At 45.2% G+C, this 72089-nt stretch overlaps 1 protein-coding gene across 4 annotated transcripts; it reads right to left on the reverse strand.

Annotated features, from left to right (window-relative positions):
* Window positions 1-27518: 27518 nt before the first annotated feature.
* Window positions 27519-37657, reverse strand: LOC127310294 (ATPase family AAA domain-containing protein FIGL1). 4 transcript variants are annotated; one of them, XM_051340989.1, is made up of 14 exons: window positions 37273-37657; window positions 34778-34916; window positions 34031-34456; window positions 32889-33124; window positions 31814-31941; window positions 31618-31736; window positions 31446-31538; window positions 30436-30537; window positions 30253-30355; window positions 29817-29900; window positions 29658-29753; window positions 29419-29546; window positions 28628-28750; window positions 27519-27944 (listed from the first exon to the last, which is right to left on the reverse strand). In XM_051340989.1, the coding sequence occupies exons 1-13, from the start codon at window positions 37569-37571 to the stop codon at window positions 28649-28651; spliced, it is 2055 nt and encodes a 684-aa protein (XP_051196949.1). In that variant the 5' UTR covers window positions 37572-37657; the 3' UTR covers window positions 27519-27944; window positions 28628-28648. The 4 variants fall into 4 exon arrangements, with proteins under 4 accessions (XP_051196949.1, XP_051196943.1, XP_051196937.1 ...); XM_051340983.1 differs by having other exon boundaries at window positions 27519-27951; XM_051340977.1 differs by having other exon boundaries at window positions 27519-28277.
* Window positions 37658-72089: the final 34432 nt, after the last annotated feature.

The raw sequence follows: 72089 nt of genomic DNA on the forward strand, positions 1-72089 counted from the left end.
ACACCGTCCAGCTGCTCGAGCATGTATGCATTGCCCTTCAATACTTGATCGACTTTGTACGGACCGTGCCAATTAGGAGACCATTTGCCATATGCTTTATCCTTGGTTCCTAATGGCAACACGGCTTCCCATACTAGATCACCAACTTGAAACTCCTTTGGTCTCACCTTCTTATTGTATGCGCGAGCCACCCTGGCTTTGTTCTCTTTAATCTTCTCCAAGGACCCAAGTCTAAGTTCCGTTGCATCCTCAATAGTATCACTCATCAGGGCTGCATATTCTTCAGCTGTTAGATCATTCTGAAACGTGACACGTCTCGATCCAGCCGTAATTTCCCAAGGCAATACGGCTTCCTGCCCATAGACGAGCTGGTATGGCGAAGTTTTTATAGCTCCATGGCATGACATGCGATAGGCCCACAAAGCTTCTGACAATGTTTCATGCCAAACCCTAGGGTTCTCGTCAATCTTCCTCTTAATCAGCTTGATCAGGCTCTGATTGGACGCTTCAGCTTGCCCGTTGGCTTGAGCATAGTACGAAGATGATCGGATCAGCTTAATTCCCATGTCATCGCAGAATTTTCTGAATTCTTTAGAGATGGAGACCGAACCTCCATCGGTCGTGATGGTTTGGGGAATCCCGAACCTATGAATGACATGTTCTTTCACAAATTTGATAACATCTTCTGATTTTACCTTCTTCATAGGGATGGCCTCCACCCATTTAGTGAAGTAATCCGTAATGGCCAGAATCCACTCGTGGCCTTTGCTCGACGCAGGATGGATTTTGCCGATCATATCCATGCCCCAACCTCGAAATGGCCAAGGTTTAATGATGGGATTCATTGCTGATGCGGGTACCATCTGAATCTTCCCGAACATCTGACACACTTGACACCCTTTGTAGTAGTTGAAGCAGTCCTCAAGCATGGTGGGCCAATAAAACCCTGATCGCCTGATCAGCCACTTCATCTTATGAGCCGATTGGTGAGTTCCACAGGCGCCTTCATGCACCTCGTGTAAGAGCCGATTAGACTCAGTTGGTCCCGTGCACTTGAGCAAGAACCCTTCCAACGTCCTGTAGAACATGTCATCTCCTATAAGGACATATTTCATGGCCTTGTACCTTATCCGTTTAGGTGCCCCCGAGCCGAATCCTTCAAGTAATTGAAGATATCGGCTCTCCGATCTTCTGTTCCAGAACCGCACTCGAACTTCTGACCCGTCTGGTATGTCCTTGTAGCCTGACGCCATCTGTGCGAGATCGTTGGCCTCGGTATTTTGAGATCTTGGGACCCAATTGAAGTTGATGTACCGAAATTTTGCCATCAGCTCGCGGCATTCCATCCAATAAGGGAAGAGTGACTCACTCTCGCACTTGTACTCATCCGTGAGCTGGGAGATCACCAACTTCGAGTCTCCAAAAAGTTCCACCGCTTCTGCCCCGGCTTCCAAAAGCAACTCCATTCCCTTGCGTATCGCCTCATACTCAGGGACATTGTTGGTGCAAGGTGTAGATAACCTGATGGAGAAGGAATATGTTGCCCCCCGAGGCGACACGAGCAGAATGCCGATGCCACAACCATCATCACAAGCCGATCCGTCGAAGAACATAGCCCATGCACGTATAGATAGTACTGCTATATTAGTATTGATCCGTTCAGCTATCAGATCGGCCAAGGCTTGTCCCTTGACTGCTTTCGCAGGCTGATACCGGAGGTCGAATTCCGATAACGCAAACATCCACTTACCAAGTCGGCCTTTCAAAACAGGAGCCGACGGCATGTGCTTGACAACGTCTAACTTGCATATGACGATGATTTCTGCCGTCAAAAGGATGTGATGAAGCTTGGTGTAGGTGAAGAATAGGCAAAGGCATAGCTTCTCGACCTCAGGATACCTTGTCTCTGCATCCAACATCCTTCTGCTGAGGTAGAAAACGACCTTTTCAACACCCTCATAGAGTTGCACCACCACTGAAGCGATGGACGTGTCAGCTACTGATAAGTAGATATAGAACGGTCTGTCTTGCTGAGGTGGAACTAGCACAGGTGGCGTTGTCAGATACCGCTTGATCTCGTCAAACGCTCGCTGCTGTTCTGCCCCCCAGTGAAACTCGTCATCAGATTTGATCTTTACCAACGCCATGAACGGCTCGATTCGTCCTGACAGATTAGAGATGAACCATCGGATGAAGTTGATCTTGCCGATAAGACGTTGGAGTTCCTTCTTCGTGGTAGGCGGCTGCATGGTACGTACTGCCTCCTGACTTTTCAGGCCGATCTCAATTCCTCGTTCATGAACCAAAAAACCTAGGAACTGACCGGCCGTCACACCAAAGGCACACTTCTTTGGATTCATTCTCAGCCCGAATTTTCGAGTTCGGTCTAGGATGCGTCGCAAATCATCCAAGTGTCCTTCCATGGAGACAGACTTGACCACCACGTCGTCGATGTAAATTTCCACCAAGTTGCCGATCAGATCATGAAAAATGTAATTCATGGCTCGTTGGTATGTTGCACCGGCATTCTTCAGCCCAAAAGTCATGACCACATATTCAAATAAGCCCACCGATCCTGGTACTCTGAATGCAGTCTTGTGTATATCTTCTGGAGCCATGAAGATTTGGTTGTAGCCGGCATTGCCATCCATGAAGCTTAACACCTTGTGGCCAGCAGCTGCATTGATCAATGTTTCTGCCATAGGCATTGGATATTCATCCTTTGGAGTGGCTCTGTTGAGATCTCGGAAATCTATGGCCACACGCCATCGGCCGTCCTTTTTCTCTACAGGTACGATACTGGAGATCCATTCAGCGTACCTGCATGGCCTGATGAACCCGGCGGCTAACATTTTCTCAATCTCCTTCTTGACTTCTTCGAGAATTTCGGCCTTCATCTGACGTGCTCGTTGTTGGAACGGCCGAAATCCTTTCTTGAGAGGGAGCCGATGCTCAATGATGCTCCTGTCTAACCCAGGAATCTCTGTGTAATCCCACGTAAAGCAATCTGGGTATTCTTTTAACAGAGCTATCATCTGGCTCCTGAGGTGTGGATCTAAGTTTTTGCTGATAAAAGTTGGTCGTGGCTTATCCCCAGGACCAATGTCGACTTCTTCTAGCTCATCAGCCGATGTAAACCCATACCCTAGCTTTCCGTCACATGTTAGATCGACGCTGAACACAGGCAAAACGTATGGCGAGGATAATAATATGGGCCGATTGCTGGAATCGGCCCCCATTTTAACTGCATTGCTCAATGAAGGTTTACATCTTGTTCGTGCGTCACTACGACTCCGTGGCATGCTTGAGACAAGATCATCACTTTTTATTTTTTGGGGCCGATCGCTGGGATCGGCCTTGCCACGTACGTCCATAGCCTTTTCTCTTGTTACACGGTCAGGCCGGTGGATAAGACCAGCCTCACCCCGTTTTTTGTCACGTCGATGCGCTCGCAGTCGTCCAAAGTGATGCCGGAGAGTGGCTCTTGGCCTGCCGTCTCCCAAATGTTCATGCCAGCCGTTGAGATCTCGGCTGAGTCATCTGCGTGGACGATTTCTACTTCATCTCCATCCCACTGTATTAAGCATTGATGCATCGTGGATGGAATGCAACAGTTGGCGTGGATCCAATCTCTCCCTAGCAGGACCGCGTAGGTGCTCTTGCTATCGACAATGAAGAATGTCGTAGGGATGGTTTTCCTTCCTACGGTCAGATCCACGTTCAGAACACCTTGTGCTTCTGATGCTTGGCCGTTGAAATCGCTCAATGTGACGTTGGTCTTGATCAGATCCGAGCTAGAGCGTCCCAAACGACGTAGCATGGAGTATGGCATGATGTTGACTGCCGCTCCGGTGTCAACCAGCATCTTGTTGACAGGCTGCCCATTGATATAACCTCGTAAGTACAGGGCCTTCAGGTGTCTGTAACTTCTTTCTCGTGGCTTCTTGATACGTCTCCAACGTATCCATAATTTCTGATGTTCCATGCTTGTTTTATGACAATACTTACATGTTTTGCTTGCACTTTATGATGATTTCATGCATTTTCCGGAACTAACCTATTAATAAGATGCCACAGTGTCAGTTCCTGTTTTCTGCTGTTTTTGGTTCCAGAAAGGCTGTTCGGGCAATATTCTCGGAATTGGACGAAATCAACGCCAAACCTCCTATTTTTCCCGGAAGCATCCAGAACACCGAAGAAGAGTCGGAGAGGGGCCAGAGGGCCACCACACCCTAAGACGGCGCGGCCAAGCCTGGGCCCGCGCCAGCCTAGGGTGAGGCGCCCCCAGGTGCCCCCTGCGCCGCCTCTTCGCCTATAAAACCCCTTTCGACCTAAAAACACCGGACCAATTGACGAAACTCCAGAAAGACTCCAGGGGCGCCGCCGCCATCGCGAAACTCCAATTCGGGGGACAGAAGTCTCTGTTCCGGCACCCTGCCGGGACGGGGAAGTGCCCCCGGAAGCCATCTCCATCAACGCCACCGCCTCCATCATGCTCTGTGAGTAGTTCCCCTATGGACTACGGGTTCTAGCAGTAGCTAGTTGGTATTCTCTCCTCCATGTACTTCAATACAATGATCTCATGAGCTGCCTTACATGATTGAGATTCATCTGATGTAATCGGTGTTGTGTTTGTTGGGATCCGATGGATGATACATTATGATTAGTCTATCTATAAAGTTTGTGAAGTTATTGTTGCTGTAATCTTGTTATGCTTAATGTTTGTCACTAGGGCCCGAGTGGCATGATCTTAGAATTGAGCTCTATACTTATTGTTTAGATTGTATCTACAAGTTGTATGCACATGTCACTGTCCGGAACCAAAGGCCCCGAAGTGACAGAAATCGGGACAACCGGAGGGGATGGCGGTGATGTGAGGGACACATGTTTTCACGGAGTGTTAATGCTTTGCTCCGGTACTCTATTAAAAGGAGTACCTTAATATCCAGTAGTTTCCCTTGAGGCCCGGCTGCCACCGGCTGGTAGGACAAAAGATGTTGTGCAAGTTTCTCATTGCGAGCACGTACGACTATAATTGGAAAACATGCCTACATGATTAATAATCTTGATATTCTGTCTTAATGCTTTGATTCCTATCAATTGCCCAACTGTAATTTGTTCACCCAACACTTGTCACTTATTGGAGAGTTACCACTAGTGTAGATCGCTGGGAACCCCGGTCCATCTCTCATCATTATATACTCGTTCTATATGTCATTGGAAGTAGTATCAACTATTTTCTGGTGCCATTGCTCTCATATTGCTATTACTGCTGCTGTGTTACTGTTACTACTGCTCTCATATTACTGCTACTTTCACATCACCCCTGTTACTAGTGCTTTTCCAGTGCCTGAATTGACAACTCAGTTGTTAAGGCTTATAAGTATTCTTTACCTCCCCTTGTGTCGAATCAATAAATTTGGGTTATACTACCCTCGAAGACTGCCGCGATCCCCTATACTTGTGGGTTATCAAGACTGTTTTCTGGCGCCGTTGCCGGGGAGGCATAGCTCTACTCATAAGTTCACCTGGGGAGTACACTCTACCTCTCTCTGTTTTATTTTATTTTATTTTGCTTAGTTTAATTTTGTCTAGTTTATTTGTGCCTAGTTTATTTCTGTCTAGTATTATTTTCCTTAGTTTACTTTTGCTTAGTTTATTTTTGTCTTGTTTTATTTGTCTCATATACCCAAAAATCCATAAAAATTTGAAAAACCTAAAAATTAAAAACTGCTGTTATGGGAGAACCAACAACCTATTTGGAGCTTATAGAATGTTATAATAGCTATAGAGAATCAAGAACTGGTAAAATAATTAGTGCTATGATAGAAAAATTGAATACAATGGCTAGAATCTTGCTTAGACGCCATGATATAAACTGTTGCTCTAAAGAGGACACTAAACATCTTAAATTTCAATGTGGCTTTAGTGAGGAATTTTTAATTAAGAACTATAATCGGAATTGCTATATTCATTATGGGTTTGAAGAGGTAGAACAATTTGTCTTATTTATGGGAGCCTCTGAGATAGAATCCTTCATGGTTGAGAATTATGAAACTTGTGCTGTTTGTAAGGACCTTAAAGATTATGTCTCTTCTATCCTTAATTGTTGCATAGAATGCTACAGTGATAATCCTTATATCATTGATTATAAAGAGAGACTCATTAATGCACAAGAATGCACTCACAATTTGCATGAACCTGTGGAAGAAGAAATTGATGAACCTGAAAGCGCATTGGATGAAAAAGAGGAGGAAATTGATGAACCTGAAAGCTCATTGGATGAAAAAGAAGAGGAGAGCGGTGAACAAAAGGAGGAAGAATGGATTAGCTACCCATGCTAACCTTCTAATGAGAGTAACTCTTTATCTCTTACACTGTTTGATTGTCCTCCATGCTTACCGAAAGAGGTTGAATGTTATGTTCCTGTGGATTCTCTTGAAATATTTCCTATAAGTAAAACTTGTGAGAATAATTATGCTACTGTTATATATGATAATCCATGCTACTTTGATAAATCTTATGATAATGCTTTGTTTGTGCCTGATGTCGAAATGCATGGTACTAAAGAGTTTTGTTTAGCAAATGTTTATGATAAAGCTCTATATGATGGTCCTATGTTACTTGATAATATTAATTGTACTACTAATGAAAATGGGATTGGAGAGTTCTTGACTTATTCTATGAGTCCCATATCTCTTGAGATTGATCAACTACCTTGTTATATTATTAATAAAAGTAAGTTTGAAAGTTTTAATTCCACTATTCTTGAACTTGATAAAAATTATGTGTTTGGAAATCATGAAAAGTATGCTGCATGTGATAGTTATATTGTTGAGTTTATTCATGAAGCTACTGAAAATTATTATGAGAGAAGAAAATATGGTTGTAGAAATTTGCATGGTACTAAAACACCTCTCTATATGCTTAAAAATTTGAAGTTACTCTTGTTTTATCTTCTTATGCTTGCTACTTCGTTCTTCATGAATTTATTTGTGTACAAGATTCCTATGCATAGGAAGCATGTTAGGCTTAAATGTGTTTTGAATTTGCCTCTTGATGCTCTCTTTTGCTTCAAATACTATTTCTTGCGAGTGCATCATTAAAACTGCTGAGCCCATCTTAATGGCTAAAAAGAAAGAACTTCTTGGGAGATAACTCATGTGTTATTTTGCTACAGTACTTTGTTTTATATTTGTGTCTTGGAAGTTGTTTACTACTGTAGCAACCTCTCCTTATCTTAGTTTTGTGTTTTGTTGTGCCAAGTGAAGCCTCTAATCGAAGGTTGATACTAGATTTGGATTTCTGCGCAGAAACAGATTTCTATCTGTCATGAATCTGGGCTGTTTTCTCTGTAGGTAACTCAGAAAAATATGCCAATTTACGTGCGTGTTCCTCAGATATGTACGCAACTTTCATTAGTTTTGAGTTTTCTGATTTGAGCAACGGAAGTATTTATTTAAAATTCGTCTTTACTGGCTGTTCTGTTTTGGCAGATTCTGTCTCTGTTTTTTGCATTGTCTCTTGTGGACTTTAAGCAAGGCTTTCTAGACGTAGAGGGCTGTAGCTAATGTTTTATTGAGTTCTTGCAATGTGTCACTACAGGACCAAGGTGGATTCAAATTTTTTGAGTACTAACCCCTCTAATGAAGTTTATGAGAAGTTTGGTGTGAAGGAAGTTTTCAAGGGTCAAGAGAGGAGGATGATATATGATCAAGAAGAGTGAAAAGTCTAAGCTTGGGGATGCCCCCGGTGGTTCATCCCTGCATATTTCAAGAAGACTCAAGCGTCTAAGCTTGGGGATGCCCAAGTCATCCCCCTTCTTCATCAACAAATTATCAGGTTCCTTTTCTTGAAACTATATTTTTATTCGGTCACATCTTATGTACTTTACTTGGAGCGTCTGTTTGTATGTTTCTTGTTTTTGTTTTTGTTTGAATAAATGATTGTTTGGGAGAGAGACACGCTCCGCTTTTTCATATGAGCACTTGTTCTTCGTTTTACTTTTAATGTTCAATGATAAAAGTTGGAAGCTACAATACTTATTGGTTATTTGGTTGGGAAAAGAAAATGCCTCATATGTCTTGGATAATTTGACACTTGGCAATTGTTTTGAGATCTCAAGAAGATTAAGTTTTTTCATGTAGTTTAAACCTATTAGTGGAGAACTACCGTAAAGCTTGTTAAAATCGGTTTGCATAATTGATCTCTCTTAAGGTCTAGATATTTTCTGGTAAAAGTGTTTGAGCAACAAGGAAGACAGTGTAGAGTATTATAATGCTTGCAATATGTTTTTATGTAAGTTTTGTTGTACCGGTTCATACTTGTGTTTGCTTCAAACAACCTTGCTAGCCTAAGCCTTGTATCGAGAGAGAATACTTCTCATGCATCCAAAATCCTTGAGCCAACCACTATGCCATTTGTGTCCACCATACCTACCTACTATGTGGTATTTCCTGCCATTCCAAAGTAAATTGCTTGAGTGCTACCTTTAAACAATTCAAAATTTATTACCTCTGATTTGTGTCAATGTTTTATAGCTCATGAGGAAGTATGTGGTGTTTATCTTTCAATCTTGTTGGGCAACTTTCACCAATGGACTAGTGGCTTCATCCGCTTATCCAATAATTTTGCAAAAAGAGCTGGCAATGGGATTCCCAGTCCCAAATTAATCAAACTAAATAGACACTCCTCCATGGTATGTGATTGTTGGACGGCACCCGAAGGATTCGGTTAGCCATGGCTTGTGTAAGCAAAGGTTGGGAGGAGTGTCATCGTAATAAAACTTAAATAAAAAGGCACTCCTTCATGGTATGAGATTGTTGGCAGGCACCCGAGGATTCGGTTAGCCATGGTTTGTGAAAGAAAGGTTGGAAGGAGTGCCACCCAAAAATAAAAATAATTCATGGGAGCCGCTCTTTGAAGGTTTGTCTGGCAAGGGGGTTAGAGTGCCCACTACCATTCGTTGACAACAACAAACACCTCTCAAAACTTTACTTTTATGCTCTCTTTATGTTTTCAAAACCAAAGCTCTAGCACAAATATAGCAATCAATGCTTCCCTCTGCGAAGGGCCATTCTTTTACTTTTATGTTGAGTCAGTTTACCTACTTCCTTCCATCTTAGAAGCAAACACTTGTGTCAACTGTGCATTGATTCTTACATACTTGCATATTTGCATTCATCATATTACTTTATGTTGACAATTATCCATGAGATATACATGTTGAAAGTTGAAAGCAACCGCTGAAACTTATATCTTCCTTTGTGTTGCTTCGATGCTTTTACTTTGAATTTATTGCTTTATGAGTTAACTCTTGTGCAAGACTTTTGATACTTGTCTTGAAAGTACTCTTCATGAAAAGTTTTGCTATATGTTATCTATTTGTTAGCAACTATAGATCATTGCCTTGAGTCACTTCATTCATTTCATATGCTTTGTAATAGTATGATCAAGGTTATGTAAGTAGCATGTCACTACAGAAATTATTCTTTTTATCGTTTACCTGCTCGGAACGAGCAGGAACTAAGCTTGGGGATGCTGATACGTCTCCAACGTATCCATAATTTCTGATGTTCCATGCTTGTTTTATGACAATACTTACATGTTTTGCTTGCACTTTATGATGATTTCATGCATTTTCCGGAACTAACCTATTAATAAGATGCCACAGTGCCAGTTCCTGTTTTCTGCTGTTTTTGGTTCCAGAAAGGCTGTTCGGGCAATATTCTCGGAATTGGACGAAATCAACGCCAAACCTCCTATTTTTCCCGGAAGCATCCAGAACACCGAAGAAGAGTCGGAGAGGGGCCAGAGGGCCACCACACCCTAAGGCGGCGCGGCCAAGCCTGGGCCCGCGCCAGCCTAGGGTGAGGCGCCCCAGTGCCCCCTCGCGCCGCCTCTTCGCCTATAAAACCCCTTTCGACCTAAAAACACCGGACCAATTGACGAAACTCCAGAAAGACTCCAGGGGCGCCGCCGCCATCGCGAAACTCCAATTCGGGGGACAGAAGTCTCTGTTCCGGCACCCTGCCGGGACGGGGAAGTGCCCCCGGAAGCCATCTCCATCGACGCCACCGTCTCCATCATGCTCCGTGAGTAGTTACCCTATGGACTACGGGTTCTAGCAGTAGCTAGTTGGTATTCTCTCCTCCATGTACTTCAATACAATGATCTCATGAGCTGCCTTACATGATTGAGATTCATCTGATGTAATCGGTGTTGTGTTTGTTGGGATCCGATGGATGATACATTATGATTAGTCTATCTATAAAGTTTGTGAAGTTATTGTTGCTGCAATCTTGTTATGCTTAATGCTTGTCCCTAGGGCCCGAGTGGCATGATCTTAGATTTGAGCTCTATACTTATTGTTTAGATTGTATCTACAAGTTGTATGCACATGTCACTGTCCGGAACCAAAGGCCCCGAAGTGACAGAAATCGGGACAACCGGAGGGGATGGCGGTGATGTGAGGGACACATGTTTTCACGGAGTGTTAATGCTTTGCTCCGGTACTCTATTAAAAGGAGTACCTTAATATCCAGTAGTTTCCCTTGAGGCCCGGCTGCCACCGGCTGGTAGGACAAAAGATGTTGTGCAAGTTTCTCATTGCGAGCACGTACGACTATAATTGGAAAACATGCCTACATGATTAATAATCTTGATATTCTGTCTTAATGCTTTGATTCCTATCAATTGCCCAACTGTAATTTGTTCACCCAACACTTGTCACTTATTGGAGAGTTACCATTAGTGTAGATCGCTGGGAACCCCGGTCCATCTCTCATCATTATATACTCGTTCTATATGTCATTGGAAGTAGTATCAACTATTTTCTGGTGCCATTGCTCTCATATTGCTATTACTGCTGTTGTGTTACTGTTACTACTGCTCTCATATTACTGCTACTTTCACATCACCCCTGTTACTAGTGCTTTTCCAGGTGCAGCTGATTTGACAACTCAGTTGTTAAGGCTTATAAGTATTCTTTACCTCCCCTTGTGTCGAATCAATAAATTTGGGTTATACTACCCTCGAAGACTGCCGCGATCCCCTATACTTGTGGGTTATCACTTCTCAAAGATAACTGGCCGTGGGCCGCAGTCAAGTTGTGCCACAGGTGCTTCCTCTGTTCCAGGAGCACAAAACTCCGCCGGAAGGATGAACACCATGTTTGTGCCAGCCGATGTCTCATCATCGGCTTTCTTCTGTTTGGGGCGCCACTCTTTCTTCTGTGGTCGACCCTCTTCGTCCATCGTTCGCTGAATTTTCGCGGCCAGATCAGGCCGCGCTTTCCTCAACGTATGCAGGTATAACCTTTCGGCTTCCTCCAAGCAGCGTAGTCGCCGAACCCTACGTTTTTGGGAGTGGCTGAGTCCATCAGGGCACCACCTTGGACGGTGGTATTTATCTTCTTCTTCTTCTTCGTCTTCTAATTCCTCGAGATCTTCCACCCAAGAGGACTCAGCTTGCATGTTCCGAGATGGGAGAGGTCCTAGACGCTTGAACACTGACACGTCTCATGTGCTCTTCTTCTTCTGTCTACATTCTGGGCAGTTGCCGATTGTGGGCAATCAGCTCATTCCTGAATCCCAGCAGTGTTTGAAGAAGGGACAGTCCCAGTGCCTGTCCACGTCATCTTGCTCTCTTGGCTTTTCCTTGGCATGGCGCTCATATCCTTCATCGTCCCGATCATGCCGACGATATTTCCTGTTGTCACCACTAGACCGACAATTTCTTTCGTCGTCGTCGTTGTATCGCCGGCGTTGGTCGTACTGGCGCTCATACTTGTTGAGGAGATGATCAGAGAGAGGTCGCTGATATCGCACATTCTTCACTTCTCCCTCTGTGATGTAGCGCTTGCCATCGTTTCGGAGCCGATCGCGTGGAACGGCTTCCTCCTTGTCCTTGCCACGAGAGCGGCTGCCCTCGTCTCTGTCCTTACCAGGGTGGTGCACAGGCCCGACCATGTTGATGCTGAACGAGAAACCTGGCTGGCACCTTCTGGGGTAAGTGTACTCCACCATGTTAACGGCGGGGAAGGGGTGCGTGTCAACTTTCATGGCGTATTGGCTGAAAATTAGACGCCCTTGTTCTATCGCCATTTGGATCTGCTGACGCCACACCCTGCAGTCGTTGGTGGTATGGGTGAACGTGTTATGCCACTTGCAGTATGGCTTTCCGTTCAGCTCCTGTGCCGTGGGGATTTTGTGGCCTTCGGGTAACTTTAGCTGTTTCTCCTTGAGTAAGAGGTCGAAAATTTGCTCAGCTTTGGTCACGTCGAAGTCAAACCCTCTTGGAGGACCTTGTGGCTGAACCCACTTGCAGGACACGGGGCTTGCCCCCCGAGTCCATTCAGCAACTGCTACCTCTTGATCTCCCGCAGAGCCTTCACCTTCCTCTGTCTCAACCAGGACTACCGCACGCTTGAACTTGTCCTGGTACAACTCTGGGTGGCGCTGTTCATATAATGTCAGTTTCTGAACCATATGCGCCAGTGAAGCGTACTCTGCTTGGGAAGCCATATCCTTGATCAGCGATGCAAGACCCACCACCGCCAGCTCGACTGCTTCTTTTTCAGTCAAACGAGCCGAATAGCATCGGTTCCTGATGGTCCTAAAGTGCTGGATGTATTCTAACACTGTTTCTCCGCGCTTCTGTCGTACTTGTACTAGATCGGCAATGCCAGCCTCGGAAGCCTCTGAGTGATACTGCATGTGGAACTGCTCTTCCATCTGCTTCCAAGTCCGGATTGAATCTGGTGGCAGCGATGTGTACCACCCGAAAGCCGATCATGTGAGGGACTGTGCGAAGAACCTCACGCGTAGTGCATCTGATGCTGAGATCGTGCCCAGCTGCGCCAAATATCGGCTCACATGCTCGATTGAACTGGAGCCATCTGACCCACTAAACTTGGAGAATTCAGGGAGCCGATATTTGGGTGGTAGTGGGATCAAATCGTACTCGTTGGGGTACGGCTTGGAATAGCCGATTGCCCTCCGTTTCGGCACCATGCCGAACTGGTCTCTCAAGATGGTACTGATCTGATCCGCGGTGCTAGCTGCAGGAGTCGAGCTCTGAAGATTCGCTGGAGTGGCGTACTTAGCTAGCCACGCTTGCTTCTCAAGATCCGAGCTAGCTGCAGGAGTTGAGCTTTGAAGGTTTGTTGGAGTGGCATACTTAGCTAGCCACGCCTGCTTCTTAAGATCTGATCCAGAAGCTCCTCCTGCTGTTCCAGAAATCCCTGCTGTTGCAGTCTGGTTCGTGAGTGCCCAGTTACTGCAGTCTGGCACATATGTGCACGTGTATCCGTGCGGGATCTCCTTGGGTGCTTCATACAAGAACTGGTAATCACTGGGATCACCACCGATCTTGTAGACGATGAATGCCGGTGAACTCGGCACTTCTGGTGCTGCCAGCGCGAACGGCAGCGGTGGTCGGGTCTGGAGTGGTATCTCTCCTTGGTGAGTCCCTAGAGCAGGTCCTGACGGAGAGTACTGGTGTCTCATGATCTCCTGGATCACCCGAAGCGCGACATGCTCCAAAGCGTTTACCAGGCTCTCAGAATGGCGGTGTAGCGAATGAGCTACCATGTGATTAACCTCCTGACGCAGAGACCTGGTGCGTTCTTCTGAAGGGGTAGACAGGTCCACTCCATCGAGCGCGCCTTCAGGTGAGAACCCTTTCCACCTGATGCCGTGTGAGCGGGTCCTCTGGAAAGAGCCGATGAGGTCGGCTTCGGAGATAGCTTTGACATCGTCATACTTTTTCTTGAGCTCCTCCGTCAGATCCTCGTACGTGACTGGATCTTCCGCCATCTCAGATGTAGATGGCGATGCAGCTGATGTCGAAGACTGTCCCACCGGGCGTGCCAGAATGTGTTGGCGTCCGAAACCCACCGGCGAGTAGCGACGGGCAACACGTAGAGCCGGGAGGCTCCCAGAACTGCGGCTGGCCCTGGTCCCTCGAGCGACGGCCCGCAAAGCTCCGGCACGCACGTCCCGATGCTGGTGCAAGGGCGTGCCACCTGACCTATACCTAGTCAGGAAGGTGATGGATTTGCTTCGCTTAGTTTCCTGCATGGCATACACGTAAACATTAAATACGAGCCTCGATCGGCTCTCAGGTTGTCCTGTGAATCGGCTCAAGGAGCCGATCCACCCATGATTCGTATGAGGTCTACGATCACATGGTGGTCCTGCTTGATCAATATAAAGCTAAAGCGACCTAACGATTTAGGGTTTTCACCGCATAATCGGAACATCCTACACGTGATTGAGCCTGGCAGCCACGCAAGATGATAGTAAACCAGCCCTAGCTAAGGCCTAAAAACCAACATGGAGTTGATTCCCGGAACATCTTATCTAGGGCTAGCGAACTACACCCTACGTGCTACTGGATCCTTCAACCCGTTTGCAAGGCCTAACTATGCAGATATTAAACTAATCCTTGAAGAACAAGGAGCAATCATAACAGATCGGATCTACTAAACACGGATCAAGCGAGGTGCCGCCCTTACACCTAAGATAGGTGTAAAGGCGGCTAGACGTCTAGGGATAGCATGAATCAAAGCATGTATAAAGGTAAAACAATGCTAACCCTAGCACATCTACGATAACTACGTTGCTCGCCATCAACAAGGCTTCAGCACGAGCAACGCATGAACAACGAATAAACGTATACTGCCTAGATCGCAAGATGCGATCTAGGCAGCATGATGCTTACCCGGAAGAAACCCTCGAAACAAGGGGTTGGCGATGCGCCTAGATTGGTTTGTTGTGAACGTGATTGTTGTCTTTCTCAATAACCCTAGATACATATTTATAGTCCGTAGACTTTCTAACGTGGGAATAATCCCAACCGTGTACGAGCCAAATTCTACCTAACCGACACGTATCCTACTATATTTACAGATACACGGGCAAACTAGCCCAAACTTCGTGTACAAGGCCGATTCATGTATATCTTCCGTGTATATTCTTCAAGCCCATCTTTAATCACGGCCCACCTCTGATCTGGTCAAATTCTGGTGATAACAACATCACAAGGCAACATACATCCAGATCGAGTGTGAATTCTATACGCATATTACAGAGCAATGCCACACCAACAATATCTGGTTATTCTGTATTAACAATCCCTACCATGCAAAGGACCTCAGGGAAAAAGGTTTGAAGCTCACTTCAACCTTCATCCAGATTGCAGTAATAGAGATGGTTGTTCGCGAGATGTTCCTCTTCAACATTCCAACACCATGACTCTCTAGCGGTCACAGGACCCTATGGGCACGGAGAACATGATCATTGAGTATGCCTCAACCGACATGTTTGGAGACGTTAACTAGTCTCATTATCTCCTTAGTGATTGATTTATTCATATCTATTTTTGTTGTTGTAATAGAATATATATATTGTATTTCACAATATATTGTATCAGCACTCTGGTATGAATAAGATTGAATGTCTTCTATATATTTGATAAAGATTTCTACAATAGAAACTCTCCAATTCGATATATAGATTTCTACGGGATTCAATCCAATGGATGAGGTACAAGTATTTGAAAAGGTACCCTCTCTATTGTTTGGATTGTACTACACGTACATCCAACCCGTAGCACATGTTGCCCATACATCAGTTTCATTGGTCATTATTTGCATGAAGCTAAGTTTCCTTAATAATTTGATATTATGTAGCTCATTTTGAGATTCTCATATACCTCAATATCAAAGCTGGATCACTGAAGTCCCTCGATCAAATGCATTCGAGGTGATATTTGTGGCCTCTTCCAACCATAGTGTGGACTGAAAATGAATTATAATAAATTCAAATGGACAATGATGCAAAATTCTCTTTATGTGCCTCCAATAATTATTGCATGGCTTTCGAAGATTGGAGTTCAGCACTTTGTCACATATGTCCATACACAAAAGGTTTGGTTGAATATCTGAGCAAGAGGATCGGGCTCGTTGCACGACCTTTGTTAATGAGTTGAAATTTTACCAACTTCACATTGGAGTCATGCGGCTTTACACACCCTTGACTAACTAATTGCATATCGCAGAACTTCCCCTCTGCAATTGATACATGGAAATCCTCCGAGCATTTCCCATCTGCGTAAGTTCGGAATCGCTTCACGCGTACCGATCTCACCACCGCAGCGTACATCATAGGCCCACAAATTAGGGATCTATGTGGGGTACAGATCTCCGTCGATCACTAAGTACCTTCAACTCCTCATAAGGGATTGATACGTCTCCGACGTATCGATAATTTCTTATGTTCCATGCCACATTATTGATGATATCTACATGTTTTATGCATACTTTATGTCATATTTATGCATTTTCCGGCACTAACCTATTAACGAGATGCCGAAGAGCCAGTTGCTGTTTTCTGTTGTTTTTGGTTTCAGAAATCCTAGTAAGGAAATATTCTCGGAATTGGACGAAATCAATGCCCAGGGGCCTATTTTCACACGAAGCTTCCAGAAGACCGAAGGAGTCACGAAGTGGGGCCACGGGGCACCGACACACTAAGGCCGTGCGGCCAAGGGGGGGCCCGCGCCGCCCTAGTGTGTGGCCCCCCTGTCAGGCCCCCTGATCTATCTCCTCCGCCTACTTAAAGCCTTCATCGCGAAAGCCCCAGTACCGAGAGCCACGATACGGAAAACCTTCCAGAGACGCCGCCGCCGCCAATCCCATCTCGGGGGATTCAGGAGATCGCCTCCGGCACCCTGTCGGAGAGGGGAATCATCTCCCGGAGGACTCTTCACCGCCATGGTCGCCTCCGGAGTGATGAGTGAGTAGTTCACCCCTGGACTATGGGTCCATAGCAGTAGCTAGATGGTCGTCTTCTCCTAATTGTGCTATCATTGTTGGATCTTGTGAGCTGCCTAACATGATCAAGATCATCTATCTGTAATGCTACATGCTGTGTTTATTGTGATCCGATGGATAGAGAATACTATGCTATGTTGATTATCAATCTATTATCTATGTGTTGTTTATGATCTTGCATGCTCTCCGTTATTAGTAGAGGCTCTGGCCAAGTTTTTGCTAGTAACTCCAAGAGGGAGTATTTATGCTCGATAGTGGGTTCATGCCTCCATTAAATCTGGGACAGTGACAGAAAGTTCTAAGGTTGTGGATGTGATGTTGTCACTAGGGATAAAACATCGATGATATGTCTAAGGATGTAGTTGTTGATTACATTACGCACCATACTTAATGCAATTATCTGTTGTTTGCAACTTAATATTGGAAGGGGTTCGGATGATAACCTGAAGGTGGACTTTTTAGGCATAGATGCATGCTGGATAGCGGTCTATGTACTTTGTCGTAATGCCCAATTAAATCTCACTATACTCATCATATCATGTATGTGCATGGTCATGCCCTCTTTATTTGTCAATTGCCCAACTGTAATTTGTTCACCCAACATGCTTATTCTTATCGGAGAGACGCCTCTAGTGAACTGTGGACCCCGGTCCATTCTTTTAATCGAATACAATCTACTGCAATACTTGTTCTATTGTTTTCTGCAAACAATCATCATCCACACTATACATCTAATCCTTTGTTACAGCAAGCCGGTCAGATTGACAACCTCACTGTTACGTTGGGACAAAGTACTTTGGTTGTGTTGTGCAGGTTCCACGTTGGCGCCGGAATCCCTGGTGTTGCGCCGCACTACACTTCGCCGCCATCAACCTTCAACGTGCTTCTTGGCTCCTACTGGTTCGATAAACCTTGGTTTCTTACTGAGGGAAAACTTGCCGCTGTACGCACCACACCTTCCTCTTGGGGTTCCCAACGGACGCGTGCTGTACGCGTATCAGGGATCCGTTCATAGTCGCATACGCTGATTGCAAATATTGAAGGATGGATATTTCCAGGCATTAGGGGGAGATTTCAAGTACAAAATAAAATGCAAGGAAATCATTCGGAACTCCACGTTCCTCCTCATGTCCACGTACTCAAGAATATAGACTATACGTCTATGATTCCCAAATTTGCAACAGTTCGCAAATAACGTGCCATATTCATTTACTGATCTCAAAGATGTTATATAATCCTTTAATCCAGCTATAAATGCGCCCGAAAGAGTGGAGGTACCAATAAAAACCACTCAACTCCCTATTTCTTAAAAGAGGGGGAGTAGTACGGCCTCTAACCAGGATCTAGCTTCGTGCAAGCAACAAGGAAAGACGAGGAGAAATCCTCTGAATCAATAAATGCATATCAACCTAGCGTTAATAAACACCTGATGGGTAGTATACACCCAGTGGAAGGGAAACCTCCACAATCTAGCTTCAGCTTGCACACACTGGCTGGGACATCGGAACACTCAGACTCACGCGTATTGGGAAATCACGAAGAATCATCATGGGTGCTTGAGATTTCCTCCAACTACATCGATTCTGGAGAATCATATGATTAAAGCCTACAAATGTCGACAATATTTCTCTTGTATGATTGCAATCATCCTTCACAATGATTCAGATCCAAAGACCATGGCCATGGCAGAGTGTAAACCACTTGCTCGGACTAAAACAATCGAAGGATGCAATCCAAGCAGAATTAGCCTCGCTCCTCCAAATGAATTCCCGATGCGGTTTAATATGTTGTCTTCCAGCAATGGAATGACATAACAAGGTGGTGATAAAGCAAGGCTTGTAGCAAAAGGTCGGATTTACGCACAGATCCGAGACCTAATCTCCAGAAGCGAGTGAAATTCTATTTCTGATACATTATATCATTGGCAGTACAAAATCATCTATCTATGCAGCTGATAGATGTAGTGACTACATATCCATATGGATCACTAGATTTCGACATGTATGGTTCCCGATGGAATCTCAATCTAAATCGAAATGCAAATGCAACATGTATTATGTAAAATTAATAAGTCACAACATGACGTATTGTTGTCAGTATATTTTGGTACAACCGATGTAGTGAGTTCCTTATACACAAGGATTACTCCTACAATGATGATTACCCATGTGTGTTTGTCATATACAAGGATTACTCTTGCAATGACGAAGCACGTGATCATCTAAAAGACGGAATTTGAGATGAAGGATTTGGTCCAAACAGTGCTTGATATTACAAGTCGAGCTACTTCACTCAAGTATTATGGTACACCAAGCTGCCTATATTGTAAATATTGGAGAAACATACAATGTAAAAGTCATATCCATCTCCCATGACGGTTAATCGATCTCTAGACGTAGAGAATGATCCACTCAAACCACGGGATGATGTAGAAGGGATGTTGGAACTTGAAGTTCCATATCTCAGTGCCATTGGACCCACCAACGCAATTGGTTGGGAATAAAGAATATCTTATGATATCTTCAATGCACCACATTACTTGACATATTTGTAAATTCAGAGAAATCTGAACTCCAATATCATCAGGATACACGGATAATGGCTGCTTGTATAATCCCGACAATGTGTACCAACTTGGTAGAATTGACACTCTGGTGACTACACCTACCAATCATTCTAAAATACAAAGCCGCATCAACACGTGTAGCTTTACGGAATGATAAACCACATACATAAGTCATGTGGTATTGGTTCTCTTGAATCATCAACCATTATCTACACAGATAATGTCGCTTGTGTTGCATGGATGCAAACATGATACATCAAGAGCAATATCATAAAGCATATTGCCCCTAAATTATTTTATCTCCATGAACTCTGGAAGAGTTGGGAAATAAATATCTTGCAAGTCAAATGATGCGATAATCTCGTCGGTTTGTTCACGAAGTCTCTACCAACTTCAGCATTCCATAAGTATTTTATGGAATTGGTATGTGATGGCTTCCAAATTTGCAAGAATCGGGGGGAGTATCTTCCTGAATCAATCATGTTCAAAACATCATATTACACTCTTTTTCCCTTCATGAGTTTACTATACAGGTTCTCATCAAGGTTATTAATGAGGTAATATCAACACAAGATAATATGTCATATTTTCTGTTTTCCCCACCGGGGTTTTTAGGAAAGTATATACGACATATATTGTTCTCTAAACTCTATGGGTTTTTTTCCCTTTTACAATTTTTTTCTCATATTGAGTTAACAAAGAGACAATACCAATTATATGTTGTTTCATTTTCTCCTTATATTCCCACTGGGTTTCGAATGAGTTTTAACAGCATATCCAACCATTATATGTTGCACCATTTTCTCCTTATTTTTCCCATAGAGGTTTTAAGGAGTTTTAGCAACATATCATACACACTACTCTCCTCATATTTTCCCACAGGGTTTTTAGAGGAGATGATTTCAATGATGATTCTAGATATGACCAAGCACAAGGACAAGGAAGGATTAGGGGGAGGGTTAGGATTTAATTAAATAGATTTAATTAAAGGGATAATCCTCCCTCATGTAATTCTCTATGTTGGTTGGTTTGTCAACAGACACAACCCTTCCTCACACCTCTTCGAACGGACGTGACCCATATTCGCGTCCCTTCCCCTTGTATATAAGTTGTGAATCATCAATGGAACAGTGGACTCCATCCGGCTGGCACCGGTCCTGGGGCCGGTCAGCGCCGGGCTGGCCGGTGCCAGGGCCGGTCTGATCGGGCCACTGACCGGCCAAGCTCTGAAAATCCTTTGTTGATTTTTCATCGAAGTGGGGGGGTCTCCCATTGCCTTCTTGTTCCATTGATACACCATTATACCTCTTTGGCTAATACCTGGGAATCATCTTGTAGACATGTATTAGACCAAATACTCTAGCACGGTGTCATAGTTACCAAAATAATGGATAAGGGTAAAATACCCTTCCAGTTACTAATTCTCTCATCGGGAGCTATGGTTATCGGCATACCACATCTTACCCGGCAATACTCGGGGGTTGCAAGATCTATTATAGTTCTCATCAAAAGCTTCGTAGAACATACGAGTGCTACAATTGGTGGAAAACAATGCAAAAGTATGAAAGACTCATGCCAGTAAATCAAAATAAGGAGGTACTAAAGAGCGACGGAGACGATGGCAGGCATAGTTCCATCGATTCGCTCGGGGGCGGTCGCCAAAACATACATCACCGGTTGTAACAAAGTTGCGATCACTACGGGTTCATTGAACCTGCAACATGAGCTGATCACTCAAAGAAATTGCTCCTGATAAATTTCATACAAAAGCATCACAATACCAATCCCAAAAATAATAGCATCAATATTTGCTTCTTAGACAACAAATATTTTCCACCGGCATCTGAAGAAAACTATAACATCGGGTTGCTCGACTTGAGTCTACACACGGTTGCAAGCATCCGTATCTAGACTCGGGGGCTACTCCCATCGGGAGCGCTGGACGCGCACCCGATAAAAATAATCGACTCCTTCGAGACATCATCCAAATCATTGACTCCTCTGGGACATCATCCAAATTATCGACTCCTCCGGGACATCATCAAAATCATCGACTCCTCCGAGACATCATCCAAATCACCGACTCCTCCGGGACATCATCCGAATCATCGACTCCTCCGGGACATCATCAAAATCATCGATTCCTCTGTGACATCATCAAAATCATCAACACCTCTAATGATATCATCAAAATCATCGACATCATCAAAAACATCCAAATTTTCTCGGAACTCGAAGAAAACTACGGTATTCGACTCAGTATTTTTACACCCTATACATGACTATTTCATATTCATCTACATGCTCGGGGGCTACTCCCATCGGGAGCGCTGGCCGCGCACCCGATAAAAAGATAGAAGCCTCGTCGACAATGAAGAATGAACCCGAAGATGTCAACATCGACATCAAGATCTTCGAGTAGTACAACTTGAGTCTATGCACGGCTGCAAGCACCCGCTCATAGACTCGGGGGCTACTCCCATCGGGAGCGCTTCGCGCACCCGACAAAAAGCAACTTCGACTCTACATCAAGCACAAGATTCAACATTCAACAGATGATCAAGACATTCAGACGATGACAACTTTAGTCCCTGCCCGAAGCTTGACTTCGACCAGACACTCGGGGGCTACTGATGTGGGCATAACCCTTCGGGTACCCGACATTGCCATACCCGGTATAGATTATGAAGATGGACCAGCGCAAGGAGTCAACAAGCTGGACCCACAAGAAATATCAACTTGAATTATAAGAAAGAAGACTCCAATACGATTCCTACTAGGACTCTTGTAAACCCTAGATTGGCTGATATATAAAGTCAGGCATATTTCATATTCATCTACAGGTTCGGGGGCTACTCCCATCGAGAGCGCTGGCCGCGCACCCGATAAAAAGATAGAAGCCTCGTCGACAATGAAGAATGAACCCGAAGATGTCAACATCAAGATCTTCGAGTAGTACAACTTGAGTCTATGCGCGGCTGCAAGCACCCGCCCATAGATTCGGGGGCTACTCCCATCGGGTGCGCTTCGCGCACCCGACAAAAAGCAACTTCGACTCTACATCAAGCACAAGATTCAACATTCAACAGATGATCAAGACATTCGGACGATGACAACTTTAGTCCCTGCCCGAAGCTTGACTTCGACCAGATACTCGGGGGCTACTGATGTGGGCATAACCCTTCGGGTAACCGACATTGCCATACCCGGTACAGATTATGAAGATGGACCAGCGCAAGGACTCAACAAGCTGGACCCACAAGAAATATCAATCGAATTATAAGAAAGAAGACTCCAATACGATTCCTACTAGAACTCTTGTAAACCCTAGATTGGCTGATATATAAAGCCAGGCAGGGGCACCCCTTGGGGGGAGATATTCAGAAACAGAAAACATAGAAGCGATACGCCTAGACATCACAACCCGCAGATTAGAACTAGACTAGAAACAACAACTCCGCCTATGGCGGCCCCCTGTGCGTATATATTCATATAGTGGATTGCTAGTAGGACGTAGCGATCCTCCACCGCGGGGACGTAAACCTGGGTACATCATGCCTTCTCTCGCTCCCGGAACTTTCATCGTCGCCTTTCTCTAAACCCAAGCCCCTTATGGTGGGCATTGCTGAGGAACCGTCTCGTCAATGGGGGTATTGGCAATGGTGCCAAGACGGAAATCCTCACAGATAACTGGATATCTGATGTGTCGCCGGTAACGGTCTGTACCTTGGTGCCATTGGTCGATCGTCATAAGGTTGACGCTTTGTTTCAGGAGGACACAAGGGCTTGGAACATTGATAAGGTTCGGACTATTTTCACTGAGGATGTGGCCGAGAAGATACTATAAATTCCTGTAAGAGTTTTTCGATGGGGATGATTTTCCTTCTTGGCCTCATACTCTGTTATACGGTGCGATGAGGCTACAACTTGGCAAGAACAAAACGGTCTATTTAGCAGCTGAGCATAGCCAGCTAGGATTCGCATTGGTGTTTCGGCTTTATGTTGATCAATTTGGAATTGCAGAAATGATATTGTTTTTAATAGAAAGGACTCTACTAATTTCTTGCAGGTTATCCACACTATGGTTCACTGGATCCGGCTTTGGCGTTTCTTGCTTCCGGAGGACCAGCGGGAGTGCATGGTTTCTGGATGCAACCGCCTTCGAATGGTTGCCCAGGATACTTTCTACCAGGCTACTTGGCGGCATATTAAGAGATTACATGATGCCTGGTTTGCTGAGAATTTTTCTCTTTTTCGGTGGTTGATTTTGTATCGACCCTTGTAAACGTTGAATATTCAATTTGTTAATAAAAAACTGTGTGCATCAATCCATGCGGAGGCCGGGGCTCACCCCATTTCGAAAAAAAAAAAGCAGCTGAGCATAGCCGGTAGTGGCCTCTCTTCGACCACGGCTAATGTTTCCTCGAAATAGGCTTTCGCCCCGCTATATTAATATAGCAACCACACGGTACAACTGTCACAAGGTTCAACTGCTGGGGCAACAGCACAAGCACGCCCAAAAGAAAATATAAAAGAAACAAAGGAGAAAAAAGGTCGACAAGGTCGGAACGACGAAAACGAAGATGCCCTATAGCCGCTGCGCCCTCCGGAGAATTCCCACCACGTTCCTAGCACACTGAAGCCCCGCGTACCAAGCAACACCTCCAAGAAGGAATGCGACGATGACGACGCTGCTGCCCGGACTAATCCTGGGGTTTCCCCCGGTACGCGCAGGGACAAGGGAGGAAGGTTTCACCCAACGCCCTTCAGGAAGGGAAGATGGCACCCGCAGGCGTCACCGCGTCGGTGTCGGCCAGACCGACAGAGATTTCTCCCGACCCTCGCAACCCTGCCCCGAACGCTCCATCGTGCTCCACCAAACACACCGCCCACCAACTTGCGCCACCACGACCATAGGGACACCACCGCCGTCAGACCGCGACCAACGAACCGAAGCCAGTAGGACCAAGGAGGATCCCAAAACCGAGGAAAGGCGAGGTATTGGACACGCAGGAGGGAACCACCTCCACCGCCAGCGGCGGTACCAGTCCGGACATGCCGACGAGGGGCATACCAGGCCCACCTGGCCCGGCCAAGCACAGACCCACCTGGCCCGTGCTCGTGAAGCCCCCGTCGGGATGTTGCAGGACACGCGCCGCCACCACAACCATGCTCAGCTCCGGCCACCTGCCCTGCCCACCGGAAGCGGCAGCTCCGCTCGGAACCGGCCCATCGAGACCCAGATGGGGCCCAAAGGGCCCGGATCTGGGCCGGAAGGGCACCACCAGGCGCTGCCTCGCCGCCCCGCCGCCAACCGGCGACGCCACCATCAGCTCGCCGCCCGGCGCTGCGCAGCCCAAGGAGCCACGCCGCCGCCGGAACCACCGTCGATCCAGGGAGCACCGCCGCCGGTCGAGGGAGCCACGCGCTCCCCCTCCAGACGCGCGGGTAGGGGCATCACCGCCGCCGCCGGCACCGCACGGGGCTTTGCCCGGCTGCCTGCGCCGACGGCGGCGGCAGGGGAGGACGGAGGAGAGAGGCGGGAGAGGCTGGGTACCGAGGGGCCCTCCTGTCGCTCGCGGGGAGCGACAGCGAGGGCCGGGGCGCCGGGGGAGGAGAGGAGGGGCGGGGCCGGAGACGGGGGAGGGCCTGGCGGCGGCGGCGGCGCCGGGGCGGAACCCTAGGCGCGGGGTTGGGGAGAGGCTCTTCTCCTCGTCGGCAAGGTTCCGTTCAGGGGTGCACCAGAGTGCGAGATGAGCACGGCTAATGTTTCGAACCTCTGGAAAGCTTTATGGGCAATTAAGGCCCCGGGAAAGATGAAAGTTACTCTATGGCGCTTCCATCAGGACTGTCTACCTTGCAGACATCAACTTCAGAAAAGGAAAATCGCAGCATTCCCGGTTTGTTGTTTCTGGGCCGTCACGAAACTGTTGAAGACACGCAGCTTTTTTGCCAATTTGCTAACGAAGTCTGGGAGGCAGTCAGGGAGGAGCACCATGTTATTTGTGTCGCAAACAGTTCACTTCCCCACGAATTTGGGTGCTTGATCTAATGGAGAGGTGCTCAGACATTCAGGCCACTATGGCATGTGTATCTTTGTGGGGGCACATTTGGGGTGCTCATAACAAAGCACGGGAGCAGGCCATCTTCATGCATCCCTGATCAATTGCTGAAAATTTTCTGGAATACATTTTGGATGATTGACACGCATCTTTACAAGCTTGTTTCTAGCCACAGTTGTGAGACTTCTGCTTCAATTCAAATGGTCTCCGCCACCGGCTGGTAAGGTTATGATTAATGTTGATGCTTCTATGTTCAGCCCATCTCGTCGTATGGGTTTGGGTGCTGTGATCCAAGACCACGCTTGGAAATATTTAGCTGCTTGCAGCGAACTACATGGGAGGTCACATCGCTAGAAATTGCAGAAGCACTGGCGATGCACCGGGCAATCTACTGAGGAAGGCTTTGCCGATGTTATTATTAGTTTAGGTTTTATATCCTTGGTTAAAATACCAACTAATTTACATATTTTAGAGTATTAAAAATAGAGTTTTATTTCGAAAGGCAATGAAAAAATACATGAAATTAACTAAAAAGGCGATATAAAGGGAGTAAAAGTAAAAAAAAAAAATAGCAGGTCGTCAAGGAGGAAAAGAAATTGCGTGTGCTGAATGCATCGAAAAGGGTAGACTTCCCCTCCATATAATTTGCACTAAAATTGATTATTGCTGCTTACAGCACTTTATTGTACTCGCTACTCGTTTTACGTGTTTTTTTCTTTAACCAAGAATTACTCTAAGTATATAAAGATTGTTGGTATAAATTACCATTATTAGAAAGTGTTCTTCAATACGAATCCAACAATAATAATTATGTACAATACAATCAAGATTTTATTGCTCATTTTTTGGTCAAAGTTTGCTTGAAATACATGTGCGTCTTACTGATCGAAACAATCGAAACAGAGATAGTAGTAGGGATATGCTTATCGAGACGGATAATTAGCGGTACACCACACTTGGGCAACGCCATTGTTAATAACAGCGGCGCTGCAAAAAGTTGAACGTCACCATTGTGGGCCCACCAGTGACGTGTCGCGGCGGCTCCAACGCCACTGTTAAGTGGGCTAGTGTGCGGTCTTGCAAAACATACAACGTCACCACTATATGTTAATTACACCGCCACCGGCACACGGTCAATGGTGGTGTGGTTCCACACCACAATTTATGATAACAACGCCGACATGTGTACAACTGCCCACACCACCATTAGTCGACGCATCACGTCACGGACATCAAAAAGCCTGGTGCGTCCTCATGGTTGTGAAAGCAGCTCGAGAGTCGCCATGTACATTAAATAAGTTGGCTAGTGCGCTTGCGGTCCCGCCTATTTTTATTATGATTAATGTACCTTTGTGGGTGTCTGGCCTATATAAAGGACCCCAGTGCTCCTAGGAGCCCTAGAATGAGATTAAGACTAAAAATTAGGTTTGTTGCTCTATGTGGAAAAACCCTCTCCAATGGCTACCAACTATTTGAAATTGTATCCAAGGTTTCTCCCTATCAAAGATCTTTTCTCTTTGGAAAACTCTATCACTTCTAGTCTCTTGCTTTGCAATTCTACTTTAGTCTTTTGCTTTGCAACTCTACCAAATATGATCTCTTCTTCAATCTAGAATTCTATCATTGGTTTGATGATATTTTTATTGGGGATTCTACCGAGATATTTTCCCATGAAATCTATTGATTTGCTGCTTCAGGCCAACAAGGACAACTGACTTCTGAGTTTGTTTGTATCTTCGATCCCTCCACCATTTCCTCCACATGTTCTTCGTGTTCATCCCCTCCACATGTTCTTCATGCTCATCCCCTCCACCTCATGAATCCATGAAATTGGGCGAAACCCCACAGTTGACCCATATCAGTCCTAACTAGTGGATGCGTGTACTAGACTTTCCGCGTCTTTTCATACATGGGTTTAAAACAAATGGACGACCAAAAATATACATTATAAGGATATTATAAACGAATTTTAACTTTGTTCAGAGGCGTGCAACTGCTTCTACATTAAAGTTGTGCTTTGTCAGACCTTTTGCAGATTAACCACCTCAAAAAAAAAAAAAACAGATCTTGTAGATGAAGTTGAGTATTCAACCAATGAACCAAACAGACCAAAATATCGGCCCACAATAGTGGCTAGATTACATTCTATCATCACAGAATCAACTTTCCGTCTTTGCCACAATAAACGAAACAGCAGATTACATTCAAACCTGGTGTATTTGCAATGATGAAAATTTGCGCAAACGATGCAGAGTTACAAGCTGCAAAATAGTTCCAAGTCCAGCAACACATACGATAGAACCAAATTATCAGGATCTCCAGTTCCCCACGCAATGTGTTCTGCTGACAGACATGGAACACTGCATGACTTCATCGCTGAATGGTGACAATTAATTGAAGGCATGTGTGTGCACAGAGGTTACTAGATTGACTGTTGCTGCCAATGTTTCATAACCTTTGTCTGACAGAACCATGCTCCCTGCTAACTGTGAATCATAAGTTACAAGACGATTAACTCGAACTCTACCATATTTACCCTAAGTACTCAAATTACATGAGACAAGATTCACTACACAATTGTATTTAGATTGGCTATAATTGGATGAACATAACACAATACTAACAAAGGGTTAGTGAAGCATCCTGAACACCACATAATCAGTATTCCGTCCGTTCCATATTAGTTGACGCAGCTTTGGTCAGATTTGGCATGTATCTAGACACGTTTTAGTGTGTAGGTTTCTCATTTTGAAAAAAAAAGTTGCGCCAACTTATTTCGTACAGAGGGAGTACGAGAAGTCCATTATGCTTTCTGCAAAATTAAAAAGGAACTAATATGAAGTGTTCTGCAAACTGCATTATTGTTCACAGATAAGAAGTACATGCAGGTTTCATGTATAGCTGGGGTACCTGCTATACGTGAAACCTGATAATAAGTACATTCAAAGCTCATAAACATATTGTAACTTGAAATTTCACGTATAGCAGATTTCTTCGTATTTTTCTTAGTCCGCATACACTTAAGGTGATACTTAAGAGGTGCACGGAAGTACTTCTGACGGTGTTATATTGTGGGTTAATCAATGAACCACTTATCTGTTGTAATATTCATGGTGAATCACTGAACCACTTATCTGCTGTGATGAGTTTATTTGTACTTACTTGAGAATATCTCTATGCAAATTAGATTGCTAGGCTGCCAAACTGCTTGTTCCATTCTTCATAAATCCCCAGTTCGCTTGCGGAAACAGAAGGTCTGACCTGCTGCAGGGCAGCCTCAAAATCCTGCCATCCAAATAAGCATTCAGAATTAGAAGACATCATCTAGGGGAATGATTCATAAGACATAAGCATGTTAGAAAATGAATAAACCTTTGGAATTGATCAATTGGGAGAATAGTGTACTTTTTTAATGATCAGTGAACGCCCTTGTTCGAGCTAGCTACTAGCTGTCACCAGGCTTTCCTGGTAAGTTTGTCTGACACACACTAATTCGCTACTGTTTTTGCATTTTGTGTACTGCCCCCCACCCCCCCCCCCCCCCCTCTTTTGTGGGCTGTAACTGCTAAAACGTTGTTCTCCTTCTTTTAAATGAAATGAAACGCAAAGGCTTTTTGCGTTTTCTTGAAAAAAAAAGTTTGTGTCTGACACACACGTGCACACAAGGATTGCCTGTCCTTTTCATAGACTCACAAACCGGCTCTGCTTTAGCTACCAACATAGTGGAACTATCTAACCTGGCACATGTACTGTTACAGCTAAGGCATATTTCGATTTGCTTCTACTTGCTATCCGACTGCAGCTAGTCCAGCCTGGATTCTTTCCTTTCCTAGACTAGAAACTTCATGCACCTACCAAAAACTCTCACTACTGCCAACCAACATGCATAGATATTTTATCTTGCATGCCACTTAAGTTGCATGTGCATAACCACTAAGGATATTGACTAGTACCTTGAGCATCACCGGTCGCATTTCCTCCTTGTTGAGCTTTGTGATTTCAACACCCTGTTGGAAAGCTTCTCTTAGGGGCCCCATTGAAGCATCTTTCACAAGATTTTTCATGTCAGATCCTGAGTAACCTGGAATTAACAAACAAGACTGTTTAAATGTTTATAACAGGCAAATTCAGTAAGATGGCATGAAGGTCTAGGTTAATAGCAACATGATGAAAGCTCGATGGTTCCATGCACCTTCTGTTAACTTGCAAATGGCACCTGTTTCTTCCTCTGAGAGCTTGAAAAGGCCATCCTTCTCCAATAGATTGTGAATTATCCAAGTGCGTGCTTCTTCACAACCATGAAATAGTCAGATTTCTTCAGCTATTCCACAGAACGGAAACAGAACATTACCTGATGAAGGAAGGGGGATGTATAGACGCTTTGTAAGTCGCCTGCGTGCTGCTTCGTCTAATTCTTGAGGTCTGTTTGTTGCTCCTGCCATCATTATTATGCCACGATATTAATATGCTACAAGTCATGACCATTGATGATCCAAGTTCCAAATTGTTTCTCATAAAGTTTAATGGTAGTCATGACCCGTGAAGGAATTTTAGCCAGTTTATTTGGGATATGATGGGGAGTGTGCCAGTGTGATGGTAAGCTCTGGCATTGATCATGATATTAGATTCAGCGCCACTTTACATGTTATATAGTAGTCAAAGCTTAGCTATAATAAAATCTGCATATGCATTCGCACTAACGGAGGGGAAAAAATGCAGATTCCTGCTTGTTTGCTCGTTTATAAATAATGTAATATAAAAAAACCACTTATTTATGCATGCGGTACCTATGAGTAAAATTTGCTCGTTTCCACTGTCAAAACCTTCCATCTCGATTAGAAACTGTGTTTTCAACCTCCTACTTGATTCATGTTCACCATCTGATTTGCGCTGCAATCATGCTTAAGATTGTCAGGTGTCAAAACATGTAACATCTACGGGCATAACAGAAGCAACAAACAGAACAACACCTGAGATAGTAGTGAATCTATCTCATCCACAAATATGACAGCAGGCTGACGACAACAGGCCACGCCAAATAGTGCTCGGACCAGCTTTTCACCCTCACCAATCTTGCACCAGACAGAGAATTAATAATCAACATCAACAAAGCAAAGCAAGCGAATTTACAATCAATACTGACATAGCCGAAGAATTAAAAGTCCATATAAACAGTGTGAGATGCTGAATATACTGAATCATGGTCTCTGTGCTCTCTTTTACTTTTGATGGGGGGTCAAATCAGTGTGTTGTCTAAGTGACTGCAAAGTAAACATTCTCACTCCCCAAAACAGACATTCGCGTACACACAGAAATAGATTCTCCATTCAGAATTTCGAACACAAAAATCTTCCTAATCTTTCTATAATCACAGAAGATTGTTTCACCCTTGATACAGATATCACGGGATACGACCTTACACAAACAAAAAAATACAGTTTCTAGTCTCTTCAGGATAGTAAATCTAAATACACAGCAATATCCCATGTATTTCTTGGCTAGCAAAACCAGCAGTTCTAGAGTTAAGAGGAATCTTGGCAAGACAGAGCATTTTATTAGCAATGAACTAATAATACCAAAAGAAATAATCGTTGGAACAGATATGTATGTTTGCCCATTTTCATTCTAAAACAAATCTGATGTCAACTATCAGTATTTAATGAAAAACATAAAAAATAAACTTCACCCTGCCGCAACATTATTTGCATAGAAAGTTAGAAGCGGGTTGTCAAAAAAATGTACAGCAAGAGATAAGTTTAGATTCATGTTCACACACCCTACAAAATCCTGCTTCCAGTTCTTTATTATTAAGTTTGCGACAATGACAAACTTATTATGACAAACATAAATTAGCACATCAAAAACAAATTATATTGTAACATTTCAATAACGTAAAAAAAATATGCATAACAGAAAACTACTGATGTAAAACGATAGAAATGGGACTGAATTGAGAACTTAAAACAGGTGGCAGACATACCCATTTGCTTGTGAGTGAACTTGAAGATATGTAGAAGAATGTTGCCTTGGCCTCACCAGCTATTGCTTTTCCGATCATGGTTTTGCCTGTACCCTGTGGAAATAAACGTGCATACATCAACAATAAGAAAAAAGGGTAGGCACAACAGAGCCAGATGAGATAAAATACCCACGGGAGGTCCAAATAGTAGTAGACCTCTTCCAGGAGACCGACAACCACGAAAGATGTCTGGACGTAGTAGGGGCCAAATAACCATCTCTGTCACGCACTTCTTTGCATGATGTAAACCAGCTATTGCGGATTGAAAAAGAATTAGTTACACAAGAGACATAGAAATTCCGAAGAACTGAAAGGCAATGTGTACCAACCTATGTCATCCCAGCGAACATTAGGATCTTTATCCATTATTTCGTTGCTAATGTGCTCAATAAGGCGAGGTTCCAGATTCCTCAGTTTCTCAGGAAGCTCACCATCAGGGCCACAAAGCATTTCTAAACTGATGGTAGTGAAAATATTAGTAAGTATGTATGCAAGCACCACCAATAGCATGCAGGTACATGTTTAAGGCTACTCATGCATGTGAAATCCATATCGGTAACACAGAAATTAATGCAGAATACACTTAATAGCAAGAAACTGTGATAGTAATTAGCATGCTCAATTGCTCATGAGAGTTATGCCAATTAACTTTACTACTTTAGAGGGGGCAAACGCCTTCTTGCTTGACACAGGGAAATGGTTGATTTATGAGGACATGTGAAGTGTTCCGCAAAGGACTGCTTCTTACCATCACCAAGAAAGAAACGAGACGCTAAAATGGCACATGAACTCACTAGATATTGTTCAGCATTCTGGATGCTTGCTTTTTACTTAAATTAACTTAGCACGAGATCCAAACAGACCATCACTAAGTTTGTCATCGGTAGTTCAGACTTCAGAATTAGCTTCTACTAATGGTCAAGCTTCAAACATACTGTACTACTGTCTTTTCAATGAAATGAAGCACAAAGGTCCTTTGCATTTTCTCGAAATAAAACATACTGTACTTAGATAACACTCTATAGTTCTTGGTACATCTCAATGTTACTGGGTCCACATGTTCAAATTGTTAACCTCTTCTGAACTTGTTAAGGGAACAGTGATAGTTGCATACAATAATTTACCTTGACCTTCAATTTGCTGGATCAATGTCATTGTAACTAGGTTCTAATTGCAAAGCTATTCAAACCAACATAACAAATCTGTTGTAGTAATGCCGATAGTGTAACCCCGCCACGAAAAACGAAGAGGTGTAAGATGTGCATATGATAAATATTAAGGAAACTTAAGTAGATCCATAACTGAGGGTGTATAACACTAAACTATTTATATACAAAAACTAAATTATCACATGTGATCAAATGAGTTCAAATGGTACCAGACTACTAAGTTTGAATTACAGACCATTTTTTTGTTGAATCTTCCATGGGATCATCATTCTTCCCAGTAACTCGTGAGTTGATTGTAGTGGATCCTCCGTTGTTTCGGATAGGAGGGACAAAATTACCACGTGGTCCACGACGAGAATTCCAGCTTGGCCTCGCACCATAATTCCGTGTACTAAGGTTGTTATCGCATTGTGGAGATACAGAAGCACCTTGGTGACCATTATGCCCATGTTTCTGCACAGCATCCATCGCCTACAAAGCAAAGGGCATCCACTAAACAAGGTGGCAACAAGTACATATATGTTGATTAATCAAAGCAAGTATAAGCCTATAATTACCCTTGCAATGTATGGATTTATTTAATAGAATAAAAGTGTTTTCTGGCAAAAATATAGTGATATCTTCTGAACATTGTTGTGGGTGTGGGTCCGTGCAGCAAGAGCATCTAGCATCATGGAGAAAATGGCAGAACTGAGTACATGTGGGCAACATGGGCCAGGATGCACCAGGCCATTCAAGTGTTTGTAGCAAATACTAGTAGCAGTGGCCAGCAAGAGGATTAGTTACGTAGAGTGATGAGTCCCTACTCCACATGTGTCTAATCTATTACCCATCCTCGAGCTTTGATGGTCTATTAGGCATCCCTATTCAGGACGCTTCCTTTAAGTGTGCCCATGTCAATTAGAGTCTAGTTGTCAGCATGTCTAAGTAGGGAAAAAGATTCTATGAGCCTAGGTTAATTTTTCTAGAGAACTCTTATGATTTGAGTACTCGCGCTTAAAATAACAACCAAACAAAGAACTAGCACATACTCAAACCTATGCAATGTGCAAAAGCCAAAAACTAACGAAGTCTTGATATGAACAACTTTGAAGACTGGAGTTAAGCTAAATGGTGAAGATCTACAGTACCTATTATAGACCATATTTGATCTATGACATGTTCACTCTTCTTGGAGGAACAAAGAAGAATTCCCCTCTAGAGATAAACTGAATGGTGAAATTCTGCACCTACCTTTTATAAACTTTAGGTGATATATGATCTGTGCATTTTTCTTGGAAAAACATTGAAAATCATCTAAAATATTCATCAAAGAGGTAATTGAAAAACTTGAAGGCAGTACAGCTAAGAAGTATACAATTTGCCAAGTGCACATACCAACTTTATCCTGGCAGTCACAAACCCATTAGCAGGAGCATCAGTTTCATCGTTGCTTGATGGAGAATTTGCATGTTCACATATCGGACTTCTGAACCCTGTATGCTTTCGTTTTGCAATTTGCACTGGCCCACAGTGTTTCTCATCCTCTTCAAGCCCCAGATAAACAGGATGCTTGTTATCCTGATTTGTTCTGATCTCATTTTCAACACAAGCAAACTCTTTAGACACGTTCCCCTCTGATTTGAACATATTCTTGTCTGACACACTATTTGCCTTCAAGAACTTGCTGCTATACGACGATGTTATTTTTGTTTGTGTCATTAACTTTGAAGCCCTGACATTAAGTTTCTCGTTTTCTAGGTCAGGTGGGTTTTCCACAATATGTGAACCCCCTTGAATTGTGAACTCTTGGCAAGCTGCGTTCTTCAAAGTTTCAATGCATGCCAAGGAGAAAATGGCAACAAAAGTTAGGAAGCTAACTCCAGTATTTGCAAATAATTAACATGTAACATGTATGAACTATATATACTTTTCAAATACTGATGTAAGTCAAAGTAATACATTCCAAAATAGGTATATGACCTTCAGAATACTTATGCATAAAAAAGAAGTTAAGAAAAAAAAGGTAATGTCCTGGATCCCCCCCCCCCCCCCCCTAATGGTGAAACAAGGTGGAGAATGAGAAAGGATTTATTTCAGTGATGAAGCGGAAGCGCTTTAAGAATAACATAAACTAGATCATACCAGTGGATCAGCAGCATTTTGACTAAAATTCTGATGAAGAGCCTGAAAATACTTTGAACGCTTGACCTTTTCAATGTTGACGTCTCCTTGCTTCGTAAAAACACAGTAAACATCTTTTTTTGCGAGTTCAAACACTGCACTGAGTTCAAAACATATCCAACGTGAGGATTGATACCAAATTGAGAAATATGTTCAAGAAAGCATGCCTCAGAGTATAAACTTAAAATTTTCCAAAGAAAGCACGGCAGCAATAGTAAATATAGTTAAATGCACAATTCACGATAAACCCAACAAACGTCTTAATAATTTCAAAAGTGATAGTATATTATTTTATCTTAATCAGCACCAGACAAAATCTCAATCTACTGTATTACTGGCTCAGATACTATTTGCTACTCTCTTATATCTATGGAAATGATGTTGCTGAGACCATAGCAGATGAAGTTAAATCAAAAGGAAATTGTTCCCCGACCTGGTAAATTCTCACAATCGGTGCCCCTTTTGAATCTTATATGATTTAGAAATGTCCTATAATGTCTGCAACACTCTATAGCCAACGCCTCTATCCTCACTGATGGACACATAGATATGAAAAAAAAAGGTGATGATCCAAGCACAATTATACATGTATCCAGCACATGCCCATCTTTGTGAGGATATATACAATGGAACAGTCTGCAGGACTTCAGCTTAAAATGAATTAACACTCAGGCAATTCTTCAGTGGTGGCACATTGGTATTTTGTACTTTTATCACACATAAATAACAAGCATAAGTAAGAATTGAATGTATACCAGTAGGCGAAGGGCCTGTTATATGGAGCAAAACTAGAGCACGCATGCTAGAGTTATTCATGTATCTTCCAAAGTAAAGCACACATGCTAGAGTTATTTGTTTATCACCTCTGAACAATGCATGAAGAACACATACCCACAACTACGTACCTCCTCTCAATTTTGGTACATGTAGCATTTTCAACTATTCAAATTCTTTCCTAGACAACATGAGTGTTTTCTAGCATAGCAGCATCAATAAAGAACAAAAAAAAATGCGGGTAATAAAGAAAAAAAATATCTACTACTATACAGGTGAAATGCTCCCTAGAATTTCCATGTTAATTAAGGGGGAAAAGGAAAATATCTAGCCGTGCATCGGAGAGGGCCTGAGTCATAACAATGGAGATTCACTGTAGAAAAGAGAATTAATCCCATTGTCTCGTACTTGGAGGGAAGATACTAATTGCACACTCACAAGAAATTCCTCAAAGGGAAAAAACCTGTTCATATAACGGTATTAGGTTTGGACTCCCATGCGAACATGTATTGGTTCATTTTCTCTGCTAAAGGAAATTGCCCCGTAACCGAAGAATCCAGAAGTTGTTCGATAACAGGCGCCCTTTTGTGGCTTTTCTGGCAGTGGCAGCGAGATATTATGATTTTAAGTCTTATCTATCGAGAATTTCTGATTGCTTGGTCAACTTTAAGGATTCTGTGCTATTTTGGAAAGATAAATGGAGTGACAGAGTTCTAATGGAAGATTTTCAAAGGCTTTTCTTCTTTGCATGCCAAAACAAGTTGGTGGACTTGTGAAGTTGGGATACCAAACCTAAGTCAACTGGGGATCGCGCTGAAGGTTAGGTGACTCTGGCTTCAGATAACAAGTTTTGACAGGAAGTGGAAGGATCTGCAGCTGCCCCTCTGGAGGCTTTAGAAGCCAATTTTCAACGCAACCGCTGCGATAGTTTTCGCATGTCACAGAAGGCCTCCTCAATAGCGAGAAGTGCACTATCACAGAATCTCTCCTCAACAGTCGATGGATCACAGATATTAAATCCCGTCTGAATAAATCAACCTTCAAAGTGTTGAGCTGCTAAACATCTTGGACATTAATCGTGATTTCACCCTTACTCCTGGATCTCCAGATAGCAGGTCCTGGCGCTGAGAGGCGAATGGAAGTTACTCTTCCAGGTCCATATGTTTCCTTGCCAATAAATTGCAATGTATATCATACTACTGTTACCTGGCTGTGAGTGGACTTAACCAGGTGTTATGTAATGGTATTTGGAACAAAAAGGCATGGTCTAGATAACCCTAAAAACGCATAAATCGGGATCATGACAGTAGAGATGCTTGTGCTTCATCAGCCCTTTTTAAGGAGGAAACAGTAGAAGAGTATCCTACTGCATATGCATTAAATAGATAAAAATGTTCTGCGCATGCAAAAAAGAAACAAATTCATTCCGGCAAACTACCACATCACAAGTCATTGCATTGTCCAAAGATGTGCATAGAAACACCCTCAAATCCTACAGATTCCTAAAGGTAACTGGCACATTTAGTGGATCTAATCTAAGCAATAGAAATTGAGCTGTACCAGTCGAACAGATCCGAATCCTCGCGTCTACCATGAAGTAAGCCACTAGAAATTGAAACACCGTACTGAGCTGAATGAATCAGACGAAAAAACGGGGAGTTTGCGGCGCGTAGGTTTTGTACCGGTCCGATTCGGGCGCGCGGGCTCGGGAGGCGGTGGCGAGGGAGGAAGAGGCTGCGGCGCGGATGGGCGCGACGAAGGCGGCTTCGGGACCCGCGTCGGTGGAGAGGGTCTGGGAATCGAGGAAGCCGAGGAGGCGGAGCGCGAGCGCCTGCGCCGCCGCGGCATCCCCGCGCTCGAGCGCGGCTTCGGCGCCGAAGAGGAGGGAGTGGAGCCGCCGGAGCCGCTCGTCCACCTCCTTCCTCCAGTTCGTGGGGCTGGCGGAGGAGGAGGAATCCGCGGCGGCAGGCTGCTCCTCCATTTCGGCGATTGGGGATTCTGGGTTTCCTTTCCCGCTCTTTCACGGCTCCAGGGTTTTGGTCCCTTCGGCGGTGGTGCTTATGTGTACCAACACGCTATCTCCATCCCAAAAACCTCTAGAGCAGGTCCAAAATAAGGGTGTGTTCGGTTCGGGAACGAAGTGGAACGGAATGTCATGGTTCCACCATTAGAATGGGTTGGTTCCATTCTTGTGTTCAGCTGGGATAAAAAAAAGTGTAATGGAACGGTTTCGTTTTGTGTTCGGTTGAGGCTAAAAAACTGGAATGGAATGGATAGAATCAAAATGTTGGTAGCAATTCGTTTGTATTTCCAACAATTAGCAGTGCAAATATATAAAATCAACTGGCAGCATTTCGTTACAGTTGGAGTACCATGATTTCCTGCAAATTTTTTTGGGTCTCCATTTCAGAGAAACGTGGTTCCCTGTCGCCAATAGCCGCTGATGCCTGCCTGCCTGCCCGCCGTTGTCTGCCTGCCCGCCCGACCGCCGCCGTTGCTGGCGCCGCCACCGCCGCTTCGCTTTCTTGTCACCGCTACCTACCCGCCCGCCGTCGTCGCCGCCTGCTTGCTCCGCTGCTGCTCCCGTCTGCTTGCTCGCCCCCGCCTGCTTGGTCTGCCGCCGCCCCCTCCTGCTTGCTCGACCGCCGCCGCCGCCTGCAAACTTGACCGGCGCCGCGCCATTTCTTCAAGCCGCCAAGAACGAGAGGAACCAGGGAGAGGAAAGACAGGCACAGGAGGGGATAGGGCTCGGGCCGATCTGGTTAGCGAGAGGGATGCGGTGAGGGAACGAGGTGATTCCACCAAATCGGTGGAACGGCCTAATTCCGCATCTTGAATGAATATTCGGTTTCCAGGAACCAGTCCATTCCATTCTAGTTCCAAACCGAACACGAGAACGGGTGCCAGGTGTGGAACGGTTCCATTACATTCCACTTGGTGACACGAACTGAACACACCCTAAGTCTCCAACAAATAGTGATCGGGTTGTTCGCAAAAACACAAACACGACTTAAATATATGTCTCGGATGCGTTTCTCCGGACGATGCACGATCGCGCCGAGTGTTCTCATTTTCTAACCCGTCCCGCAGGTTAGGAACAGCGGAATCGACCTCGTGGATTTCCTTCGTATTCCCCTTCTTTGCTGCCCTAGTGCGACGCCACCACTCCAACCCCACCGCACCACACCACCGTACTACATGACATCTGTTTGAGCCTCGCCACGCCGGAGAACAGGATCGGAATCGGGTAGGTTCTTGGCCGCATATGTCGTGTCTTTGGGGGGCAAACATCTGCTAGTTGCGTCGGGCGGCCTCGCCACCCTGTAATGTTCGGTCAATTGCGCTGGTAGGTTTCTAATTCATTACTTGGGAGCTATTGTGGGGCGAGCATTGATCCAAAGTTGCTACCCACGCAGATGGACATGTGGAAGTTGCTCGAAAAGTTTCGCACTAAGGTCATTGACTCCTCTTCCAACAACGAGTCCGAGCAAATGACGCAGAACATGGCTTCTGATGCGGCCTCTATCCTCCATGAGCACAATGCCAGTCAGACGCCGGTGCACAGGGGCTCTGTAAAGGGCCGCTCAAAAAACCTGTTGCGCAACAGAGTGGAAGGGCACTGATACGTCTCCGACGTATCGATAATTTCTTATGTTCCATGCCACATTATTGATGATATCTACATGTTTTATGCATACTTTACATCATATTTATGCATTTTCTGGAACTAACCTATTAACAAGATGCCGAAGAGCCAGTTGTTGTTTTCTGCTGTTTTTGGTTTCAGAAATCCTAGTAAGGAAATATTCTCGAAATTAGACGAAATCAACGCCCAGGGGCCTATTTTCACACGAAGCTTCCAGAAGACCGAAGAGTCAACGAAGTGGGGCTATGAGGCGGCCAGGAGGTAGGGCGGCGCGGCCCAGGTCTTGGCCGCGCCGGCCTGTCTCCTGGGCCCCTCGTGACGCCCCTTGACCTGTCCTTCCGCCTACAAATAGCCTTCGTCGCGAAACCCCCAGTACCGAGAGCCACGATACGGAAAACCTTCCAGAGACGCCGCCGCCGCCAATCCCATCTCGGGGGATTCAGGAGATCGCCTCCGGCACCCTGCCGGAGAGGGGATTCATCTCCCGGAGGACTCTACACCGCCATGGTCGCCTCCGGAGTGATGAGTGAGTAGTTCACCCCTGGACTATGGGTCCATAGCAGTAGCTAGATGGTTGTCTTCTCCTCATTATGCTTCATTGTCGGATCTTGTGAGCTGCCTAACATGATCAAGATCATCTATCTGTAATGCTATATGTTGTGTTTGTTGGGATCCGATGGATAGAGAATACTATGTTATGTTGATTATCAATTTATATCTATGTGTTGTTTATGATATTGCATGCTCTCCGTTATTAGTAGAGGCTCTGGCCAAGTTTTTGCTAGTAACTCCAAGAGGGAGTATTTATGCTCGATAGTGGGTTCATGTCTCCGTGAATCTGGGGGAGTGACAGAAACCTCTAAGGTTATGGATGTGCTGTTGCCACTAGGGATAAAACATTGATGCTATGTCCGAGGATGTAGTTATTGATTACATTACGCGCAATACTTAATGCAATTGTCTGTTGTTAGCAACTTAATACTGGAAGGGGTTCGGATGATAACCTGAAGGTGGACTTTTTAGGCATAGATGCATGCTGGATAGCGGTCTATGTACTTTGTCGTAATGCCCAATTAAATCTCACAATACTCATCATAATATGTATGTGCATGGTCATGCCCTCTCTATTTGTCAATTGCCCAACTGTAATTTGTTCACCCAACATGCTATTTACCTTATGGGAGAGACACCACTAGTGAACTGTGGACCCCGGTCCAATTCTTTACATCTGAAATACAATCTACTGCAATTGTTCTACTATTCTCTGCAAACAATCATCATCCACACTATACATCTAATCCTTTGTTACAGCAAGCCAGTGAGATTGACAACCTCACTGTTTCGTTGGGGCAAAGTACTTGTTTTGTGTTTTGCAGGTTCCACGTTGGCGCCGGAACCCCTGGTGTTGCGTCGCACTACATCTCGCCGCCATCAACCTTCAACGTGCTTCTTGGCTCCTACTGGTTCGACAAACCTTGGTTTCATACTGAGGGAAAACTTGCCACTGTACGCATCACACCTTCCTCTTGGGGTTCCCAACGGACGCGTGCTGTACGCGTATCAAGCTCTTTTTCTGGCGCCGTTGCCGGGGAACGAAGAAAAGTGTTATCACCAGAATTTGACCGAGTCAGAGGTGGGCCGCGACCAAGGTGGACTTGAAGATTTTATGTTGAAGAATATACGTGAATCGGCCTTGCTTAGCAAGTTTGGGCTAGTTTGCCCTTGTATCTGTAACATAGTAGGATACGTGTCGGTTAGTTAGATTTGGGCCCGTGCCCGGTTGGGACTATTCCCACGATTAGAAAGTCCGCTGGACTATAAATATGTATCTAGGGTTTATGGAATAAACAACAACTCACGTTCAACCCAAAACAAACCAATCTCGGCGCATCGCCAACTCCTTCATCTCGAGGGTTTCAATCAGGTAAGCGACATGCTGCCTAGATCGCATCTTGCGATCTAGGCAGCACAAGCTCCACGTTGTTCATGCGTTGCTCGTACTGAAGCGTCTTTGATGGCGAGCAACGTAGTTATCATAGATGTGTTAGGGTTAGCATAGTTCTTCGTATAACATGCTTACGTAGTGCAACCCTTGCATGTCTAGCCGCCCTCACGCCTATCTCAGGTGTGGGGGCGGCACCCTGCTTGTTCGTCATCTAGTAGATCTGATCCGTTACGATTGCTCCTTGCTCTGCAAGGATTAGTTTAATATCTGCAATAGTTAGGCCTTACAAAGGGGTGGAGGATCCAGCGGCACGTAGGGTGGCGTTCGCAAGTCCTAAACAGGATGTTCCGAGGATCAACGTTATGTTGGTTTTTAGGCCTTGTTTAGGATCGGCTTATGAGCACCGTGCGTGGCCGCGAGGCCCAACCTGGAGTAGGATGATCCGATTATGCGGTGAAAACCCTAAATCGTCGTAGATCTCATTAGCTATATCTTGATCAAGCAGGATCACCAAGTATTCGTGCACCTGTACGAATCATGGGTGAATCGGCTCTTTGAGCCGATTCACGGGATAACCCGAGAGCCGATCGAGGCTCGTATTTAATGTTTACGTGTATGCCATGCGGGGAACTAAGCGAGGCATCCCCATCACCTTCCCGACCAGGTATAGGTCAGGTGGCACGCCTGCACTTCGCATCGCCGCGTGTGACCGAGAAGAGCATTGCGGGCCGTCGCTCGGAGGGTCTCGGCCAGCCGCAGCTCTAGGCTCTTCCCGGCTCTCCACCGTGTTGACAGGCCGCTGCCCGCCGGTGGGTTTTGGCGATCCAACACATTCCGCACACGCCGGTGGGACAATCGTCTACATCAACCACATCGCCATCTACATACGAGATGGCGGCGGACGGCACGCCGGTCACCTACGAGGAGCTGCTCGACGAGCTCAAGAAGAGATATGACGAGATCAAGGTCACCCTCGAAGCCGACCTCATCGGCGCTTTTCAGCGAACCCGTTCCCATGGCATCAGATGGAAGGGATTCTCACCGCAAGGTGCACTCGATGGGATAGATCTCTCTGCCCCGTCGGAGGAACGCACTAGGGGCCTACGGCAGGAGATCAACTACTTGGTGGCTCACTCACTACACCGCCACTCGAAAACTTGGTCAACGTGTTGGAGCGTCTCGCTGCGCGCGTGATCCAGGAGATCATGAGCCACCGGTACTCGCCGTCGGGACCAGCTCTTGGGACGCATCAAGGAGAGTTGCCGCTCCGATCCGTCCACCGCTGCCATATGCGTTGGCAGCACCACCTGAAGTGCCGGCTACACCGGCATTCGTCGTCTACAAGATTGGTGGTGACCCTAATGACTACCAGTTCTTGACTGAGGCGCCTAAGGAGATCCCTCAAGGATACGCGTGCACGTATGTGCCAGATTGTGGCAACTGGGTACTCTCAAACCAGGCCACAACATCAGGGACTCCGGCGAAAACAGGAGAAACGTCGGCGACGAGCTTGAAAAGCGTACGTGGCTAACTAAGTACGCCACCCCGACGAAACTCCCGAGCCCGGCTCCTGCAGCTTGGCTCGAGCTGGAAAAGCAAGCATGGCTGGCTAAGTACGCCACCCCGGCGAATCTTGAGTGCAACACGCAGCCGGCACGGCGGATCAGATCAGTACCATCGAGAGACCAGTTCGGCAGGGTGCCGAAAAGACGGGCAAGCGGCTATTCCAAGCCGTACCCTGACGAGTACGAGATGATCCCGCTGCCACCTAAATATTGGCTCCCTGACTTCTCCAAATTCAGTGGATCAGATGGCTCCAGCTCCATCGAGCACGTCGGCCGATATTTGGCGCAACTGGGACCGGCTTCAGTGTCGGATCAGCTACGCGTGAGGCTCTTTTCACAGTCCCTCACGGGATCGGCTTTTGGATGGTACACCTCTTTGCCAGCAAACTCCATTCAGTCTTGGAAGCAGTTGGAAGAACAATTCCATACGCAATACCATTCAGAAGCTTCCGAGTCTAGCATTGCCGATCTAGCACAACTACGTCAGAAGCGCGGAGAAACGGTGACAGAGTACATCCAGCGCTTCAGGAATCTTAGAAACCGATGTTATTCGGTTCGTATAGCGAAAAGGAAGCGATCGAGTTGGCGTAGCTGGCCTTGCAACACAGCTCAAGGACATGGCCTCCCAAGCAGATTATCCCTCGCCGGCGCACATGGTTCGAAACTATCAGCATATGAACAGCGCCACCTGCACTGTACCAAGACAAGTTCAAGCGTGCGATAGTCATGGTCGTACTGAGGAAGATGAGGTGCTGCGGGAGACCAAGAAGTAGCGATGGCTGAGTGGACTCGGGGAGGAGCCCCGTGTCCTCGCAAATGGGTAAAGCCACCGGGGCCGCCCGGGGGATTTGATTTTGACGTGACCAAGACTGAACAAATCTTCGACCTCCTGCTCAAGGAGAAACGATTGACGATTCCCGAAGGTCTCAAGTTCCCCACGGCGCAAGAGCTAAACGGAAAGCCGCATCGCAAATTCCACAACTCGCTTTCCCATGCCACCAACGATTGCAGGGTGTGGCGTCGGCACATCCAAGCGGCGATAGAGAAGGGGCGTCTAATTTTCAACCAGTACGCCATGAAGGTCGACACCCAACCCTTCCCCGCCGTTAACATGGTAGAAGTCATCTACCCTGAGGGTTGCCAGCCAGGTCCCACGTTCAGCATTAACATGGTAGGACCTGGGAACCACTCTGGCAAAGATGGAGATGAGGGCAGCTGCTCTCATGGCAAGGACACAGAGGAGGCCGCTCCACGCGATCGGCTCCATCATGATGGCAAGCGCTACGTCACAGAGGGAGAAGTGAAGAATATAAGATATCAACGACCTCTCTCTGATCACCTCCTCAACAAATATGTGAGTCAGTATGACCAACGCCGACGGTCCAACTATGATGATGAAGGAGATCGTCTGGCTAGAGAAGCCAGAAGACATCGTCGGCAGGATCGCGATGAGGAGGAGCACGAGCGCCGTGCCACGGACAAGTCAAGGGAGCAAGATGACAACGCGGACAACGGGACTGCCCTTTCTTCGGACAACTGCTGGGATTCAGGAATGAGCCGATTGCCCACAATCGGCAATTGCCCAGAATGCAACCAGAAGAAGAAGGAGGCAGCCAACGTGTCTGTGTTCAAGCGCTTAGGGCCTCTCCCGCCACAAAGCAAACGCGCTGAGTCAACTCGTTGGGCAGATCTTGAGGATTCCGAAGACGAGGGACCAGAAGAGCATTGCGGGCCGTCGCTCGGAGGGGTCTCAGCCAGCCGCAGCTCTAGGCTCTTCCCGGCTCTCCACTGTGTTGACAGGCCGCTGCCCGCCGGTGGGTTTTGGCAGTCAACACATTCTGGCACGCTCGGTGGGACACCCCCTACCTAGAAGACAGGTACCACCGTCCAAGGTGGTGCCCTGACGGACTCAGCCGTTCACAAAAACGCAGGGTTCAGCGGTTGCGCGGCCTGGAGGAAGCCGAAAGGTTATACTTGCACACGCTAAGGAAGGCACGACCTGATCTGGCTGCAAAGGTTCAGCGAGCCCTGGATGAAGAGGGTCGTCCACGGAGAATGGAGTGGCGTCCCAAGCAAAAGAAAGCCGATGATGAAACATCGGCTGGCACAAACATGGTGCTCGTCTTGCCGACAGAGCTTAGTGCTCCACGATTATACGATGCGCTCAAGGTGGACGACAGCAGGCGCATCAAGTCAGAGGTTGGGTTGGTTTTATCCAGCCTAACCGAGTAGCAAGATTAAACCAATGAGCAAACCGGGCGAGGCTGATCTTTGTGATCGGCCCCAAAATTTATGGAGGGACATTACAAAACCTTCATCGAGCAAACAATGTGTAGGCCGATTCCAGCAATCGGCCAAAGTTATCTTCTGCACATATTCTGTTTGTGGTCAGCAACGATCTACTGGGCAGCGGCCGCGTCGGCAGATGAAAGTCAGCATGAATCTTTGCGAAGCCGATGTGCAAGTGCAGTGCCCTGATTAACCATGAAAGCCGATATCTGCAGTCATTTGGCAGATTCGGCTCGGGGGGCATATAGTCAGATGAACATATGCAAATAAAACATGTGCAGACATGCGTGCAGTGGAATATTGGGGGCCAATTCATTCTAAAAAATCGGCCAAATAAAAAAAAAACAAAAAAAAACAAAAGGTTTAGCCGATGCAGATACGTGGCCATCGACTCAAGAGGAACGGCTGTTATGAGCAGAAAGGGTAAATAGAGCAGGAAGTGAGTCACGAAGAGAGATTCTAATGGAAGAGCTCCCCAGTTGAGTGGCTTGATGACTTCGGTTCTCTCTTCAAGAACCTCTGGTTTCTTTTTTACGAGTAATGTGCAGATCAGGTTAAGGATGGGATGCATTAGATCCACCACAGGGAAAGAGCCGATCTGACCTGCAAGGCGCGAAAAGTAGACTGAAGAAGCTCGGGGGGCAGCTCACCCTGAAGGTTCTCTGCTCTGGAGAGCCGATTTTGCTGAAATTGGCTGGTTCCGCATCATGACTTGGGAACCGATGGCGACACATTTGGTTAGTCCACTGGTATGCTCGCCTTGATAGAGGCTCGGGGGGCAACTGATGGCGCAGAACTTCCATTCTTAAGAAGCCGATTGAGATTTCATCGGGCTGAAAAACCCAGTGGTAACGACTTCAGGAGCAAGTCGTGTCGGCAGTGGTTCTGGGGCTCTCGTGAGAACGTCGATCTGCCTAGTTGTCCGCCAGAGCTCAAAGGGATGGGACATTGAGATACCGGTGTGTTGTCATCAGCTCGTTGGGCATTGGCTAAGTAACGATCGGCGGGGTCAGCAGAAGAGGGAATCGGCTCAATTAAACTCCGAAGAAATCGGCAAAATCAAATTGGGGAAAAGTTCTTCATTGATAAACCAGATTTCTTACATAGAAGAGCTGATTGCTCTCAAAAGGGAGTACTAAGGGGATACATTGCCCCGTCTCATCGTTGCCGATCCTATTCTAGAGGTCCTATTCTACGGGCCGTCATCGCCCTCGTCGTCACCGTCGTCGGCGGCGTCCGGCGCTGCTCCCGGCGGGCTCGTCGTCGGCTTCGTAGCGGCCGCCGGCAGGACCTTCGTTGTCTTCGTCCTCCATGTCGTCGTCGTCATCGTCGCTATCATAATCACTGAGATTCCCTGGCCAGGGGCAATGGCGCTTGGCCGGCGGCTCGTCGGAGGGGCTGTCGTCGTCATCCCCCTCCTCCTCTTCCTCCTCCTTCACCTCGGAGGAGGTAAAGTCGTCCCAGGAGAAGCGATCGTCATCGCTCTCCTCCTCTGATTCCCCGTTGGCGAGGAAGCGGAGGTCGCTCTCCCCGTCCGTCGAGGACTGGTCGTCCTCGGACCAGATGGAGAAGTCATGGTCTGACTCCTCCCCGGCCTCAATGGCACGGCGGGTGTTGGCCGCATGGACCTCTTGTGGGCTCGGTGCTGGCATCGGCTCGGGAGAAGAGGACTCGAAGGAAAGTCCCGATGAGGCGGAGGAAGAAGAAGACATGGTGCGCAGAAGGGTTTTTTGGGGTGCCGATGGCTGGAACAGAGGAAGGGGATAAAGATAACTAATCAGTCGGCACGGTTAAATAATGAGAAACCTGGTGGGAATTACTGCCATTACAGTTTCCGAAGGGGTAATATCAGAGCTGTCAAATTTTGCAGAGAAGCTGAGAGGACAGGGCATAATGATGACGGATGCTGCAAATGGCTCTGATCTGCCACGACATGACCCTTCGAAAGGAAAGCATAATGATTTTGGAAAAATTATTTCCAAAACCAGGGGGGCATGTGTTATCACCAGAATTTGACCGAGTCAGAGGTGGGCCGCGACCAAGGTGGACTTGAAGATTTTATGTTGAAGAATATACGTGAATCGGCCTTGCTTAGCAAGTTTGGGCTAGTTTGCCCTTGTATCTGTAACATAGTAGGATACGTGTCGGTTAGTTAGATTTGGGCCCGTGCCCGGTTGGGACTATTCCCACGATTAGAAAGTCCGCTGGACTATAAATATGTATCTAGGGTTTATGGAATAAACAACAACTCACGTTCAACCCAAAACAAACCAATCTCGGCGCATCGCCAACTCCTTCATCTCGAGGGTTTCAATCAGGTAAGCGACATGCTGCCTAGATCGCATCTTGCGATCTAGGCAGCACAAGCTCCACGTTGTTCATGCGTTGCTCGTACTGAAGCGTCTTTGATGGCGAGCAACGTAGTTATCATAGATGTGTTAGGGTTAGCATAGTTCTTCGTATAACATGCTTACGTAGTGCAACCCTTGCATGTCTAGCCGCCCTCACGCCTATCTCAGGTGTGGGGGCGGCACCCTGCTTGTTCGTCATCTAGTAGATCTGATCCGTTACGATTGCTCCTTGCTCTGCAAGGATTAGTTTAATATCTGCAATAGTTAGGCCTTACAAAGGGGTGGAGGATCCAGCGGCACGTAGGGTGGCGTTCGCAAGTCCTAAACAGGATGTTCCGAGGATCAACGTTATGTTGGTTTTTAGGCCTTGTTTAGGATCGGCTTATGAGCACCGTGCGTGGCCGCGAGGCCCAACCTGGAGTAGGATGATCCGATTATGCGGTGAAAACCCTAAATCGTCGTAGATCTCATTAGCTATATCTTGATCAAGCAGGATCACCAAGTATTCGTGCACCCTGTACGAATCATGGGTGAATCGGCTCTTTGAGCCGATTCACAGGATAACCTGAGAGCCGATCGAGGCTCGTATTTAATGTTTACGTGTATGCCATGCAGGAACTAAGCGAGGCATCCCCATCACCTTCCTGACCAGGTATAGGTCAGGTGGCACGCCCTTGCACTTCGCATCGCCGCGTGTGACCAGAAGAGCATTGCGGGCCGTCGCTCGGAGGGGTCTCAGCCAGCCGCAGCTCTAGGCTCTTCCCGGCTCTCCACTGTGTTGACAGGCCGCTGCCCGCCGGTGGGTTTTGGCAGTCAACAAAAAGTTACACCACAAAGATTTTCAACTCCCACGTCAACAGCTCTTTTTCTGGCGCCGTTGCTGGGGAGATCAAGACACGCTGCAAGGGGAGTCTCCACATCGCAATCTCTCTACTTTGTTTTTGTCTTGCTTTATTTTATTTACTACTTTGTTTGCTGCACTAAATCAAAACAAAAAAAATTAGTTGCTAGTTTTACTTAATTTGCTATCTTGTTTGCTTATTAAAAACACAAAAAAATTAGTTACTTGCATTTACTTTATCTAGTTTGCTTTATTTACTGTTGCTAAAATGGGTACTCCTGAAAATAATAAGTTGTGTGACTTCACAACCACAAATAATAATGATTTCTTATGCACACCTATTGCTCCACCTGCTACTACAGCAGAGTTCTTTGAAATTAAACCTGCTTTACTGAATCTTGTTATGCGAGAGCAATTTTCTGGTGTTAGTTCTGATGATGCTGCTGCCCATCTCAATAATTTTGTTGAACTTTGTGAAATGCAAAAGTATAAGGATGTAGATGGTGACATAATAAAATTAAAATTGTTCCCTTTCTCACTAAGAGGAAGAGCTAAAGATTGGTTGCTATCTCTGCCTAAGAATAGTATTGATTCATGGACTAAATGCAAGGATGCTTTTATTGGTAGATATTATCCCCCTGCTAAAATTATATCTTTGAGGAGTAGCATAATGAATTTTAAACAATTGGATAATGAGCATGTTGCACAAGCATGGGAAAGAATGAAATCTTTGGTTAAAAATTGCCCAACCCATGGACTGACTACTTGGATGATCATTCAAACATTTTATGCAGGACTGATTTTTTCTTCGCGGAACCTATTGGATTCAGCTGTTGGAGGTACCTTTATGTCCATCACTCTTGGTGAAGCAACAAAGCTTCTTGATAATATGATGATTAATTACTCTGAATGGCACACGGAAAGAGCTCCACAAGGTAAGAAGGTAAATTATGTCGAAGAAACCTCTTCCTTGAGTGATAAGATTGATGCTATTATGTCTATGCTTGTGAATGATAGGACAAATGTTGATCCTAATAATGTTCCGTTAGCTTCATTGATTGCCCAAGAAGAACATGTTGATGTAAACCTCATTAAAAATAATAATTTCAACAACAATGCTTACCGGAACAATTCTAGTAACAACTATAGGCCATATCCTTATAATAATGGCAACGGCTATGGTAATTCTTATGGGAATTCTTACAACAATAATAGGAATTCACCCCCTGGACTTGAAGCCATGCTTAAAGAATTTATTAGTACACAAACTGCTTTTAACAAATCTGTTGAAGAAAAGCTTGGAAAAATTGATATACTTGCTTCTAAAGTCGATAGTCTTGCTGCTGATGTTGATCTTTTGAAATCGAAAGTTATGCCACATGAGAATCATAATAATAAAATTGTTACTACATCAAATGCCATCCAAGTTAGAATTAATGAGAATATAAGATTGATGGCCGAATTGCGTGCTAGGTGGGAAAGAGAAGAAAATGAAAAAGAAGATAATATAGCTAAAGTTTGGACTATTACCACCACTAGTAATGCTAATGCTACACATGTTGCTGCACCTCCTACTAATAATGGTAAAAGAATTGGTGTTAGCAATGTTTCCACTTCAAATGCAAAGCGCAAAAAACTGCCTGAAACTGCTAAAACTGCTGAAACTGCCTGTGATAAAACTGCTGAAATTTTTTCCAACATTGGGGATGATGATCCCATTGCTTTAGATTATAATGGTTTATATTTTGATGATTGCCACATCTCTGAAGTTATAAATTTCTTACAAAAACTTGCTAAAAGTCCTAATGCTAGTGCTATAAATTTGGCTTTCACAAAACATATTACAAATGCTCTCATAAAAGCTAGAGAAGAGAAATTAGAACGCGAAGCTTCTATTCCTAGGAAGCTAGAGGATGGTTGGGAGCCCATCATTAAGATGAAGGTCAATGACTTTGATTGTAATGCTTTATGTGATCTTGGTGCAAGTATTTCCGTTATGCCTAAGAAAATTTATAATATGCTTGACTTGCCACCGCTGAAAAATTGTTATTTGGATGTTAATCTTGCTGATCATTCTACAAAGAAACCTTTGGGGAAAGTTGATAATGTTCGCATTACCATTAACAATAACCTTGTCCCCGTTGATTTTGTTGTCTTGGATATTGAATGCAATGCATCTTGTCCCATTATATTGGGAAGACCTTTTCTTCGAACTGTTGGTGCTATCATTGATATGAAGGAAGGTAATATTAAATATCAATTTCCTCTCAAGAAAGGTATGGAACACTTCCCTAGAAAGAGAATGGAGTTATCTTTTGATTCTATTATTAGAACAAATTATGATGTTGATGCTTCGTCTCTTGATAACACTTGATACACACTTTCTGCGCCTAGCTGAAAGGCGTTAAAGAAAAGCGCTTATGGGAGACAACCCATGTTTTTACTACAGTACTTTGTTTTTATTTTGAGTCTTGGAAGTTGTTTACTACTGTAGCAACCTCTCCTTATATTAGTTTTGTGCATTGTTGTGCCAAGTAAAGTCGTTGATAGTAAGGTTCATACTAGATTTGGATTACTGCGCGGAAACAGATTTCTTTGCTGTCACGAATCTGGGCAAAATTCTCTGTAGGTAACTCAGAAAATTATACCAATTTACGTGAGTGATCCTCAGATATGTACGCAACTTTCATTCAGTTTGAGAATTTTCATTTGAGCAAGTCTGGTGCCTCAATAAAATTCTTCATTACGAACTGTTCTGTTTTGACAAATTCTGCCTTTTATTTCGCATTGCCTGTTTTGATATGCTTGATGGATTTTTCGATTCCATTGACTTTCAGTAGCTTTGTGCAATGTCCAGAAGTGTTAAGAATGATTATGTCACCTCTGAACATGTATATTTTGATTGTGCACTAACTCTCTAATGAGTTGTTTTGAGTTTGGTGTGGAGGAAGTTTTCAAGGATCAAGAGAGGGAGATGATACAACATGATCAAGGAGAGTGAAAGCTCTAAGCTTGGGGATGCCCCGGTGGTTCACCCCTGCATATATCAAGAAGACTCAAGCGTCTAAGCTTGGGGATGCCCAAGGCATCCTCTTCTTCATCGACAACATTATCAGGTTCCTCTAGTGAAACTATATTTTTATTCCATCACATCTTATGTGCTTTGCTTGGAGCGTCGGTTTGTTTTTGTTTTTGTTTTGTTTGAATAAAATGGATCCTAGCATTCATTGTGTGGGAGAGAGACACGCTCCGCTGTTGCATATGGACAAGTATGTCCTTAGGCTTTACTCATAATATTCATGGCGAAGTTTCTTCTTCGTTAAATTGTTATATGGTTGGAATTGGAAAATGCTACATGTAGTAATTGCTATAATGTTTTGGATAATGTGATACTTGGCAATTGTTGTGCTCATGTTTAAGCTCTTGCATCATATACTTTGCACCCATTAATGAAGAAATACATAGAGCATGCTAAAATTTGGTTTGCATATTTGGTCTCTCTAAAGTCTAGATAATTTCTAGTATTGAGTTTGAACAACAAGGAAGATGGTGTAGAGTCTTATAATGTTTACAATATGTCTTTTATGTGAGTTTTGCTGCACCGCTTCATCCTTGTGTTTGTTTCAAATAGCCTTGCTAGCCTAAACCTTGTATCGAGAGGGAATACTTCTCATGCATCCAAAATACTTGAGCCAACCACTATGCCATTTGTGTCCACCATACCTACCTACTACATGATATTTCTCCGCCATTCCAAAGTAAATTGCTTGAGTGCTACCTTTAAATTTCTATCCTCTACCTTTACAATATATAGCTCATGGGACAAATAGCCTAAAAACTATTGTGGTATTGAATATGTACTTATGCACTTTATCTCTTATTAAGTTGCTTGTTGTGCGATAACCATGTTCCTGGGGACGCCATCAACTACTCTTTGTTGAATATCATGTGAGTTTCTATGCATGTTCGTCTTGTCTGAAGTAAGGGAGATTTACCACCAAAATGGTTAGAGCATTGCATAATGTTAGAGAAGAACATTGGGCCGCTAACTAAAGCCATGATCCATGGTGGAAGTTTCAGTTTTGGACAAATATCCTCAATCTCATATGAGAAAATTAATTGTTGCTGCATGCTTATGCATATAAGAGGAGTCCATTATCTGTTGTCTATGTTGTCCCGGTATGGATGTCTAAGTTGAGAATAATCAATAGCGAGAAATCCGATGCGAGCTTTTGATACGTCTCCGACGTATCGATAATTTCTTATGTTCCATGCCACATTATTGATGTTATCTACATGTTTTATGCACACTTTATGTCATATTCGTGCATTTTCTGGAACTAACCTATTAACAAGATGCCGAAGTGCCAGTTGCTGTTTTCTGCTGTTTTTGGTTTCAGAAATCCTAGTAAGGAAATATTCTCTGAATTGGACGAAATCAACGCCCAGGGGCCTATTTTTCCACGAAGCTTCCAGAAGTCCGAAGACGAAACGAAGTGGGGCCACAGGGTGCCCAAACCCTAGGGCGGCGCGGCCCCCCCCTTGGCCGCGCCGCCCTGTCATCTGGGGCCCATGTGCCCCCTCCTGACTTGCCCTTCCGCCTACTTAAAGCCTCCGTGACGAAACCCCCAGTACCGAGAGCCACGATACGGAAAACCTTCCAGAGACGCCGCCAACGCCGATCCCATCTCGGGGGATCCAGGAGATCGCCTCCGGCACCCTGCCGGAGAGGGGAATCATCTCCCGGAGGACTCTACGCCGCCATGGTCGCCTCCGGTGTGATGTGTGAGTAGTCTACCCCTGGACTATGGGTCCATAGCAGTAGCTAGATGGTTGTCTTCTCCCCATTGTGCTATCATTGTCGGATCTTGTGAGCTGCCTAACATGATCAAGATCATCTATCTGTAATTCTATATGTTGCGTTTGTTGGGATCCGATGAATAGAGAATACTTGTTATGTTGATTATCAAAGTTATATCTACGTGTTGTTTATGATCTTGCATGCTTTCCGTTACTAGTAGATGCTCTGGCCAAGTAGATGCTTGTAACTCCAAGAGGGAGTACTTATGCTCGATAGTGGGTTCATGCCTGCATTGACACCTGGGACAGTGACAGAAAGTTCTAAGGTTGTGTTGTGCTGTTGCCACTAGGGATAAAACATTGATGCTATGTCTAAGGATGTAGTTGTTGATTACATTACGCACCATACTTAATGCAATTGTCTGTTGCTTTGCAACTTAATACTGGAGGGGGTTCGGATGATAACCTGAAGGTGGACTTTTTAGGCATAGATGCAGTTGGATGGCGGTCTATGTACTTTGTCGTAATGCCCAATTAAATCTCACTATAATCATCATGATATGTATGTGCATGGTCATGCTCTCTTTATTTGTCAATTGCCCAACTGTAATTTGTTCACCCAACATGCTGTTTGTCTTATGGGAGAGACACCTCTAGTGAACTGTGGACCCCGGTCCAATTCTCTTTACTGTAATACAATCTACTGCAATACTTGTTCTACCTGTTTTCTGCAAACAATCATCTTCCACACAATACGGTTAATCCTTTGTTACAGCAAGCCGGTGAGATTGACAACCTCACTGTTTCGTTGGGGCAAAGTACTTTGGTTGTGTTGTGCAGGTTCCACGTTGGCGCCGGAATCCCTGGTGTTGCGCCGCACTACATCCCGCCGCCATCAACCTTCGACGTGCTTCTTGACTCCTACTGGTTCGATAAACCTTGGTTTCTCATCGAGGAAACTTGCTGCTGTACGCATCACACCTTCCACTTGGGGTTCCCAACGAGCGTGTGCTTTACGCGTCATCAAGCTAAATTTCTGGCGCCGTTGCCGGGGAACTGAAGGAAAGCTACACCACAAAGATCTCTAACTCCCACGTCAACTTTGCGCCAGCAGCTTTCTCCTTAGACCTTTGTACAGGCGGCATAGAGGTACCCCTTTGTGACACTTGGTTAAAACATGTGCATTGCGAAGATAATCCAGGTAATCCGAGCTAATTAGGACAAGGTGCGGGCACTATTAGTATACTATGCATGAGGCTTGCAACTTGTAAGATATAATTTACATAACACATATGCTTTATTACTACCGTTGACAAAATTGTTTCTTATTTTCAAAACCAAAGCTCTAGCACAAATATAGCAATCGATGCTTTCCTCTTTGAAGGACCATTCTTTTACTTTTATGTTGAGTCAGTTCACCTATTTCTCTCCACCTCAAGATGCAAACACTTGTGTGAACTGTGCATTGATTCCTACATACTTGCATATTGCACTTGTTATATTACTTTACATTGACAATATCCATGAGATATACATGTTATAAGTTGAAAGCAACCGCTGAAACTTCATCTTCCTTTGTGTTGCTTCAATACCTTTACTATGAATTATTGCTTTATGAGTTAACTCTTATGCAAGACTTATTGATGCTTGTCTTGAAGTACTATTCATGAAAAGTCTTTGCTATATGATTCAATTGTTTACTCATGTTATTTACATTGTTTGGATCGCTGCATTCATTACATATGCTTTACAATAGTATGATCAAGGTTATGATGGCATGTCACTCCAGAAATTATCTTTGTTATTGTTTACCTGCTCGGGACGAGCAGAAACTAAGCTTGGGGATGCTGATACGTCTCCGACGTATCGATAATTTCTTATGTTCCATGCCACATTATTGATGATATCTACATGTTTTATGCATACTTTACATCATATTTATGCATTTTCTGAAACTAACCTATTAACAAGATGCCGAAGAGCCAGTTGCTGTTTTCTGCTGTTTTTGGTTTCAGAAATCCTAGTAAGGAAATATTCTCGGAATTGGACGAAATCAACGCCCAGGGGCCTATTTTCACACGAAGCTTCCAGAAGACCGAAGATTCAACGAAGTGGGGCCACGAGGCGGCCAGGAGGTAGGGCGGCGCGGCCCAGGTCTTGGCCGCGCCGGCCTGTCTCCTGGGCCCCTCGTGACGCCCCTTGACCTGCCCTTCCGCCTACAAATAGCCTTCGTCGCGAAACCCCCAGTACCGAGAGCCACGATACGGAAAACCTTCCAGAGACGCCGCCGCCGCCAATCCCATCTCGGGGGATTCAGGAGATCGCCTCCGGCACCCTGCCGGAGAGGGGATTCATCTCCCGGAGGAATCTACACCGCCATGGTCGCCTCCGGAGTGATAAGTGAGTAGTTCACCCCTGGACTATGGGTCCATAGCAGTAGCTAGATGGTTGTCTTCTCCTCATTATGCTTCATTGTCGGATCTTGTGAGCTGCCTAACATGATCAAGATCATCTATCTGTAATGCTATATGTTGTGTTTGTTGGGATCCGATGGATAGAGAATACTATGTTATGTTGATTATCAATTTATATCTATGTGTTGTTTATGATCTTGCATGCTCTCCGTTATTAGTAGAGGCTCTGGCCAAGTTTTTGCTAGTAACTCCAAGAGGGAGTATTTATGCTCGATAGTGGGTTCATGTCTCCGTGAATGCTGGGAGTGACAGAAACCTCTAAGGTTATGGATGTGCTGTTGCCACTAGGGATAAAACATTGATGCTATGTCCGAGGATGTAGTTATTGATTACATTACGCGCAATACTTAATGCAATTGTCTGTTGTTAGCAACTTAATACTGGAAGGGGTTCGGATGATAACCTGAAGGTGGACTTTTTAGGCATAGATGCATGCTGGATAGCGGTCTATGTACTTTGTCGTAATGCCCAATTAAATCTCACAATACTCACCATAATATGTATGTGCATGGTCATGCCCTCTCTATTTGTCAATTGCCCAACTGTAATTTGTTCACCCAACATGCTATTTATCTTATGGGAGAGACACCACTAGTGAACTGTGGACCCCGGTCCAATTCTTTACATCTGAAATACAATCTACTGCAATTGTTCTACTATTCTCTGCAAACAATCATCATCCACACTATACATCTAATCCTTTGTTACAGCAAGCCGGTGAGATTGACAACCTAACTGTTTCGTTGGGGCAAAGTACTTGGTTTGTGTTGTGCAGGTTCCACGTTGGCGCTGGAATCCCTGGTGTTGCGCCGCACTACATCTCGCCGCCATCAACCTTCAACGTGCTTCTTGGCTCCTACTGGTTCGATAAACCTTGGTTTCATACTGAGGGAAAACTTGCCGCTGTACGCATCACACCTTCCTCTTGGGGTTCCCAACGGACACGTGATGTACGCGTATCAGGCACTTCCGACACCACAAGGACTATTTCGACTGCACCGCTCCGATGTTCCCCGAAAAATTGTTCCGATGCCGGTACAGGATGTCATGGACTTGTTCATGGACATTCTATGGGGCGTCACAGACTACGACATGCACTTCCAATGCAGGCCCGATGCTACACAATCCTAGCAGCAGTATCTTCGAATGAATGTTGAAGTCACTAACAAGAACATGTCCAAATGCATACATAAGGATCTGATTGAGCATCAGTACACATTGGCTAGCCATGAAGATATTGCGTAGTCGTCAATATCTGACAAGGGATTAACTTGTCAATGCCTACGGGTTGTAGACTAGGGTTTTAGTTAGAAGTAGAGGGCAAGTAGATCTCGAAGGTTTCAGCCGAAAAGTACTCGACGATATGAAAACTAGGGTTTATGAGACAATGAATCGATGCTTTCTTTGTACCTCGACTCCCCCTTATATAGGAGGTGGAGCCGAGGGATTCGTGATGTACAAGTTACAGAGTCCGGGAAGGTTTCTAACTCCTCCCGTAATATTACAAGTGTTCTCTCCTAATACAACTCTAGCTTTCCTTAACTAGCAAGTTGGGCTTCCGAATTCTTCTTATCCTTCGGGTCGTGGGCCTTCAGTAAACCCTGGGTACCATCTTTGGCAGGCCCATTGGGGATGCCTATGTCAGTAGCCCCCGAGATTTTGCTTGAATCGTAGAGTCAGGAAAAATCTCCACATTTATATTTATTCGATGATTCTGAACTTTACCACATATCTTTGCATACGAATTTCTATATTGTACAGGGATAACGGTAGTTGGGGCTAGTTCATCTGACGGATGAGGTACTAGTTAACTGCTCTAGTGGCAATCCGCAAAAACCTACTTCAAGATCACGTCCCTGGACATGATCTCGGGATACTGGTGTAAACTTCGACAGGCGCCGCTTAAGGTCTTACCATTCTGTCGAGTCCCAGTCATATTTATCGGGTACCTAACGCGTCCGTTAGGATTTTTGTTCGTATCTGTTGATACGGAAAAAAGTAGCAAACCGACGTCAGAGACGGCGCCACGCCACACAGAACGGATCTGGGGTCTTACCTTCGCAAAGTTTTGCGGCATTCAGAAATTGTTTGCAACTTTGGCGTTCTGAGAATATATTGTCGAGTGCTTTTTCGGCTGTTGGAATAGCACATTTTATTGAGTCAACGGATGACTTATATTGCTCTCCCGATGGGAGTATATGTAGAGTTATTTATATAACTCAAAATATGCTCACTTTTTCTTCTTCTTTTTCTCTCTCTTTTTTATAATTTCATCGGGCACGCGAACAGCGTTCCCGATGGGAGTAGCCCCCGAGGCGACAGCCAAGGACTTGTGCTTGGGTGTAGGCTCCACGCCTTATGTCGCTATATTTTTGACCTGTCGCATAGTTTTTCAAATCTCTCGGGTGCGCGAACAGCGCTCCCGATGGGAGTAGCCCCCGAGGCTATGAGAAAATACTTGTATTTGATCATAGGCTCTCGCCATTTCTATTTTGTCTTTCTCGAATTTTTCATTTTTCCAAAGTAGCCCCCGAGCATTTGATCAAAAACTTGTATTTGATCAAAGGCTCTCAAAATAATCCATAATCTTCTGCTGTCGCCTTTTTTATGAAGCTGTTGAGTCGAAATTTTCTCTTGTTGAGGTGACATCACTGCTGACGATAGCCACGACCGCTGTTCCTGGAAAACGCGAGAAGTTCTCTCCCACTGCCTTGCGGGCCCAAATTACGCATCGTATTGACACGTCGTGCAAGTGGGGGACACACGTCCTCCGCTTTTTCTGGCGCACGTACTGTAGCTCCTGTGCTTTCTCGTCTGTATGAAATTACTTTTTACCCCTTGTCCACGTGTACACCATATGTGCCGCAATCTCTCAATCCAACGGCGCGTCGATTCACCGCACCTCTATATAAAGGTATCGTCTTCCTCCTCTAGTCCTTTCGCTCGCGCCGCACCTCTGCTTCTCCTCTGCCAAATCCTCCATTATTGCTCCCATTGCTTCAAGCGCTCAACCACACTCACACCCTTCACCGCCAAGATCATTGATGCCGCCTCGCATCCGTTTGACTAGGCACAGCACTCCGGAGTCGAAGATGGCGACGGCGGATCTGGGAAGCGCCGAGTGGGAAAGATCCAAGATCTCTGCCCAAGACATCAACCTGCTGAAGAAGATGGGGTTCAGCAAGAAGGAGAACTCGCTCCGCTTCCCCGAGGAGGAGAGCTATCCAAGGCCTCCAATCGAGTATCGGGTCAGTTTCGTTGACCACCTCATCCGAGGTCTTTCTCCCCCAATCCACGAGTTTCTTCGAGGTCTTTTGTTTGTCTATGGGCTTCAACTGCATCAGTTGACGCCCAATTCCATTCTCCACGTGTCGATTTTTATCACATTGTGTGAGTGCTTCCTCGGGGTCCCACCTAATTGGGCTCTGTGGAAGCGTATCTTCTGCCTCCGCTGTAATGGCTCCCACAACGTCGCCTACAATATTGGCGGCGTTGTTATCTGTGTTCGTTCTGACGTCGAATATTTCGACGTCAAATTCCCCGACTCTGTCCAAGGTTGGCGGAAGAAATGGCTGTATATCCACGAAGAAAGCTCCAATCCAGTGGAGGACAACATCGCCCCTTTTGATGGAGAAGCCAAAATCCTGCGTCGCCGTTCCTGGGATGCTGAGGCTACCGAAGCTGAGAAGTTGGCGACAGAAGCGCTGATGACTCGCATCCACGAGCTACAGAACACTCGCGGCAAGGAACTTTCGGGTATTGAGATTACTGCCTATTTCCTTAGAATTAGAGTGCAGCCTCTCCAGGCTCGCAAAAACCCCCTCTGGAAGTATGCTGGTGAAGAAGATGTCGACAGGCTCTCAAAAGACCTTCCTTTGAAGGATTTTGAAAAGCTTATCCGCAAAATCTCATCGCTCAACAAGAAGGATCCAATTCCATCCTCTTGCCGCATTACGCCATATAGTGGCGCTAATCCCCTCCCCGAGGTAATTTTTCCTCTTAGTTGCTATATTGTCTCCTCGAGTTTTACTATTTTATCGACTACTGTCTTGCTAGCTTTTTTTGCATAACTCCTTTTTTATCGACACTCTTTCTTTTTCTCAGAACCACCCCGTTCTCGCTTCTCTTCCTCCTCTTCCTGAGGGTGGAGAAGTTGAAGACCGTACCGTTGTCGATGATGACAACCAAGGTACCTCGCGCCCTGAAAGTGAAGTCGCGGGTTCTCACAAATCCGCGGCTTCTTCTGAAAAAGACGCTGAGTTTGAGGCCACTGCATTGACACACTCCCTCCCTCCTGCTGTTTCTCCAAGGAACAAGAGGAAGAGGGATGAAGTCGAAGATTCTGGCACCTCCAAAGCCGAAGAAGCTGGTCCTTCAGATAGGAAGGCAGCTTTCAATCCATACGATGATGCCCTCGTCAGCTCGTAAGTTACCCCTTGCTTCTTACTGTTTTGCTCTTGACGTTTTTTGTCTATCTTGCTTCTTATACTGTCGCCATTTTACTGCAGTGGTGACGAGGAAGAAGCGCAAGCTATTGACGCGACTGCTCGAACGAGTACGTCGCGTACTTTAGTTGTTTCTAAAGTGCAAGTTGAAGGAGAAGAATCTTCGCCTCCTCAACAAAACACCGAATAGCCTACTCCTCCTGCAAGCCCCCATGTCCCTTCGCCAAAAAGGGCAAGGGTTGAATCAATCACGGAGCCTGCCTTACAATTGGGTGGCTCCACGACTCCTCTTTTGGATGATGTAAGTCCCTTCTCTTTTTTTTGCTAAGTATTTTCCGATGCTATCGACTTTTTTCGTTGTTTGCTTCATTTTTGCTTTGTGCTGTCGAGCTTTTTACTATATTGACGCTTTCTTTCTCTTTTTTTTATCAGCCTTTGATTAAGGAATTCATCCGCTTCGGTGCCCAATTCGTCGGGTACCGTGAATATGCTAGCAAAGCTGAAGGTAATATTTTGCTGCTTCTCCTGGTCCATGACTTCTCACTCCTTTCTTGTCGTGATTTTGACTGGTTTTGACTATTTTGGCAGAAAATCTTGCGGAAGCCAACAAGCGTGCTGATGCACTTGCTCAAAAATTGGAGCAAAGTGAAAAGGCCCATAAGAAGGCTGAAGCGGATGCCAAGAAGGCCAAGGCAGATGCTGAAAAGGCCAAGGCAGATGCTGCTGGTGTTGAAGATCTTCGGAAGAGGCTTCACGACGCAGAAACTGCTTTGAGCGACAAACTGACCGAGCAAGCTGCTCGAGAAGGAAAGATCCTCAGTCGCTTGGAGGCACAAAGCCGACGTTTTGTTAGTAAGTGCTCGAATCCTTGTGCATTTCCTCGGGTTACTTCACATTTTCCGAGCATTCTTTATTTACGAGCTACCCTTTGCTTGTTTTCAGGGAGAACTCATCAAGAATACGAAGTGCATGGTCCTGAAAGCGACGAGCTTCTCGACGCGCTGACCCTTCTTGAAATCCATGGGGATGAAGCACGCGAAGGCCTTGCTGACGCTGAGGCAGGTCTGTCGAAGCTTTTCCCCTACTTCTTCCCGAAGAAGAGGAGCCCAACACTTTTGTTGCCCTTGCCAAAAGCTTCAACGTGCCGGAAGATCTTGGGCTCAAACTTCGCCAAGAGGGCCTGAAGATTGGTGTTGAGGGCACCATTGCGCTGATTGCTGATAGCCAGCAAAACGTCGACTGGACCAAGGTTGGCGACATAGGGGAGATGGAAACGAAGAAGTGGCAATCTCTAATTAGAGCTGCCAAGCCTCCCTCAAAACCAATCATTTCCTTCCTTGGTGTTAAACCAACTCCTGCTCCAAGCGCATCCAAGCCGGAGGTCAAGTAGACCACCCTTTCTTTCTTATTTCTTTTTTCTTTTAATGTTGTCGCCAAAGTAGCTTTGGCGACACTTACCCCACTAGTTTGTTAGGGCAACCTCCATTGTAATATCTTATAAATATTCTGAAAATCAATGGAATTCTATCTTGCTTGATGATTGATGTCGAGCCTTTTCTTTCAGTTGACGTTCGATAACTATACTCCAACTCCTGCTCCTTCCGATGTTTTGCCTACTTCTCGCTCGAAGAAAGCCCTTGTTAATAGTGAACTTCGTGAAGATTCCTCGAGTAAGAGTTTATCGCAAGACTTGGAAGAACTTCGTCAGCAACTTCAGTATGCGAAGAAGCAAACAATTGTGATGATGGAGCAATCTCGCAAGGCATCCGAGAGAGAGAAAATTGCACTTCAACAAGCTCAGGAAGCCATAGCTGCCAAAGAAGCCGCCGTTTCTGAAGCTGAAAAGGCGAGCACTCGAGAGAATCTTATGCTCGAATTGATGAATGAAGCCAGTGATGATATGTCAGGTATGCTTTTTTAAACCAAAATTTCTTCTTTTCTCTCGCTGTTTCCTTTTTTTGAAATTCTTGTGCTGTCGCCAAATAGGTTCCTTTCTCGACGCTGCTGCCGAAGACGAAAGGGTAAACACAAGGACAAATCTTCTCATTAACCTTTCTCTTGACCATGGTTCCATGTTCTGGGCCACTCCAGAACGTACCCGATAGATTGTCAGGTTTCAAGATCGCGCCTGTCAAGTTCGTGAGTTCCTTGATTTCTGCACTAGAACACTGTCCCTGGTTTATAAGACGATGTTTCCTCGGAACGAGGTGCCCGACACTCTTCTTGGTTTGATGGAAAAGTTTTGGGATGCCCCTCGTATTCATAACTTTGTACGAGCTCAATTGACTGTTGGAGCAAGATTCGCCATGATCATGATACAGATCTGCTATCGAAAATTAGACCTGACGATGATTGTCTCCAAATGCCTGGCCAAGCAGTCAAAGCGAAAAAGTAACGTCGACAAAATCAATGACATTGTGACTCCTGTAGCCGAAGAAATGATGGACGAACTTCTTCGGATGGACTCTGAATTCTTTGTCAAAGGGAGCTATGCTGATCATACGACGACTGCTGTAAATAACAAAGGTCTATCGTTAGATAGTATATTAGGCATTGACTGAGTTGTACTGTATTGCGAGAAATCATGTCTATATTTTTTGTCGAATTTTTTGTGTTAATGAAGTTGTCTATATTGTGAAGTGTAATCTATATTGCGAAGCCCCTGAGCCTTTGGCCGGGGCTTATACTATTTTTTCGTCTCGATGAATTTACTATTTTGCGAGAATATATATATTTTGCTGTCGTGGGTTATGAGCCCCCGAGCCTGTCGACTAAAAAGATGTATATCACCAATATCTTTTACTATATTGCAGCACCGCGAGCCCGCCTCATTAAAAACCTTTCCAGCCCCACTCGGTGCCCTGAAAAGGAAAAGAGTGCGTCTGAAAGCTCGCGGGCGTTTCATTACATTGTATTTTTACAAAGGAGGACTATATTTCGACTCTAAGCGTAGAACCGCCTGAGTTGCGCCACGTTCCAGGGATTTTTCTCGGGAACCCCTCTCCTCTTGTCCTTGATCATGTATGCTCCTCCTTCGATTACTTCTGTGATGATGTAAGGGCCAAGACATGGCGACTCGAGTTTTTCAGTACTCTGTTGATTGAGCCGTAGGACTAAATCTCTGACCTGAAAAGACCTTGGCCGCAGTCGTCGACTTTGGTAGTTTTTCAAGTCTTACTGGTACTTGGTGACCCGTGATAGTACTTCGTCTCGAGCTTCATAGAGTGCATCTACATCGTCCTCTAATGCTCTTCTGGAAGTTTCTTCATCATATTCTGTGACTCTTGGGGAATCATGCTCTATTTCGATCGGTAGTACTGCCTCAGCTCCATGGACCAGAAAGAACGGAGTTTCCTGTGTCGTTGTATTTGGCGTTGTTCGAGTACTCCATAAAACACTTGGCAACTCTTCTGGCCAAGTATGCCGAGCCTTTTCCAGCGGTCCAAGTAGGCGCTTCTTGATACCGTTGCAGATGATACCATTGGCTTTCTCGACTTGACCATTGGTTTGCGGGTGCCCAACTGACGCGAAGTGCAATTTGATGCCTACTTCTGCGCAGTATGCCTTGAATTCCTTGGATGTGAAGTTATTGCCATTGTCCGTGACGATGCTATGAGGTACTCCAATCCGAAAAACAATGCTCTTCACGAATTTTATTGCTGACGCTGCATCTGGTGAATTTATCGGCTTCGCTTCTATCCACTTGGTGAATTTGTCGACAGCGACAAGCATATACTCGTATCCTCCTGGCGAGGCCTTGTGTAATTTTCCCACCATATCGAGACCCCATTGGGCAAAGGGCCAAGACAATGGTATTGGCATTAGTTTTGCTGCCGGAGAGTGAGGTTTTGCGGAAAATCTCTGGCACGCGTCACAAGTTCGTACTATCTCCTTTGCGTCCTCGATTGCTGTCAACCAGTAAAATCCGGCTCGAAAAACCTTTGCCGCGATAGCTCGACTGCTCGCGTGATGACCACATATTCCCTCGTGTACATCTTTCAAGATTATCCTTCCTTCTTCGGGTGTGACGCACCTTTGTAACACGCCCGAAATACTGCGTGTGTACAACTCCCCTTTGACCACTGTAAAGGCTTTGGATCGTCGAATAACTTGCCTTGCTTCAACTGGGTCGTCGGGTATTTCTTTCCTTAAGATATATGATATGTACGCTTGCATCCATGGGACTTGCACCATCATTACCAGCTCCTGGTCCTCTTCTTCTTCTAGTGCTTCTTTGGGAGGCGTCGAAGTTTTCTCCTTCTTCTCCTTCTTCTGCGCCTTCTTTGGCTTTGTGGATCTCTCGGCTATCTCTTCCCAAAACACACCTGGCGGAATTGTTAGGCACTGCGACCCGATGTTTGCGAGAACATCGGCTTCATCATTGCTCAGCCTGGTGATGTGATTTACTTCGCATCCATCAAATAACTTCTCGAGCTCGCTGTACACTTCCTTGTATGCCACCATGCTGTCATTGACTGCATCACATTGGTTCATGACTTGCTGAGCCACCAATTGTGAGTCGCCAAAGATTTTTAATCGGGTTGCACCACAAGCTTTCGCCATCTTCATCCCGTGTATGAGAGCTTCATATTCTGCTTCATTGTTAGATGCGTTTGGGAATGTCATCCGTAGGACATACTTCAGTTTGTCGCCTTCAGGTGATATAAGTATCACGCCTGCACCGGCTCCTTCTACCCTCTTGGACCCGTCAAAGTTCATAGTCCAAGTTCTCGATAAATCTGGGGGTCCTGTATTTTGCAACTCCATCCACTCTGTCTGGCAGAATTTGCGACTTTATTGCTTTTCTTTTTTCATACGTGATGTCCCGAGGAGAAAGTTCTATTCCCCAAAGGGAGACACGACCTGTAGCTTCTGGATTGTTCAGTATATTTGATAGAGGTGCTTCATTGACCACTATTATCGGGTGTGCCGAAAAATAGTGGCGCAATTTCCTTGCGGTTATGAACACTCCATATGCTAGCTTCTGGTATTGCGGGTACCGCTGTTTTGAAGGCGATAAAACTTCAGTAATGAAATATACCGGCCTTTGCACTTCATGGAGTTTTCCTTCTTCTTCTCTTTTGACAACTAGCACCGTGCTGACCACCTGAGGTGTGGTTGCAATGTATAACAAGAGGGGTTCCTTCTCTTTCGGCGCCACCAAGATTGGTGGTGTCGAAATTGTGCGTTTAAGATCCTCGAAGGCTCTATCTGCCTCTTCATTCCACTGGAATTTCTCTCCTTGCTTGATTAAAGCGTAGAACGGTAACGCCTTTTCTCCTAGCCTGGCGACGAATCTGCTTAAAGCTGCGACTCGCCCAGTTAGCTGCTGTATTTCTTTCAACTTTGTTGGCTTCCTCATTGTTACGATAGCTTGGATTTTTTCGGGATTAGCTTCAATCCCTCTTGCTGAGACTAGGAACCCGGGAAGTTCCCCTGCAGGGACGCCGAAAGAACACTTTGTTGAGTTCAGCTTTAGGCAAAACTTGTCGAGGTTGTCGAAAGTTTCCTTCAGGTCCTCGATTAGCGTTGCCCCCTTTTTTGACGTTATGACGACATCATCAATGTACACTTGTACGTTTTTTCCAATCTGTGTTGCTAGGCACTTCTGCATCATCCTCTGGTACGTTGCTCCCGCGTTTTTCAGACCAAAAGGCATTGTTCTATAGCAAAACACGCCATAAGGTGTGATGAACGCTGTTTTGACCTCGTCTTCTTCTTTCAATCCGATCTGGTTATAACCAGAATATGCATCCAGGAAGGAAAGACGTTCACATCCTGCCGTGGAGTCGATAATTTGATCGATCCTCGGGAGGGGAAAGTGATCCTTTGGACAATGTTTGTTGAGACACGTAAAGTCGACACACATGCGAAGGACTTTAGTGTTTTTCTTCGGGACCAATACTGGGTTTGCGACCCACGTGGCCTCTGTATGCAACTCTTTGATGAAACCAGCTTCTCTCAGTCGATCAATCTCTGACAGCATAGCTTTGCGGTTTGGCTCCGAAAAACGCCGCAAAGGTTGTTTTATTGGTCTCGCTAGTGGATCCAAGTTTAGGTGGTGCTCGGCAAGTTCCCTGGGTACTCCTGGCATGTCAGCTGGACACCATGCGAAGATTTTCCAGTGCTCACGGAGGAACTCGACGAGCGCGCTTTCCTATGCGAGGTCCATGTCTGTCGCGATGGACATCGTCTTCTTTGGATCTGTCGGGTGAATCTGCACCTCCTTAGAATTTTTCGCAGTATTAAAGGTTGATTCTTTGTTAGGCCTTCCTACATCTGGCAGCACATCATAATCAGTCGTGAGCCTTGACGCCATGTACTCTGCTTGCATCCCGAAGGTTTCTGACAGTTGATGAAAATCCTTGTCACATTTATCGGCTAGCGCGAAGCTTCCTTTAACTATGATTGGTCCCTTAGGTCCAGGCATCCTCCACAACAGGTATGTGTAATGTGGTACCGCCATAAACCTGGCATATGCTGGGCGCCCCAACAAAGCGTGGTACTGTGATGGGAAATCCACGACTTCAAACTCCAGCCTCTCTATCCTGTAGTTTTCTCGAGTCCCAAACTGAACGTCGAGATTGATCTTCCCCAACGGATAACTTGGCTTCTCTGGCGTAACTCCATGGAAACCCGTATCGGTTGGCTTCAGATTTGCTAGAGATATGTTCATCTTCCTTAGTGTATCTGCATACATAAGGTTTAAACTGCTGCCTCCATCTATGAATACTCGAGATACGTCGAATCCTGCGATTACTGCTGGTAAGATAAGTGCTGACTGCCCTGGTCGAGGAACTTCTGCGGGTGATCCGCTATTGTGAAGCTAATATCTTGCCCTGACCAATTGAGGTACTCAACTGTTGGTGGAGGCATCTTCTCCACCATGAACACCTGTCGCGAGATTACCTTCTGAGCTCTATTGGATGGCCTGCCTTTCTGAATCATCGAGATCGCTCCGTTGGAATTGGGATCAACGTAAGGTGGTGGTGCAGGTGCTGCTGCTATTCTGAGCTGGTGTCGATTTTCGTCCGTAATTGCGGGAGGAGGTGGCAAGTGGATCTCACTCCTGGGCCCTTGAGGGTTTCTATTTGTCGCCTGGGCATTGGCGTGCCCTGTCCACCTTAACATTGCCTGAAAATTTCGGCAATCCTTTTGCAAGTGTCCTGACTGTCTCTTTCCGTTGTTGTCGAGATAGAAATGCATCTGACACGGCCCGTTCATCATCTCCTCGGGGGACACGAAAGGTCTCTGGAACCTTGGCCCATTATTTTGCATGTTGTTTCGGGAGTCATCTCTATTGTCGCCTCGCTGCTCATTGCTCCTTTGATAGTCATCTCTATTGTTTCCTCCAGCGCTTGCCCTAAAGCCAGCCGAAATTTGTCCAGGAGCATCATAGCTCGAGTACTGCCGAGGAAATCGTCGCCTATTTTGATAATTTCGACCGCGATCCTCCTCTGGTGACCTATGCCGTTTGTTGTGAACAGCATCTTCTCCATCTGCCCATCTGTTTGCTATCTCCATCAACGCGGATACTGTCTTTAGGTTAGTTCTCCCCAAGTCCTCGACAAAATCTCCCCGCCGGATTCCTGCGACAAACGCATCTATCGCTCTCTCGTCAGATATATTCTCTGCCGAGTTTTTAATGATATTCCACCTTTGGATGTATTTTCTCATTGATTCATCTGGCTTTTGTCGACACGCTCGCAGTTCCTCTAGTGATGCAAGTTTTTTGCAAGTGGACCGGAAATTCTTGACGAACACATCCTCGAAGCTATCCCAGCTGTCGATAGAACCTGGAGGAAGCTTCTTTATCCAAGATCGCGCGGCTCCACTCAGATGTACCTGGATGCTCTGCATAGCTGTTGCTCTGGTTCCTCCTGTCAGCTTCACTGTCTCGAGATAATCGACTAGCCAATCCTCTGGATCTTGCAGGCCGTCGAATTTTTTGAAGTTATCGGGTAATTTGAACCCCAAAGGAACTCGAGTTTTTCGGACCCTCCTTGTAAAGCACGGCAACCCGCACATATCCTCGTCCTCTATCTCTGGGGAGTGTCGATATTCCCTTCTATTTTGTCGTGCTCTGTCCACCCTTGCTTGCGCTGCTGTGTCTCTTACTCCACTTGTTTTTTCGGGAACTGGTGCTGCTGCCGTAGGTCGTGGACTATTTTGTCTTGCTGTTCCTTCGGGAGGTGTTGATGCAAACGCCATTCCCATGGCCCCAACACCTGCCATGGCCATGTTGTACAATGCTTCCCTTGGATCTCCAGGAGGTGGCCTGGACGCGAGGATAAAGGCTTGTGTCGCCATATACCCAGCTTCCGGTGTTTTAGGGATAATGTTCCCTCTTGTGTCTATCGACATGAAGGACATATCGAGGTTTTGCACCAAGTGCTCTCTATCAGCTTCAGGTATGTTTTGCAGCCTAGATCTTGCCCTGTTCCGAGCTTCTCTGTGGCTATCTCCCGAAGTTCCTGAATGTCGACTTAACTTTGCCCTTTGCCTGCTGGATGCAGAGGCTGCTTCCTGCCTTCTATCCAACTCGATTTTTTGCTTCTCGAGCTCCCGCCTGGTACGTGCAAGCCTATACTGATATGCTTGTAACTCCTCAGGTGTCGCCGTTACAGTCATTGGCTCTGTACCATTAATAGCTCTTGCGACTCGATCCCACACTTCTTGTGGAAATCGCACCATCTCTCGTGTCCCTGGTCCAATATATTTTGTTCCTATACCTCTCGTGAGATCTGCAGGATCGACATATGGATTCCCTACCTCGTCGAAGTTCTCTGATGTCTCCTCTTGTGGGCGACTCGGATCCCCGATTGCATAGATCTGATGATATTTTGTATACTGAACCATGTTGGGTTTGGTGACACCATCATAGAGATTGGTGAAGACCTTGCCAACGGTAGTGGATCTGTCGATGAAGTTGAAGCTGTCGAAGCTATTCGAGTCGTCGCTTATATCTGAGTCCGCAGACGACTCGAAGGACATGTCGCTAAAGATCTTGGCGAGCTTTTCGCTTGCCCTGGTGCTGATGAAGCGTGGCGATGAAGTCTCCTCTTCGCCTGACTCAATTGACGATGTTGAGTTCGAAAAATCGGAATCGACCGCCGATAATCCCGACGAGATCGGAATTTCGAGACGATACGCTCCCTCCTTCTCGACGCGAAAGTGGAACCTTCCGAACGTCATCTCCATAGGCTCCTCCAGATACGCATATGCATCCAAACGGGAGGGCGGGTGAGGAACAAAATCGACAGGACCAGTTGCGATCTGTTTACCTCGATCCATCGCGTTGCTTGCTGTTGACGAAGTCGAAGATCTTGAACATGCCATCGAGATCAGATCCTTGACGCCTCTAATTCCCACATACGGCGCCAATTGACAAGGGATTAACTTGTCAATGCCTACGGGTTGTAGACTAGGGTTTTAGTTAGAAGTAGAGGGCAAGTAGATCTTGAAGGTTTCAGCCGAAAAGTACTCAACGGTATGAAAACTAGGGTTTGTGAGACAATGAATCGATGCTTTCTTTGTCCCTCGGCTCCCCCTTATATAGGAGGTGGAGCCGAGGGATTCGTGATGTACAAGTTACAGAGTCCGGGAAGGTTTCTAACTCCTCCCGTAATATTACAAGTGTTCTCTCCTAATACAACTCTAGCTTTCCTTAACTAGCAAGTTGGGCTTCCGAATTCTTCTTATCCTTCGGGTCGTGGGCCTTCAGTAAACACCGGGTACCATCTTTGGCAGGCCCATTGGGGATGCCTATGTCAATATCACCTCATTTTCATGCAGACTTCCAAATATTAAGATGTAATAACTGAGTACTTTGAACCTGTTTATTTTGCTGTTTGAACGCCCAAATTTATGTCCGCGGGCCAAATGCGTCGGCCTGCTGGGGGCACCCCCAGGCATAAACAGACGCGCGGTAAAAAACGACAATTTTCGTGTCCGCGAGGCGACGAAAACGGACACGCGCGACCACTTTCGGCGTCCGATATGCGTCACCCCGTTGGAGATACCCTAACGGCAACTGCACCTACCAAAGTGATGTCAGCTGTGACATCAGCAATGTGTTGACCAACTCTTTCCCAAAATTATGAAACAAACCTGAAACATAACTAAACATGAATATTTTTGTGAAACAAATCGAATAATGTCAGCACTCACGTCACCAGTTTCACTTTTTGTCAGAATTTTTCACAAAATGTATCACTTTAGTTTCATAAAAATTTCAATTATATTTCAATTAATAATTTTATATTAGACTAATGTCAAAAGGCTCACCAATCTGAAAGCAGGGAGTGAGCGGTAGATGTGACACCGGTAGGTACCGTTGCCGGTAAAATCGTTGTGTTCATCTCCATCCTGCTCCTCCTCGAGCATCGTTATCTCGAGACGGAAGGCTAATTTGTGGTCAGCCTTTAGAGTAGCCAACCATGGTCATATTCTACCACAAAACGACAAAAAATAACTAACCCTAGGTGCTTGTCTTCCCGTACTTGTAAGTATGCACGTACAACGCATGTTTTATTTAATGCAAATTGGTAATAAATTACAAATCATAGTCACCATCAGAGACCAAGCAATTTTGCATCTGTTAAATCCTCCATCTACAAATAGTTTGTGTTGTGCATTCGAGTCACTACGCGACTCTCTCCTCTTTTATTTCTCCTTACTTCAATCAGTAATGCAAGTAGCGACTCTATATATAGGTGGAAGATGTTCAAAAATCGGTTGTTGACTATGCAGCCAAAATCCTAAGCCTATAAATGTTGGACAATCCATGAATCATGTTCAACAACCATAATATAACAAATCAGGAATATTGGTTATACACTCTTATTCATTGCCATCACCATGATAAAAACAAATCTAAATACTGCTTATCTATTTTACTCCTCGCCACATAATAGCTGCTACATCCTTTGCACGTATTCTAAGCACTGGTGTAATGTACATGATGATATAATGAATAAATAAGGTTGATAGATGTTCCGGTTATATATTTGGAATGGAAATCTTCAGCTAAAAAAGTTAGCATATATGTAACTGAATTCTTCAGCAATAAACAACTGACCTACCGCAGTAGTTGTACTAACCAAAGGAATACCCAAGAATGAGTCTCAAATCACCAAATATATGTTTAGATGTATACTGACACACTAAAATACCATATGTAGGAATGTATCATGTAGAAGGCGCCAAATAGTCTCTTGGAAATTCAGATCACAAAAAAATTGTCTCATTGTTTCTACAACACAGACTATGTGGCAAGAGATGGTGTAGCAGAGCAGAGCAGCGATTTCTCAAGGTAACCTAGGCAACGGACCATGATAAGCGAGGCATAAAATGTTCACCATAAGTATATATTTTCCAATCTGCTAAACCACTTGCAAATTCAGCAGTTCCAACTCCACAGAGGGACACAATCAATAGAAACAAACTCCGTCCTAAACTTAGTAATGAGAATCTTCATACAAAATCTTACACAATTATTTACACTATTGTCAGACATTATTGGCACACAGTTATAGGCCGCTTGGTACTCACCAATGTTGATGCACTTGTCAAAAGTTGTGCAGACGGCAACCACGTAGCGGGGCGTCCAACGAACAATTCAACATTAGAAGCAAATAGATTCATTTCCATCTCACTTTTTTTTTTAGGCTAAATAGTGGATTTCCCCACTATATTTTTTTTTCCTTTTTATTAAAAGTAAGAAAGAGTTCAAACTTAGACAAAAAGTTGCTTGAGAGTAGCAACTTAAAGGAGCAAAAGCACCCCAAAGGAGCCAATTTTTTTTTATCTAAACTGCTCTACCCAGGATGAGAGGCCCTTATAGGATTTTCTCTTTGCCTTATCAATAACGAGGGCCATTTCATCTTTAAATTTCTTGCGACATCTATAGATGCTTGGGGAAACAGCCTTGAAAATGAAATCATTACAAGTGGTCCAAATTACCCATGTGATCAGCATAATTATTTCCATGAAAAAAGGCTTGGCAATTGCAGTCTTGAGGCTCAACATTGTCTCTTGGAAATCCAATGGGGTCCTGGGCGGCAAAGACCATGTAGGGCATAAATATTGCCAGCAAAGAGTAGCAAATGGGCATTGAAAGATTAAGTGATCTCTGGTCTCAA

Source organism: Lolium perenne, chromosome 1 (assembly GCF_019359855.2).
Source record: "Lolium perenne isolate Kyuss_39 chromosome 1, Kyuss_2.0, whole genome shotgun sequence".
In the NCBI taxonomy this organism is placed as follows: Eukaryota; Viridiplantae; Streptophyta; class Magnoliopsida; order Poales; family Poaceae; genus Lolium; species Lolium perenne.

What these genes read in the sequence shown, in the direction of transcription:
- LOC127310294 (XM_051340989.1), bottom strand. Translation starts at nt 37,571, where the DNA reads ATGGAGGAGCAGCCTGCCGCCGCGGATTCCTCCTCCTCCGCCAGCCCC. An exon ending in TACTACTATTTGGACCTCCC is followed by an intron (nt 31,539 to 31,617) that starts GTGGGTATTTTA and finishes TTATTTCCACAG; the next exon opens with GGTACAGGCAAAACCATGAT. An exon ending in TGCGACCGGTGATGCTCAAG is followed by an intron (nt 28,751 to 29,418) that starts GTACTAGTCAAT and finishes TTTGGATGGCAG; the next exon opens with GATTTTGAGGCTGCCCTGCA.